General features: G+C 36.8%; 4 protein-coding genes across 4 annotated transcripts in view; 2 read left to right on the top strand and 2 right to left on the bottom strand.

The window, feature by feature from the left end:
* The first annotated feature begins 11,865 nt into the window (after positions 1-11,865).
* LOC126060914 (olfactory receptor 10S1-like) lies at positions 11,866-12,849 on the top strand. The gene has a single exon (XM_049857305.1). The coding sequence runs from the start codon at positions 11,881-11,883 to the stop codon at positions 12,847-12,849; it is 969 nt and encodes a 322-aa protein (XP_049713262.1). The 5' UTR covers positions 11,866-11,880.
* Positions 12,850-32,761: 19,912 nt separating this feature from the next.
* On the top strand, positions 32,762-33,712 carry LOC126060987 (olfactory receptor 6T1). Its single transcript, XM_049857387.1, has one exon. The coding sequence runs from the start codon at positions 32,762-32,764 to the stop codon at positions 33,710-33,712; it is 951 nt and encodes a 316-aa protein (XP_049713344.1).
* A 4,522-nt stretch (positions 33,713-38,234) lies between these two features.
* LOC126060968 (olfactory receptor 4D5) lies at positions 38,235-39,179 on the bottom strand. The gene has a single exon (XM_049857364.1). The coding sequence runs from the start codon at positions 39,177-39,179 to the stop codon at positions 38,235-38,237; it is 945 nt and encodes a 314-aa protein (XP_049713321.1).
* Positions 39,180-71,835: 32,656 nt separating this feature from the next.
* Positions 71,836-72,089, bottom strand: part of LOC126061202 (olfactory receptor 8D4-like) — a 936-nt gene continuing 682 nt past the window's right edge. The window contains exon 1 of the mRNA XM_049857591.1: positions 71,836-72,089. This exon is cut by the window's right edge and continues 682 nt beyond it. Within this exon, the coding sequence (XP_049713548.1) occupies positions 71,836-72,089 (254 nt within the window).

The following is a 72,089-nucleotide window of genomic DNA, read 5'->3' as shown; positions in this document are numbered from 1 at the left end:
ATATGGTAGCTTTAAGTCTCTAGGTGGTATAAATGGTTAGCACTCAAGAACCAACCTAAAGGTTGGTAGTTTGAGCCCAACAAGCAGTACCACAGTAGAAAGTTCTGATGATCGGCTTCTCTTAAGAAAACAGACAAAAAAAAAAAAAAAAAAAACCCTATGGAGTAGTTCTATTCTGTAACACTGTGAGTTGGAATCAACTCAACAGCAATGAGTTTTTTGTTTTTAACAATAGCTTTATGTTTTATTTTTGAAGAACTGCCAAACTGTGTTACAAACTTATTGAACCACTTTACATTACTACTAACAATGTCTCACTCATCTATGTCAAAAATTTGGAAGACAGCTACCTGGCCAACCCACTGGAAGAGATCCATACTTGTGCCCACTCCAAAGAAAGGTGATTCAACAATGCAGAAATTATCAAACAATATCATTAATATCACATACAAGTAAAATTTTGCTGAAGATCATTGAAAAGCGGTTGCGGCAGTACCTTGACAGGGAACTGCCAGGAATTCAAGCCAGATACAGAAAGGACAAGGAACAAGGGATATCATTGCTACTGTCAGACGGATCTTGGCTGAAAGCAGAGAATACTAGAAACATGTTTACATGTGTTTTATTGGCTATGCAAAGCATTTGACTGTGTGGACCATAACAAATTATGGATAACATTACAAGGAATGAGACTGCCAGAACACTTAATTGTACTCATAAGGAACCTGTACGCAGACCAAGAGGCAGTCACTTGAACAGAACAAGGGGATACTGCATGGTTTAAAATCAGGAGAGGTGTGCATCAGGTTTGTATCCTTTCACCATATTTATTCAATCTCTATGCTGAGCAAATAATCCAATAAACTGGACTATATGAAGAAGCACACAACATCAGGATTGGAGGAAAACTCATTAACAACTGGCTATATGCAGATAATATAACTTTGCTTGCAGAAAGTGGACTTTTTTATATATGCAGATAATATAACTTTGCTTGCAGAAAGTGGACTTTTTTATATATGCAGATAATATAACTTTGCTTGCAGAAAGTGGAGAGGACTTGAAGCACGTACTAATGAAGATCAAAGTCTACAGCATTCAATATGAATTACACCTCTGCATAAAACAAAAATCCTAGCAACTGAACCAATGTGCAGTATCATGATAAACGGAGAAAATGTTTAAGTTGTCAAGGATTTCATTTCATATGGATAAACAATCAAAGCCCATGGAAGTAACAGTTAAGAAATCAAAAGTCGTATTGCATTGAGCAAATCTGCTGTCAAAGACCTCTTTAAAGTGTTCAAAAGCAAAGATGTCGTTTTAAGGACTAAGGTGCGCCTGACTCAAGCCATGGTGTTTTCAATCACCTCATCTGCATATGAAAGCTGGACAGCGAATAAGGAAAACCAAAGAAAAATTGATGTCTTTGAATATACCATGGACTTCCAGAGGAATGAACAAATGCGTCTGGGAAGAAGTACAGACAGAATACTCCTTAGGAGCAAGGATGATGAGACTTCGTCTCACATATTTTAGACATGTTATCAGAAGGTACCACTCCCTTAAAAAGGACATCATGCTTAGTAAAGTAGACGGTAAATGAAAAAGAGGAAGACCCTCAACTAGATGGATTGACAGTGGTTGCAAAAATAGGCACAAGTATAACAATGATTGTGAAGATGGCTCAGGAATGGGCAGTGGTTTGTTCTGTTGTACATAGGGTCACTATGAGTTGGAACCGACACTATGGCACCTAACAAAAACAACTAGTAATGTATGAGGGTTCCAATTTCTCCACATTCTTGTCAACATTTAATATTTCCTGATTTTTTATTTTAAGCCATCCTAATGGTATGAAGGTCCCTCCTGCAACCAGCAGTGCCGCAGATGAAAGGCCTGGTGATCTGCTTACATAGATCACAGACAAGAAAGTCCTATAGAGCTCAGCTCTACTCTATAACACATGGGATCACAATGAGTCGGAATTGACTCAACAGCAATGGGTTTGGGTTTGTTTTTTTTTTTAGTTAATATGTGTAAAGTGATATCTCATTGTGGTTTTTATTTGCATTTCTTTCATGACTAAAGGTTGGCAGTTTGAATTCACCCAGTTGCACCACAGAAGAAAGGCCTGGTGATCTACCTGTGTAAGATTACAGCCATTTAAAACCCTAATGAGTACAGTGCTCCTCTGACAAACATGAGGTCACCATGAGTAGGAATCAATTCGTTGACAATGAGTTTGGTATTGGTTTAATGACTAATGATGCTGACAATGTTTTAATGTGCTTATATGCCATTCATGTATCTTATTTGGTGAAATGTCTATTCAAGTCTTTGTCATTTTTTAACTGGATTATTTGACTTCTTATTATTGTATTGTAAGATTTCTTTATAAATCCTGGATACAAGTACTTTACTGAATACATGATTTGAAAATGTTTTCTCCCAGACTGGTTTTTGTATTTTAAATGCAAAACTGTTTGGAATCAGCATTGCCACCTTTAGGATATAACCTTGTCTGAGTATTACACTCAACATCAGGTCAGTGATGCTTGACCTAAAAGAGAAATCTAGAAAATAAAAGAAAAATATAAAGTTAGAAGACACAGCAGTGTGATGAAACAGGAAAGACAGAACCAGAAGTTAGTACACCCTATCTCATTTATTTTCTGGTATTTCAAGATTATTACCATTTCTAAAGGCAGCACAACAGAATTGCTTTTTTCCTACAAAGGTAGGTTTTTAGAATAGGTAGAGCCTTAGTCATCTAGTGCTACTGTAACAGAAATACCACAAGTGAATGGCTTTAACAAACAGAGCTTTATTCTCTCACAATTTACGAGGCTAAAAGTCTGAATTCAGGGCACCAGCTCCCGGGGAATGGTTTCTTTCTATGTTGATTCTGGGGAAAAGTTCTTGTCATCAATCTTCCCCTGGTCTAGGAGCTTTTCAATGCAGGGACCCTGGGTCCAAAGGATGAACTCTGCTCCCTGCACTTCTTGCTTGGTGGTAATGAGGTCCCACTCCTCTCTGCTTGTGTCTCTCTTTTGTATCTCAAAAGAGATTTACTCGAGATAGAGCCTAATCCTGTAGATTGAGTCCTGCCTCATTAACCTCATAGAAGTTAGAATTTACAATACATAGGATAATCACATCAGATCACAAAATGGTGGACTATCACACAATACTAGGAATCATAGCCTAGCCAAGTTGACACATACTTTGGGGGGAACACAATTCAATCCATAACAGATAAAAAAAAAAAAAAAAAACTGGGTAAATGGTCGTGCAACAGAATGGAAGGCATAACTGAAAACTATATCTCACTACACGCCCCCAACCACTGTCTATATGCTTACGTTTCCTCAAATAACACACTATATTGATTGCTGTAGACTTATACTAAGTCTTGAAATCAGGAAGTATAATTTATCCAACTCTGCCCTTGTGATGGTTAATGTTATGCGTCAACTTGGGTAGGTCATGGTTCCCAGTATCGTGTAATTGTCCTCCATTTTGTGATCTGATGTAATTGTCCTCCATTTTGTGGTATTGTGTAATTATTCTCTATCTTGTGTGTTGTAAATCTTAAACCTCTATATATTTATGAGGCAGGATCAGGGTGGGGTGTATCTTGGGTCACACCATTACTAAAGGGAGTGACTCAAGTCACAACCTCACTCAAGGCAGACCATTACTCAAATCATGCCCTTACACAGGTCACTATCTTACTCAATTCACACCCTTACTCAAGTGTCTGATGTGAGGGGAGTTTCCTTGAGGGTATGACCTACCCCTGATATATATATAAAGATGCTCCAGCAAAGTTCACTGTTGCTCTGGATCCTGCATCTGACTCATGATTATTGGACCTCCAGTTTTTGGGACTTGAGCCAGTAGCCCATGGTCTGCCCTGACTATTCTGGGATTCGCCAGCTTCTGCAGTCCTGTGAGCCAACATCCTGCCATCTATCCCGCCAATCTGGGATTTACTAGCCTCCGTGGACTGTGGTCTGACTTGCCAATTTGAGATTTGTCAGCCCCTGCAGCCACATGAATCAGGAAAAGCCTCTAGTCCAATGTCTGACCCATGGATTTGGGACTTGCCAGCCTCCACAACCACGTGAGCCATTGCTTTGAGATAAATCATAATATGTATCGTTGGTTTTTATATATTTCACTGGTTTGGCTTCTCTACAGAACCCAGATATTTGGTACCATGAGTGGTTCCACATAAAATTGTAAAGGTGAGTTTTCTAAATTGGTTCTCAAATCTGGTTAGCCCTAAAAGCACAGATGACTCTACCTCCAGTGGTGAAGATGGCGCTGTTAATGGGAAAAATGTGTTCACGACTCCCATGATGTGTAACCTAACCATCTGGTACCATTCATCCAGGGAGTACTTTTACTCCTTCCTAGACAAATGGCTGGCCATTACTTTTCAAAGAATTCAAATTGAAGCTGACCTCATCTATAATCAACCATTAACCCTCTACCTTTCCTTTGTTCTCTATGTATACAGACCCCTCTCTGTGCTTGAACTGCAGAGTGCTTTGTGTTTTTACTTAGAACTACCCAGGCTGACCTGTATTATTCATCAGGAAAACTCTTTATCATTCACTCCTAACAGAGTGTGGGATTTTCTTTGACATTTCTGGTTTCAGAAGTGGGATTTTGAACGTGCATTATTTTTGACAATCCACAGGGCATCTGGACTTGAGCACAGTACCTGCTGAGCTGTTTGGCTGTCCATTTCTGAGATTTCTCAAAAATTGTTTTAGGTAAAAAAAAAAACTCAAATTCAATTTCTGCTCCTTTACATTGATAGCTATCTAAGTTTTATTGTGGATTTGTTTTTGTTCTTTCAAGTAAATTTTTTGTTGTTGTTGTTACTGTCATTATAAATGTAGAATGTCATGTCTAAAGGAGATTTGGAGGAACCTCCTGTGACTCTTGCTTGCCAGAAGAACAAGTATTACAGTCCCTTATCGTGCACATTCTTGTCTGTATACCACACTCAAGACAGTTTGGAAATCAGTGGCCACTTGGAGGTTCTTTCGATATCTTTAAGTTAACTTTTCTGCACAGTAAGATAGAGAACTGATGCTCCCAGATTAAACAGTCCCGGTGGGATGGCTATTTTGATAGATATATTAAGGAGGCCTCTAAGAAACATCAAGACAGCAAAACTGTTTCCCTACAGGAAACTGTCTCTAAGTTTACTAAGCAGAACACAGAATTGCAATGTCAAATTTCAGATAGTACTTCGGCTCCCCTGCTGGTTACTCCAACCTCTTCTGTTCCCCTCTTTGCCCTCCTACTCCTCTGATAACACTTTATCTGAACTCCCCCCCAAAAAATGCTTCATCGAATACATCCTTCAACTCAAATAAACCTTTGCCTGAAATGCTCTTTAAAATTCCAGCAGCGGTGCTGCGGATCTTTCTAATATCACTTTCACCCCGTGAACACGCTCAGAATTACATAGTATTGTGAAAGATTTTCCTGAACTCCATGAGTCCCCCTACAAATACACTGAAGAATTTAAAATCCTTGTTTAATCCTACTAGCCTGAACTCCCTGAACTATACAAGCTCATTTACATGATTACTGGCCCAGGGGAAGCCCAGTTATGACTAGAACAGGCAGAATGGAAAGACTTCAAGGACAGTTTAGACTTAAATACTGATAAAACGGCCACCAAGATGTTGGGAGACTCTCGGGCCATGAGAAAAAAAAAAATCCTAGAGGTTATCCCTAAGGCTTTTCCTTCACTGATTCACTGGACTAAAATTCACTCTTGTAATCAAAATAAAGATGAAAGTGTTGATATTACCACATTTGATTGGTCCAAAGGTTTCTGAGCACTGTGGCCTCACTTTAACTGTGCCTGGTGCCTCCAGAGCTTTCAATTACATCTTTGACTCCAGTCTTAGGCCTGAGATCTCAGCTTTAGCGACATTGATTAGACTGGTAGGCAGCTCCTATTTTCAAGCTAACCAACTTAGCTTACAAACTTTCCCAGATGCTTGAAGCCAAAAGTATTTCTAAAGCTTATAAGTAAATAACCCTTCTGTTGAAACAATTACAATCTCCAAGTCAAAAGAAAAATGTTGAACCTTCCAATGGCATAAAAGTGGGTATTTGTCACTAATGCAAAAAACTGTCCATTGGAAAAATGAATGCTGTAAGTTAAAAAATGAACAATTGACTGGAGTCACCCTGTCTGCTATTAATCTCACCTGTTTTCAACAACTGCTGCCCAGGAGTACTCAAACCTCAAAAGTAGCGGGGGGGTCACCAATCAGAAACAAATGTTGATTCATTCCCAATCTGTTCTGATATCTCTTGGTCCTATTGGGGATTTACACCCTTTTTTGTTTAGTTCTGTCACTCCTGTCAATTTCTTGGGAAGAGATCTTTTATCCAAATGTAATTGTCATTTACAATTTAATGAAAAGGATGAAATATTATTGAGTCTGCCTGCTATCCCTAAATCAACAGAGATAGGCTCTGAGTTAGAAAAGATGAAAGAAGAAAAAGCCATTTTCCATATGCAAGCACTTGTCATGCTTCTTCAGAATTCAACTCAGCCTAGTCCCCTTCCTTCTTACATCTTTTCCCTAGTTTCTAAAAACTTATGGGACACCACATCCACAGATGTAGGCCAAGTTTTGTCCACTGAGCTGATTTACACTCAAGTAGATTTATTTAAACCTCTGCTATGAATTTGCCAGTATCCACTCAAATGATGAGCAAAACAAGGACTAGCTCCCATTACACAAGATTTCCTTTCTAAAGGTTTAATTGTCCTTTATACCAGCCCTTGTAATATTCCTGTTCCTACAGTTAAAAAAAAAAAATAATAAGAGTATCTGGAGTTTTGTTCCAGATTTGTGTGCAATCAATCATATTGTTATTTCTAGGTTCCCAGTGGTCCCTAATCCTCACTTATTACTTTCCAATGTTCCTTCAGATGCAACTCGTTTTACAATTGTTGATCTTCATAGTGCTTTTTCAGTATTCCAGTGCATTCTGAATATCAATATCTGTTTGCTTTTACCTGGTAAAATCGACATTATACCTGGACTGTAATGTCCCAAGTATTTACTGAATCTTCCAAGTATTTTTCTCAGAAGCTGCATGCAGATTTGCAGCCTTTACGGTTTACAAACAAATCCACAGTTCTGCAATATGTTGATAATTTTCATGTTTGCTAAACCTCCCAGCAATTCGGCCTTGATGACAGTGCAGCTTCATTAAAACATCTGGCTGTTGGTGAACATAAAGTACCCAGAAAAAAAAAAAAATACAATTGGCTCAGCTTTCTGTTAAATATTTGGACCATCTAATTTCTTCAGAAGCCATCCCTATTGATCCTAAATGGGGAAAACTATTCTTGTCTTTCCTGAGACAAAGAAACAGCTGCACAGGTTTCTAGAACTCTGCAGCTGTTGTCGAAACTTGATTCCCAAGTTTTATTTGTTGGCTTTACCTTTATAAAAATATTTAAAAACCTCTGAGCTGGATTAATGCCAAATTCCACCAGAAGATCAAGAGGCTGTAGCTCAGTTAAAAGAGGCTTTAATGAACACACCTGCTCTAGGTTTTCCTGATTACAACATAGATTTTTCCTTATTTGTGTATGAAATACCTGGAAATGCTTTAGACATACTTACTCAAAAACATGAAGGACAACAGAGACCTGTAGGCTATTATAGCCTACAACTTGACACTTTAGCTTAGGGCTATGGTTGCTACTGACAAACTTGTTGAAATCACAGCAGATGTGGTGACGGGAAATTTTTAGATGTCTACGTGCTGCATGTTGTGTCTACTTTACTTAATTCTGCCTTTACACAACACCTTTCTGCCAGCAGTCTCATCTCCTATGAAGTTCTTTCCTGGATGCATTTAACAGACTACAATCCATGGCCTGTTCAAGTCCAGCTATTCTATCCCCGTAATTAATGAAAACAACTGTTCTACACACGATTTCCTAGACTTGACTGAGCAACTTTTAACACTTGAAAAAGACTTACAAGAGACCCTTTTAACTAATCTTCATTTAGCTTTGTTGTGGATAGTTCTTACGTAAAACTATCAACTGGATACACTGCTATCACTTCTAATGAAGTCTTTGAGAGTTAGGCTTTCCCTGAAGCCACTTCAGCTCAACAAGCTGAGTGAATTGCCCTCACTAGAGCTTGTAGAATTTCTTCAGGAAAATCTTTTAATATTTTTATGGATAGCAGGGATTGTTTGAGGACTGTATATCATTTTCGCATGTTTTAGAAACAAGCTGGATTTTTTTTACAACTTCTGGAAATTCCACTTAAAAAGAAGAAACTTTAGTAGTGGACCTTCTAGACACTCTGTTCCTCCCCTCTGAAACTACTGTGATAAAAATACAAGCTGAAGGTTGGAGACTAATGTACAAATGTTATGCACTCTGATAAAACAGAACCAATACAACTAGGAAATGGGAGGAGAAAGAAGAGGCAAAATAATAAAAGCTCATGTTGTATAGTCAATAGGTGGGCACTAAGATACTGAAAAGAGGGAGCCCTGGGAAATAACTAATAAAACAGAGTAAAAGAGTAAATTAAATAACAGGGGACCAAATTAGATTAAAAAAAGTCATAATATTGCAAACAGTTAAGGGCTTGGCTGCTAACTAAAAGATTGACAGTTTGAACCCACCTAGTGGCTCCCCATGACCAAGACCTGGCTATCTGCTTCCATAAAGATTATAGCCAAGAAATTCTTATGGTGCAGTTCTACTCTGTCACATGGGGTTGCTATGAGTTGAAATCAGTTGGATGTCACCTAGCAACAACAACAAACCAGGTGGAGTTGGCTCAAAGCAATATTAGGCATGACAATCAATGCAAAACTTCTAAAATATTGGCAAACAGAATTGACCATCACATTAAGAAAATAGTACACCATGATCAAGTGGGATACATATATACAGTGTCACTCAGCAGACTTTCCTTGTTTTGACTGATGTGTTCTTTTATTAGTTTATTGAGGTATAATTTGCATACCATGAAATTTATCTGTTTAAAATGCTCAAGTCAGTGATTTTTAGCAAATGTACAGACTTGTGCAATTATTACTACAATCCAGTTTTAGAGCATTTCCATCACTTCAGAAAGATCTATCATGACCATTTGCAGTCAGCCCCCTTGCAAACCCCCAGCCCTAGGCACCCACTAATCTACTTTCTGTTTTTACCTTTTTTTTTTTTCTGGACATTTCATAGAAATGGAATCATACAATAGGTTATCTTTGTGTCTGTCTTCTTTCACTTAGCATAATATTTTTTGAGTTTCATCCATTTTGTAGACTATCGGTATTTTATTCATTTTTAAAGCTGAATACTATTTTATTGTATGGATATTCTCATTTTGTTTATCCCTTCACCACTTAATGAACTTTTGGATTGTTTCCAGGGTTTGGCTAACATTTCTGATATAAACATTCACTTGAAAGCTTTTGAGTACATGTATATGTTTTCATTTCTCTTTGGTAGAGTCCTATGAATGGAGTTGCCAGGTAATATAGCAAAGGACTGTTGGTGCAGTGCTTATGTGCTCAACTGCTAAGCTAAATGTCAGCAGTTCAAACCCAGGAGCTGCTCCATGGGAGAAAGATGTGGCAGTTTGCTTCCGTAAAGATTACAACCTCGGAAGCCCTATGGGACAGTTCTACTCTGCCCTATAGGGTCACTATGAGTTGGAATCGACTCGATGACAGTGGATTTAATTTGTTGTTTGTTTTTTGGCTTATAACAAATTGATGTTTCAAATTTTGAGAAACTGGCAAACTGTTTCCCAAAGTGACTGCCCCATTTTACATCCCAACTAGCAATGTATGAGGGTTACAGTTTCTCCACACCCAGTAACACTTGCTATTGTGTGTATGTGTGTGTTTTTAATCAGAGCCATTCTAGTGACTGTGAAGATGACAATTCTAAAACTAATTGGTGGAAATATCAGATGTTTATAAATATCAGATACTGTAAAATATATATTGATCTATCCAACATTGGAACAGGCTTTCTTGTGAAATAGGGATTACTTCATTACAAAATTTACTCAGGCAGATGCTACACAAGTCTTTGTCAGGAGCGCCACAAGCAAGATCACAGCATTGAATAAAAACAGTTGAGTTGAAGATAATTAAGAGAATTAAGACCCTATGTAATTAAGATCCTAGGTCAAATAACAGTTAATTTAAATGGAGCACCAGTGATGACATACCCAATTTAAATTTGAGGAATGGAGGAACAGAGAATTTAAGCACCATGATTCATATCTTTCAGTTTATACGTAGTTGACTAGGAATTGACACATACATTTATAGGAGCCTAAATAAACTTGGCTCCTTGCTATTTCTTCTGCTCTATCCCAAAGTGTTCATGCGAAACTAGAGGAGATGTTTTTTCCTCTATGGCTCTTAGGAGACATGACATATACACATAGAACAATAAAGCAGACAAAGACAGTAAGTGCTTGGGCAGCTATTCATACATATCAAAATTACTATCAGGTTTCAGTAATAAATAAATCAATGTGAGATGAAATATTTATACAGGCACTTCTTTAAATTTCAAACATAACCATAGAGAATGGATTCAGGAGGTAGATTAAAGGTATTCAATTAAGGTTCAAAAGTAGAATGTCGTGGTGAGATCAGAGAGAGATTAGGGCAAAATGAGGAGAAGAAGAGACAAACTGCATCCCCAGGGAAGAGGACTTTCTTTAGAGTACTGCAGGAGTTAAGAGTTTTTCATTATAATTGAGACAGTTTACAGATAACTGTGAATAGCAGACTGAGATACACTTTACGCTTTAGGCAGTGGAGACTAATAAAGGGGAGAAATGAATCGCATATGTTGCCTAAAGACTGACAAAGCAGTTGAATGCAGAATCCTTTGTTAGATTAGAAGAGTGATTGACAGATGGGACATAAGGGACCACTGTGAAAATCTAGGTATAAAATAATCAAAGGTAGGGTTAGGAAACATCGTGGTGATTGAAAAGAAAACAGAAAAGGCAGTTCAAGAGCATTTGTACATACTTCAACATCTAATTAGATTTAGAAGGTAAGAGATGAAAAAAAATCAAAGAGAACTTTTTACTTTCAATTCTGGCCCAATGGAACGGCTCAACCAAAAGCATAAGTGGACAATTCCTAGAAGGTTAAGGTGATGAAGTTTTACAGGACAAGCATGGAATATACTGCACAATTTATCCTGATAATTATTCAGTCAACTCTCCAAGGCCTCATTGTCGTACACTGGAGGGCTGTTGGTGGTTGAAATTTCTAAGAACTCCCGATGGAGGAAGGAAGTGTGGGACTGCCCTGTTCCTGGCTGATGTAATAGGACTAAAAACTCTAGACAAGGTCCTCAGAAGATAAGAACCTACCCACATCTGCAGCATGGCAGAACCAATTAGGAGGACAGGGACATCACAATCCTGGAACATATGAAAAATATATAGATACTCAACGGGAGCGTGATTCGTAATGCAAGCTTATATTGCCATTTTTAAGAGGTGCATTTCTCCAAATAATCCTGACAGTCCTTTATGTACCTCACAAACATTGTAGATATCATACTGCAGAGATTCAGTAGGAAGGAATGAGTCTTTCAACATGAAATAGGTAGCAAGAAAGTACTAAAAGAGGACGAAACAGTGAAATAATACTGTGTATCTTTCTCCCACTGAGTGAGCAAGACCAAGATGGCTTGGCCCAATGATTAACACTATTTCAAGAGAGGTAAATGCCTATCTATTATTTATTATTATTGTTGTTAACAGTTTTGCTGCAAGGAGTTACCTAACCACTGTTTGTGAGTAAATGGCGGTGAAAACAGAATACCCCAACCAAACTATGGTGAACTACTTCTTCCTGGAGGGTCTGATGTACACGGCTGAACATCCTGCCCTCTTCTTCCTCCTCTTCCTCCTTATCTACAGCATCACTATGGCTGGGAATCTCCTCATTCTCATAACTGTGGGCTCTGACCCTCATCTCTGCTCCCCCATGTACCACTTCCTTGGGCACCTTTCCTTTCTGGATGCATGTTTGTCTACAGTGACAGTGCCCAAGGTAATGGCAGGTCTCCTGACTCTGGATGGAAAGGTGATCTCTTTTGAGGGTTGTGCTGTCCAACTTTACTGCTTCCACTTCCTGGCCAGCACTGAGTGCTTCCTGTACACTGTCATGGCATATGACCGTTACCTGGCTATCTGTCAACCCCTGCAATACCCAGTGACCATGAACAGGCAAATGTGTGCAGGGCTGGCTGGAATCACCTGGGCCATAGGTGCTGTTCACTCTGCAATCCATACCTCCCTCACCTTTCGCCTGCTCTACTGTGGACCTCACCACATTGCCTACTTCTTCTGTGATATCCCCCCTGTGCTGAAGCTAGCCTGTGCAGACACCACCATCAATGAGATTGTCATCTTTGCCAACATTGGCATTGTGGTCACAGGCTGTCTGATCCTCATCATCATATCCTATGTCTTCATTGTGGCTGCTGTGTTGCGGATCCGCACAGCTGAGGGCCGGCAGCGTGCCTTCTCCACGTGCACTGCACACCTCACAGTGGTGCTCTTGTACTACACGCCCCCTGTGTGTATCTACCTGCAGCCTGGCTCCAGTGGGGCAGGAGCTGGGGCCCCTGCTGTCTTCTGCACAATGGTCACTCCTATGCTCAACCCTTTCATTTACACTCTGCGGAACAAGGAGGTGAAGCGAGCTCTGAAAAGGCTTTTGTGCCAAGGCTCCCAGGAGTCTGCAGCCAGCATCCCAGCCCCCTAACCTCACTGTGACCATCTTATTTGCCTACTAAAAAAAAACTAGGAAAGTAAAATAAGGAGGGAATATCGATCAAGTGGAAACCAGAGTAATTAGGTTTCAGCTCAACCACTAACCTTTATATTTCTTTGGTAAAGTGATGTGCCCCAATGTCTCAATCACAAATTTTATAAAATAATAGAACTGGATTAGAGGATGTCTAGGGTATCTCCTAGATCTCAGGGGTATGGTTCAGAGGTATTTGAAATACTATTCATATTATCATTTATTTTGGTAATTTTTCCTTTTTTACTTTCATTAAGTAATTTTATTAAATATACAATACTGATAACATAAGTTTAAGGTACAAACAATAAAATAAACCTCTGTATAACCTTCATTCAGCTTAAAAAATGAAGCACTTTTTTCGGATCATAAAATACAACTTCACAGAAAAAAATCACTTCCTCAGGGTCATATAGAATGTGTCAGAGCTAAGCCTGTAACTCCTTAGCTTATAGGTTTAGCATTCTTTTCACTATCTTTACTCTCCCACTCAAGATAGGATATGACACAGGTCATACTAAGTGGTAGATATAACATGGATTTTGGAGTTGGTTAGACCTATCAATATCCTAATCCTGATTCCACCGGTCATTACATGTAAAATCTTCTGCAAATTTTATACTTCAGTTTCAGTCTCCTCTTTGAAAGTAAGATTAATAATAACTGCTGTGTATGAATGTATGAGAGCTAAACAAGATAATTAGGTAAAGCGCCTTGCACAAAATAAGTCTTTTGTTTCTTACCAACAGGCCAGAGAAGTCAAAGATCTTATTATATAAGCTAAGTTTGAGCAAACTTTCTCTGAAAGATTGGCAGGGTTTTAAGGCCTTCTTGAACAAATATTTATACAGCAACTACAAAAAACAAAAAGATATCTCTAGACTCTGAGGTGATAAAAGGTAACTCCAGGTTCTAGTGGAAGCAGCTTGCCATGTAAGCGGGAAGAATCGTGCTTCTTCAGAGAAGTGAGTGGATGAATCTAAGCCACTCTGTGTAGTGAAGATGGCCTTGAATGTGTGATTAAAGAGCTTAGGTCATGCAATAGGCATAGATAAGCATACTACCTACTTATTTCTCCTCTTAACTCTTCATTCATAGCCTCTAGAAGTCCGTAGAAATAGCCTCATCCTGGGAAATCACATTCATTAAATGGTGAACCATCACATTCATTAAATGGTGAACCATCAGATAAATGAGAAGAGAGAAAAAGGAAACAGGTTGTAGGATGACCAGTCCATAGACTATTACAACTTTCCAGATGTGAGTGAGAGTGCCCTTAACTTGGGCAATGATATTAGAGATGGAATGGCATAGGTTTAAATTAGAGACAATTTAAAGGAAAAAATAATTTTCTCCTTTTAGATATTGCTATTCTGGGGTTTGATTTGAGATTGAGGAGACTTGATGAATTTATACTATTACAGGTTTACATGCAAGTTAAAGGGAAAGGGACTAGAGAATTAATTAGAAGTAATTAAAATGAAAAATTAGTTGGCAAAAAGCTGAGAACTACATAAGACTATCATTTTTCCAGCCTCCTACAATGCGAACAATACACAAACTGTTTTTTTCTTGAATAAATATATCTCAAAAGGAAAGGAAAAAAAAAGTATTATCTGTTGTTGTTATTAGGTGCCATTCAGTCAGTTCTGACTCATAGCGACCCTATGTACAACAGAACGAAACACTGCCCAGTCCTGTGCCATCCTCACAATCGTTGTTAAGCTTGAACCCACCTTTGCAGCCACTGTGTCAATCCATCTCGTTGAGGGTCTTCCTCTTTTTCTCTGACCTACTACTTTACAAAGCATGATGTCCTTCTCCAGGGACTGATCCCCCCGATAACATGTGCAAATTATGTGAGCCATAGTTTCCCCATCCTTGCTTCTGAGGAGCATTCTGGTTGACTTCTTCTAAGACAGATTTGTTAGTTCTTTTGGCAGTCCATGGTATATTCAGTATTCTTTGTCAACATCAAAATTCAAACGCCTCAATTCTTCTTTGGTCTTCTTTATTCATTGTCTAGCTTTCACATGCGTATGAGGCGATTGAAAACAGCGTGGATTGGATCAGGCGCACCTTAGCTTTCAAGGTGACATCTTTGCTTTTCAACACTTTAAAGAGAGGTCCTTTGCAGAAGATTTGCATAATGCAATGTGTGTTTTGATTTCTTGACTGTTGCTTCCGATGGGCGTTGATTGTGGATCCAAGTAAAATGAAGTCCTTGACAAGTTCAATCCTTTCACTATTTAATGTGATATTGCTTATTGGTGCAGTTGTGAGGATTTTTGTTTTCTTTATGTTGAGATGTAATCCATACTGAAGGCTGTGGTCTTTGATTTTCATCAGTAAGTGCTTCAAGTCCTATCAGCCAGCAAGGTTGTGTCATCTGCATAATGCAGGTTATTAATGAGTCTTCCTTTAATCCCGATGCCCCGTTCTTCTTCATATAGTCCAGCTTCTCAGATTATTTGCTCAGCATACAGACTGAATAGGTATGGTGAAAGGATACAACCCTGAGGCAAAACTTTCCTAACTTTAAACCAATCAGTATTCCCTTGTTCTGTCCAAACAACTGCCTCTTGGTCTATGCATAGGTCTTCATGAGCACAATTAAGTGTTCTGGAATTGCTATTCTTCCCATATTATCCATAATTTGTTATTATCCACACAGCCGAATGCCTTTGCATAGTCAATAAAACATCTTACTGGTATTCTCTCCTTTTAACCAGGATGCATCTGACAATAATATCCCGTCCTGTAAACCATCACTACTGAGTTGCCATTTTGGTTTGCTGTATTCCACCACATAGAGTTCAGTCTATTCCAAGCTCAGGCTGTCTATTTTCTTTCAATACATCTCTCAATTTTACATTAATCAGAGTACAGGTGGTTACACTAAGACACAGCAAAGTTATATACATTTCAATGTAGAGGCCTTAAAAATACATTCTCAGACTGTACATTTTTCATAAATACTTCATATATTAATGCTATTGTAAATCATTTTTTATTTCAGTCTGTAATTATTTGTTACTAGTACTATATAGAAATAAATTTTTTATATACCTTTTTGTATATAGGATTTTCTATGTGGCTTATCTTGTTGTTCCACTGCTATTCATAAGGTTTTCACTGGCTAATTCTTTTCAGAAGTAGACTGGCAGGTCCTTCTTCCTAGTCCTAGTCTGGAAGCTCAGCTGAAACCTGTCCTCCATGAGTGACCCTGCTGGTATCTGAATACCTGTGGCATAGCTTCCTGCATCGCAGCAACACTCAAGCCCCCACATTATGACAAACTGACAAGAAAGGTGATCAAACTGAATGTGGACATTATAGAACAATATTGTTAATATCACATGCAAGTGAAATTTTGCTGAAGATCATTCAAAAGCATCTGCAGCAGTATATGGATAGGGAACTGCCAGAAACTCAGGCTGGATTCAGAAGAGGATGTAGGGCCAGGGATATCACTGCTGATGTCAGATGGATCCTGGCTGAAAGCAGAGATACCAGAAGGATGTTTACCTGTGTTTTATTGACTATGCAAAAGCATTCGACTCTGTGGATCATAACAAATTATGGATAACATTGCGAAGAATGGGAATTCTAGAACACTTAATTGTGCTCATGAGGAACCCGTACATAGATCAAAAGGCAGTTGTTTGAACACAACAAGGGGATACTGAGTGATTTAAAGTCAGGAAAAGTGTGCATCTGGGTTGTATGCTTTCAACATACCTATCCAATCAGTATGCTGAGCAAATAATCTGAGAAGCTGGACTATACGAAGAAGAATGGGGCCTCAGGATTGGAGGAAGAGTCATTAACAACGTGCGTTATGCAGATCACACAACCTTGTTTGCTAAAAGTGAAGAGGACTTGAAGCACTTACTAATGAAGATCAAAGACCACAGCCTTCAATATAAAGAAAACAAAAATCCTCATAACTGGACCAATAAGCAACATCACATTAAATGGAGAAAAGACTGAAGTTGTCATGGATTTCATTTTACCTGAATCCACAAACAACACCCATTGAAGCAGCAGTCAAGAAGTCAAAAGATGCATTGCATTCAGCAAATCCTCTGCGAAGGACCTCTTTATAGTTTTGAAAAGCAAAGATGTCACCTTGAAGACTAAGGTGCACCTGACCCAAGCCATGGTATTTTCAATGGCATCATATGCATGTGAAACCTGGACAATGAATAAGAAAGACCCAAGAAGAATTGATGCCTTCGAATTGTGATGTTAGCGAAGAATATTGAATATACCATGGTCCACCGAAAGAACGAACAAGTCTGTCTTGGAGGAAGTATAGTCAGAATGCTCCTTAGAAGAAAGGATGTTGGGACTGGCTCTTACATACTTTGGACACATTGTCAGGAGCGATCGGTCCCTGGAGAAGGGCATTATGCTTGGTAGGATACACGGTCAGTGGAAGAGAGGAAAACCCTCAATGAGGTGGATTCACACAGTGGCTGCAACAATAGGCTCAAGTATAGCAAGGATTGCAAAGATGGCGCAGGATTGGGTGGTGTTTCCTTCTGGTGTGCATAGGGTTGCTATGAGTCAGAAGCAACTGGACGGCAGCTAACAACACCACAACAACAATCTTGTTGTTTGCAAATAAAGGCAACTTTACTTTTTTCCTTTCTTACTCAGATTTTTTTTTTTTTTTTTTTTACTTCTGCTTGTCTACTGCACTGTCTAGAATCTCTAGTATGATATTGAATATAAGTAGGATGAATGGACATCTTTGTCTTGTTCTTGATATTAGGAGAAAGCATTCAGTCTTTCAGGATTAAGTATGATCTTAGCTGTACATTTTTCATAGATGTCCTTTATCAACTTGAAAAAATACCCTTCTATTCTTAATTTGCAGAGAGTTTTAATCAGGAGTAGATGTTGGATATTATCCAGTGATTTTTCTACATCTATTGAAATGATCATATGGTTTTTCTTTTTAAGTGTAGTAGTTGGCTGTGAAATACAATGTTTGAGTTTTGATGTTAAGCCAATCACCAGGTATTATCCTTTTATATACTATTGGATTTGATTTGCTAAGCATTTGTTAAGGATCTTTGTATGTTAGTTCTTGAGGGCTTTTGGTTCATCAATTTCACATATTTCAATGTTTTTTGTCAACTTCTGGTATCAGAGTAATACTGGCCTCATACAATGAGCTGGGGAATATTCTGATCTCTTAAATTTTCTCTAAGTCTGCATAAAATTGACATTATTTGTTGCCTTAGATGTTTGATGGGAATCCCCAGTCATATATTCTACTTCTACATATGCTATAAACTGCATAATCCATAATTGTTATTGTTTGCTCCATACAGTTCAACAATTTTAAAGATACTTAAATAATAAGAAAAACTGTTTTATATTTACTTTCTAGTTACCATTTCTGGTACTCATTATTCCTTTGTGTAGATCCAGGTTTCCATCTGCTATCATTTTCCATTGTCTTAAAAGACTTCCTGTAACATTCCTTGTAGTGAAAGTTTGCTGGTGATATAGTCTGTCATCTTTTTTGGGGGGGGGGAGTTTCACATGGAAATGTCTTCATTGCACATTTTTTTCATTGAACTTTTTTTTTTAGATAATTGTACTTTCACATATAGTTGTTAGAACTACAAATGAGAGATACTGTGCACTCTTTACCCCATTTCCCCAGTGGTAACATCTCCCAAAACTACATTACAAAACATATTGACATTGATACAGTCCTAAAATTCAGAACATTTCCATCGTCATAAGGAACCCTCATGTTGCCCTTTAATAGTCAAACTCATTTCCATCCTACTCCATTTCCTTTTAACCCCAGACATTTCTATTTTTCTCAGTGCTTTTCATTTTTATAATTATATTTCTAAGATGTTATGTAAATGGAACAATACAGCATGTAAACCATTTTTAGAATATTTATCCAAATTGTTGCATGCATCAATAGTTTGATACTTTTTATGGATGAGTAGTATTCTATAGTATGGATGTAGGACAATGTGTTTTATCCTTCACTCATTGAAGGATATCTGAGTTGTTCCAAGTTTGGGGCTGCTACAAATAAAGCTTTTATAAACTTTCATGTTCTAGTTTTTGTTTAAACACGAGTCTTCTCTTCTCTGAGACAGATGCCCAAGAATGTAATTGCTGGGTCATATGGTAACTGTACATTTAGTTTTTTTGAGAAACTGGCAAATCATTTTCCAGAGTAACTGTACCATTTTCCATTCGTATCAGCAATGTATGGACAATAAAGTTTCTCTGCACCTTTGTCAGCATTTGATGCTAATATTATTTGTTATGTTAGTCATTGTGATAGGTGTGTTGTGACAGCTCCTTGTGCCTTCAATTTATATTTCCCTGATGGTTAATGATATCAAACATCTCTTCTTGTGCTTATTTTCCCTTTCTATATCCTCTGCAATAAAATCTCTCTTCATGTGTTTTGCCCACTTTCTAATTGGTTTGTTTGCTTTTTTGCTATTGAGTTTTAAAGTACTTTATATATTCTAGATATTGGTCCTTTGTTGGATATGTGGTTTGCAGTATTTTCTCACACTCTATAGCTCTTCTTTTCATTATCTCAGTAGGATCCTTCAGAGCGTAAGCACTTTTCAGTTTGGATGAAGTCCAATTTATCAATTTTTAATTTTATGGGTGATGTTTCTGTTGCCAAGTGTAAGAACTCTTTGCCTAGCCTTAGATCCCAAAGATATTCTCCAAAATATATGTTTCTTCAAAGCTTATCTAAAAGATATTCTTCTCAAAGTTTTGTATTTTAACATTTTACAATTAAGTTTGTGATCCATTTTTTTTAATTTTATTGTTGTTCTTAAGCAAATCATACACCGATTCATCAGTTTCTAAGTGAACAACTCAGTGACACTGATAATATTTTTCAAGTAGTACAACCATTCTCATCATCGTTTTCTCAGCTGTTCCTTCACCATTAATATAAACTCACTGCCCCCTAATATTGCTATCTAATCTTTAGAGTTGTTGTCAATTTAACAGAGCATAATGTTCAAGGTGGACATTTTTCACTAGTTAAACTATTGTTTGGCTTTAAGAAGACTTCAGAGGATATTTTGGTTTAAGGTTTAAAGATTACCTCAGGACAATAGTTTCAAGGGTTCATCAGCCTTCATGGCTCCAGAAAGTCTGGAGTTCATGAGAATTTGAAATTCTTTTCTACACTTTCGCCCTTTTGATCAGGATTCTTCTATAGAATCCTTGATTAAAAGGTTCAGTAACAGTGGCCTGGCACCATCCATTTCTGGTCTCATGGCAAAGGTGACAGTTGTTCATGGAGGAAATTAGCCACACATTACATATAGTGTGACTTAAGTTGAGGTTTATTTTTTGTTTGTGGATATTCAGTTGCTCTGGCAACATCTGTGGTAAAGACTGTTTTTCCTGCGTTGATGTCTTCTGCACTTCTGTCAAAAATCAATTGGGCGTAATTGTGTGAGCCTATTTCTGGGTTTTTTATTCTGTTCCTTTCATTGGTCTATGTGTTCCCATTTCTTTCTTGATGTTGGTAATTCATGTCTTCTCTCTATTTTTCATTGTAAGTCTTTCTAGAGGTTTCCAAATTTTATTAATCTTTATTTCATTGATTTCTCTCTGTTGTTTTTCTGTTTTAACCTCTCACCTATATAATTTCCTTCCTTCTGCTTGCTTTGAGTTTGTTTTGCTCTTCTTTTTCTTCATTCTTAAGATGAGAGCTTAGATTATTGATTGAGACTTTTCCTCATTTATGATTTATGAATTTACTCTTATAAATTTCCCTCTCAGCACTGCTTTAGCTGTGACCATCAATTTTTTTTTTAATTTTTATTGTGCTTTAAGTGAAAGTTTACAAATCAAGTCAGTCTCTCACGTAAAAACTTATATACACTTTGCTACATACTCCCAATTGCTCTCCCCCTAACGTGACAGCCCGCTCCCTCCCTCCACTTGCTTTTCGTGTCCATTTCACCAGCTTCTAACACCCTCTACCCTGTCATCTCCCCTCCAGGGAGGAGATGCCAACACAGTCTCAAGTGTCCACCTGATCCAAGCAGCTCATTCCTCACCAGCATCCCTATCCAACCCATCATCCAGTCCAATCCATGTCTGAAGAGTTGGCTTGGGGAATGGTTTTTGTCTGGGTCCAACAGAAGGTCTGGGGACCATGACCACCAGGTTCCTTCTAGTCTCAGTCAGACCATTAAGTCTGGTCTTTTTACAAGAATTTGGAGTCTATTTCCCACCGCTCTCCTGCTCCCGCAGAGGTTCTCTGTTGTGTTCCCTGTCAGGGCAGTCATCGGTTGTCGCCGGGCACCATCTAGTCTTCTGGTCTCAGGCTGATGTAGTCTCTGGTTTATGTGGCCCTTCCTGTCTCTTGGGCTCGTAATTACCTTGTGTCCTTGGTGTTCGTCATTCTCCTTTGATCCAGGTAGGTTGAGACCATTTGATGCATCTTAGATGCCTACTTGCTAGAGTTTAAGACCCCAAACGTCTCTCTCCAAGGTGGGATGTAGAACGTTTTCTTAATAGATTTTATTATGCTAATTGACTTAGATACCCCCTGAAACCATGGTCCCCAAACCCCCGCCCCGGCTATGCTGCCCTTCAAAGCCTCCAGTTTTTTCTGGAAACTTTTTAGCTTTTGGTTTAGTCCAGTTGTGCTGACCTCGCCTGTATTGTGTGTTGTGCCCTCCCTCCCTGCCCCTCTTGTAACCATCAAAGAATATTTTCTTCTCTGTTTAAACTATTTCTTGAGTTCTTATAATCGTGGTCTTATACAATATTTGTCCTTTTGCCTCTGACTAATTTCACTCAGCGTGATGCCTTCCAGATTCCTCCATGTTATGAAATGTTTCACAGATTCATCACTGTTCTTTATCTATGCATAGTATTCCATTGTGTGACTATACCATAATTTATTATCCATTCATCCATTGACTGACCATCAAATTTTGATATGTTGTATTTTTATTTTCTTTCAGTTCAATTTATTTTTTGTTTCTTTTAAGATTTCTTATTTGATTCACGGATTATTTAAAAGTGTGTTGTTTAGTTTCCTAGAGTTTGGAGATGTTCTTACTATCTTTCTGCTATCAGGTTTTCATTCCTTTACAAATGGATCCCATTTTAATCAAAGAATGCACCCTGTATTGTAGCATTTTTTAAAAAATGATGCTTGTTTTATCTGAGATATATACATATATGTGTGTGTGTGTATATATATATATACTATTTCTTTGCTGAGGCTTTGTATTTCTTCTCTGAGACTTTCTGTTTTTTTCATTTGTTTCAAGTGTATTTATTGCAGTTTTTCATTGAAGCATTTTTATGCAAATAAATGCTTTAAAATCTTTTCCACATAATTCTAACATCGCTGTTATCTTGGTATTGGCATCTATTGATCGTTCTTTTTCATTCAGTTTGAGATCTTCCTAGTTCTTGGCATGATGATCCCAAGGAGTTTTCTAGGTCTTAGGTAGCCTTGGTGGTTGTATTTCTTATGTTAATAAAAAAGGAATAACTAAGTGACCCTTAATCATTGCTGAAAAGGGGCTTACCATAGTGATGTGTAGAAAACACTGAACTATAATTTAGAAAATAAATATAATCTTGGCTATGAATTACCTACATGGTGATGGATAAGTCACTGGTATATATGAAAGTCAATTTTTTATATGTAAAAATTTTTTTTTTTTTTAATGCCTGGTGGAGCACTGGTGGTGCAGTGGTTAAGTGTTTGGCTGCTAACCAAAGGGTCAGCAGTTTGAATCCACCAGAAGCTCCTTGGAAACCCTGTGGGACAGTTCTGCTCTGTCCTCTAGGTTTGATGTGAGTCAGAATCGACTGGATGTCAATGAGTTTGGGTTTTTTTTTGTTTGTGTGTTTGTTTTGTTTGATTAATGCCTGGCAGACTAAAACTTCCACCCTCACCCAATGCTCACTCAAACTTCCAACGCTGATTTCTGCCTGGCAAGCTCCTGCCTATCTTTCAAAGCACAGCAAAAACAAAAAAAACAATCACCTTTAGAAATACTTTACAAAACACCCCAGAAGAAATAATCTTTTCCCTGTGTCTTCTTAAAGTACTCTTTACTTATGTATCTTCTGTAACTTACCACAAAATACGTAATCATTTTGTTTTCCCAAATATCTCTCTTTTGAAATCATAATTTTTTTTTTTTTTTTAGATTTCTTTATTGTTTTAAAAATATAGATAATACAACATTTGCCAACTCAACATTTTTTACATGGACATTTCTGTGAAACCAATTATATCAGTCATAATGTGCAGCTGTCACCAATATCCATTGCCAAATGTTCCAACACGATAAACAGAAACTAAAAAAAGATCCATTTCACGACTGTGCCTGCTGGGTGCGTTTAAACAAGCACAAACCATTTGAACAACCATGAAACAAGCACAAACCATTTGAGCTACCCAGGGACCTGAAACAGAAATCATTACCTCCTAAACAATGGCTCCCCCTAAGCCCCTCTCTATTGTCTGTGATAACTATTCTAAGCTTTATACAATAGCCTATTCTAGGGACTTCACATTAGTGAGATCATGCAGTATTTGCCCTTTTGGAATTGATCATAAGCATTTTTTAGAAATCTCAGTCTTCTCTGCTAAGTTCTAATCCATGGAAAATAGGCACAGAGGTCCCTAGTCAAATAGGCAAATGTTCTAACTTTACTAATGCGCCAGGAGACTGCTCTTCGTAGGAAGCAGAGCGCTCTAATAAATATTGGATTGAAAAAACAAACCTTAGCCCGAAGGCCAAATGAAGCCTCCTACTTATTCCCTCCTGCCTGATGGAAAAGAAAATTGTTGATTTCCTCTTGGAGAGAAAAGTGGTTCCCTGCACCAATGTAACTAACTCATGGGAGTAAAGGTAGTGAGATAGTGTCAAATAGTATCATTTTTCTAATAAGAAGTGGAGTCAGACCTCCAAAAAGGGTGGTGCTACAGAAAGACTTCTTGCTTTTGAAGCACAGTAACTCCACCTACTGCTAAATGCTTAGCCCAAGGAACATTAGACTCTGACCCTTCAGATTCACTGTTCTCCACACTTGAAGATGAGCAAGTAAGAGGCAGAAAAAACCAAGACTCCCAGAATGTGCACAAAGAAAAAGAAAGCCCTTTCTTCTATGCAACTATGAGAGGAAAGCAAAAACATTTCTGAATTAACTAGGGTTTGTCTTCTCTTTGTTTGTAATCATAATACTTAGCTCAGGATCTGGCACAGAGTGGGTGCTCGTATATGTTTCAGTGAAAGATGCTGCAGCCAGGTTAACTTTTTTGTCCGATATTGGTGGAATTAATAAACACATGAAGGGGGCAGCTTAAGTACAGTGGTTAAAATCTTGGCCTCTGGAGTCAAATGACTATATTTAAGTCCTACCCCTGCCTCTTGCTGAAGCTGTAGTAGTACAGTGGTTAAGCATTCAGCCACTAACCAAAGGTTGGCAGTTCAAATCTACCAGCTACTCCTTGGAAACCCTGTGGGGTAGTTCTACTCTGTCCTATAGGGTCGCTATGGGTCAGAATTGACTTGAAGGCAATGGGTTCTTGGGTTTTATCTGCCTCTTGTTAGCTGCCTGACCTTAGGCAAGCGACTCACTCTAAAACTTGATTTCTTCATCTATAAACCAGGAACAAAGCAGTTCCTGCCTCATAGTGTTGTTGTGAGGATCATATAAGATCCTACCTGCAAAACACTTGATACACAAAGGACCAAAAACCAAACCAAACCTGTTGTCATTGAGTCAATTCCAACTCATAATGATCCTACAGGATAGAGTAGAACTGCCCCATAGAGTTTCCAAGGAGCACTTGATGGATTCTAACCACCGAGCTTTTGGTTAGCAGCCATAGCTCTTAACCACTACATCACCAGGGTTTCCGATACACAAGGAAAGTCTCCTCAAATGCTATTATTACCTAACACAGGTGATGTGAGATTTGAAGGTGTTAATGAATATAAATAATTTAGCGTATTTCCTAAAACTTAGTAAATATTCAATAAACATAAGCTTCTGTAATAATAATTACTATTATAATTGTTACTTTATATTACTATTATACGTATTACCTCCATGGATCTCAAAATTTAAAAACATAATTCCATAATTTATTTCCAAACGACATATTTCACTTAAATTCAAATCCAATCTCTACCAGTTTCTGATTGTCATCAAATTTAAGTCTCTGGGCTATTCTTGGAATTGGTTTCTCTGTTTGAATAAATTAAAAATATTCTTATTTTGTAACCCTCAAAGGACTGCTCTAAGTCATATAAAATAATTAATGAGGCAGTGTGTTATAAAATATTCCATAAATTTTAAGTTTTATTATAAAAAATAAAACTCAGAAATTTCAACACTTTCTCACCGTGGACAAAATCCCAGGGAATAAACCAACGTTGTAAAGTGCTTTCTGAGCTAACTCAATTGACCAACAGACATTTCAGTTCTCCCTAACCCATTCATTATTTTTCGTTTTTTGGAAAAGAGCACTGACATCAACCCCCCCTTAGACCGATACACTATCTTTGTCCAAAGATGGGAGGTTGTTACATTGGAGCATTCTTTCTCAGGATGAATACAAAAAAAAAAAAAAAAATCAAATGTGATATCGAACCATGATTTATCTGTGACTAGACCCTCATGCATTGGACTATCATCTGAATAAAGTGATTATTTAAGTTTGTCCCACCCTGACTGGGATTTGTATCAGCTAGGGTTTAGTGAAGGAAAGAGAAATTATTCTAGGGGTTTTAAACAAGAAGGATTACAGAGGATTAGCTATTTATACAATCTCCAGAAGTGCTTAGGAAATGGACTCTAGACTGGGTTCTGGATCAACTTCCAGCATCCCACAGATCTGACTCATGGGTAGAGGAGAGGTTGAAACAGCTCATCCACAGGACCCACTCCAGGATTTGACACGCTTGTGTCACACTTTCCCTAATTCCTGAAAATCACACTATGGCTGGCTCCTCCCTGACCTCCTACTCCCACATTCAAAGTGGAGAGCTTTAACTGGCTCCACCAGTCTATCTTACTTAAGGGGAAAAGATGAGCAATGTTCGAAAAATTTTCCTCCAGGCAGATAATTCTGACCAAAGCAAAATTATCTCATTTTTAGGTTTTCTAAACCATAATATCTTTATTATATGAACCCCTAAAAGTAACATGAAATGTCTTTCATTTTCAAGGACAGAAAAAAAAAAAAAAAACTGGCTAGCTTGTCATTTTCAAGGAGAGAGAAAAAAACTCCCAACCTGAGTTTTAATTTACTAAAAATGAAAATCCCAATACACAGGTTGACATGACTTTACTTTTCCTAATTCCAACTCAGGCTGGACAACCATTCATAGAACTTTTAAGTATGTTCTGTATATTTTATTCAAGCTCTGTTAGGCCAATACAATTTTCAATTAACATCAGCTTCAGAGCCTGCAAAGTCTGGTGGTAGCACTGCGCCTAGAAAGGGGGAGGCTGGTTACAGTTCAACATGTGTATTCTGGACTTCTAATATATATATATTTTTTCAAATAAAATCAGGCTTTAATGAGTTCCAAGTTCAACACTGGGTGGAGGAGTGGAAAGATAGTCTGCAAAATGGATAATTTCAATTTACAGAATTTATGTAAATAAGATGAGGGTTTTATTTGATATACATGATGATGAGCAAAATTCAAATCCATTTATTATCAGGGTGCAAACTACATATAATCCGTACTCTTGAAAGCCCTGTAAAACCCATTTTAACGATGAGAAAACTGAAGTTCTGATGGTTGAATTACGTTACCCAAGTTCATCCAACTAGTAGCGTATTTTTACTCAAATAAAGTGAGCCTCCTACATTTTTTGCCAACCACTCCCTCCCTTTACCCCTATGCCCAGGTATTTTCATAAGCATACTATACTAATTTTTTTACAGCAACATGTTAAAAAATTAGCATAGCACTTATGAAAATACCTCACAGGGGAAGGGTACAGTTGGCAAACAAAGTAGAAGGTGGAGGTGTGTAAAAATATCGTATATGCAGTAACTAGTATATTGCTTAATGTCCAGTGCTCAATGAAACTAGGGCCGGTTTTATTATTAGGGCTGATTATATATATGTATTTAATTATTGTAATTTTGTTATGCGATGAAGATACCTAAGGCCTCACTGAGTCACTAGCTTGATGCAGTAGCAAAGTTTGCTTTATGCCTGTACCCAAGAAATAACTCCACCCTTTGTATGAAGGAGAACATGTGCGACACTACGGCAAATCTCGAGCAACTCACTCCCTATAGCCTCAAAGGACTAATTACATTATTTCTAGTGAACATGGGTCAAAGTTGTTCCCTTTTGGGATTTTAGTTTAAAGTGTGTTAAAGTAAATTTTAATTGGGTGGGTGTGGAAGGAAAAAATCACACAAAGTTATAGGAGCTTCTCTGTCAACACTGGGAAGGAGTTTTGTTTGGTGTTACTTGAAGCAAAAAGAACTGTTGATGAAGGAAGCCTTCTGTGTGCTCCATTGACCCTAAACAGGAGACAGTAGGTCCTCTGAGTTCATATTCTTCAAAGTGGCCGAGGGAAGAAGCCTGAGAAATGCCCTATTGGAACAGGTACAGGCAACTTTGTATATTCAAAACTTGTTTTTACTCCTGAATTAGAACTTTACTCACTGAAATTAAGGAGTTTTTGTTTCCATGTATTTTAAGGAGAATATGGCATGTTTCCTTATGCATAGCATACAGGTTTTTGCTTACCAATAGAAAAGTTAGATGATAACCCTCCATTCCTATCACTGGCTGTTGAATATTACAGACATGGTACAGTACTCACCGAAGTTCCATGCAAAGATCAAGTTTTACATGTAGAGGAGTAACTAGTAACCTATGGTATTTGAGAGAGCAGATAAAGAACCTTACCCAAAATAGTATCACAATTTCAGGGAAGCTTTTTATTCCACAATTATTGTCTCAGTACGTTACACATAAAGGACTTTAAGACTTATTTCTATTAAAATTTAAACAGCTCAAAATATTTACAGCCCTTTTTAACACGTTAATAAGATTATTTCACAATTACTTAAAAGAAAAAATACCACATAATAGGTATATTATGGCATTACTAGCAGAGATGGAAAAAATCCAAAGATAAACTTTTAATTTCTTCTATCGCAAGGGCAAATTCACCTGTGTCCCTGTGAGCTCTTAATTCCATCAAGTTTAAATTATTCTTTCATTCAACAAATATAATGTACCAGTCTGGCTATCTTTAAAGCAGAATATATTTATAAAATAACTATGAGTATATATTAAACAGTAGTTTAATAATCAAGAAAGAAATAACTTTCATAAACTTATATTCCTATTAAAAAAAACTCGAAAGCTTTCCTAATTGGTTACTTTTCTAAACCTAAAAGACTTACATTCCTTCTTAATCTGAAAAAAACCCATCCTTAAATGCTCAGTTAAATGTTACTAAACTTATATTACTAAAAACTTGTTCCAAGCTGTCCCCAACAAAATGTATTCCTTCCATTTTTTGTCCCCACAAAATTTTGATTTTGCTTTTATTATAGCCTTTATAGGGGCATTTGCATATTTTTAATCCTTATTGGACTATCAGTTTGTTATGGGTTGAATGTATCCTCCCAAAATATGTGTTGGAATCCTAACCTCTATTCCTATGAATGTAATCCTGTTTGGAAACAGGTTTTCTTTGTTATGTTAATAAGGCCATGACAGCGTAGTTTGTTCCTAACCGTAATCATTTCTAAGTTATAAAAAGAGGAAATTAGACACACACATGGGCTATGCTGGGGAAGACAAATGTCATGTAAGGATCACCAAGAACCAAAGAACACCCAGGGCAACAACACGGAAGGAATCAACCTTGTAAAAGACTTTGATTTGGGCTTTTAGCCTCCAGAACTGTGAGAAAATAAATTTTTGTTCTTTAAAGCCACTCACTTGTGCTATTTCTGTTATGGCAGCACTAGATGACTAAGACAAGCCTTTGTATCTCCTGTACCTGGTAGAATACTAGGCACATAGCAAGTGTCCAAGATTATATCTAATCTCACCTTTATGGGGAAATTTAGCTAGCCCACACCTGAAAAGAATAGTCTCTGCATACCAGGGTGCATACTGGAGTATGAGATAGCCAACCCGAGCGTTGTGAGGATTAAGAAGTGGATTTATTGCAGCTCTGGGTCAGCTGTAAACTTAGCTCTACCACCATTTTAGAAAGTTGGTGGTGTTTCTATTTTAGAAACTAGGCCTCCCATTTCTGGGCTTCTGTATATCCTACTTCAGCCTCTGCCTCCCTTCTACCCCAGCTCATTTCCCTAATCACACTCAGATCTTCTCAACACTCTCCTTTCTTCAAATCCAGTACTTCTCAAACTTTAATGTAAATAAGGATAACTCACAAAAATTGTTAACAGTCTGTATTTCTGGACTCTGACTCTAGAGAATGATTGCAGTGTTACAGGGTCCCCAAAAAACCTCTTTGGCATTGAGACAATTCTGACTCATAGTGACCCTATCAGGCAGAGTAGAACTGCCACATTGAGTTTCCAAGGCCCAGCGAGTAGATTCAAACTGCTACCTTTTGGGTAGCAGCCAAACTCTCAACCATTGCTCTACCAGGGCTCCCTGTTACAAGGTAGAGCCTAGATATAAGTATTTTTAAGAAACAAAGCAGTTGATTCTGGCATAAATTTTCCATGGACCACATTTTGGGAAAAAAAACGTTCCAAATCTGCTATTTAGTAATAATTTAATAAACCACCATTAATCCTTAATTAATAAGATGTAAAATTTAATCAAATGTTGAGATGTCAGGAATACTTGCAAAGAGGGGAAAAGAGAAACAAAGCAAGGAGTGGTATTATAACGGGATGAGAAAGACTCTTCTGAGGGACGAGTGAGACGAGAGCTGATTGAGAGGTATAGATTGGAAGACTAACTATACACATTAACACACATTGTTCCCGTCAGCTCAGGAGAAATTTACAAGATTAAAATGACCCATGTTAGTGAAGGGATTGAGAAGGGGGTTGATGAGCACAGATTTATGATCAGCCCTGGCAAAAATGACTCATTTTCCAGAAGGGAGATAGAGGGTTTTGATGATTTCCATCTAGATTTAGGATAAAACACAGTCATGTAATGCTGTGAGGGAGTGTTTACTGGAGACTGATAAAATAAGTAGGGACTTGCATGTGATCATAGATCTCTACCCAGTCAGTAGTTAGAAATACAGCAGGCTTACTCTTTGATGCTTTATCCAAATAGAATCATTCAATTTCTATGTGCTGTAGACTCAGCATATCCTTGTGATAGAACTTGAACGTCAAGGGAAAACAAGCCTCTGTGGCCCATTCAGAAGGAGAAGCCTTTTTCTCAGAGTAGGGAGGGGTGATTGGGAGCCATAATGCCTATTTTCCATTGTTCTGGACCAGGAGAAGAGGTTGAAACCCCCTTGGACATGGCCCAGTCCAGTGCGCATCCATAGATAGTTACATTTTCTCTAGATCAAAGCTTACACTAGCTGTTAATATTGTGGGGTATTATTATATTGTGGCATTCCAAATTAATATCCTTTTTGAAAAAATGAGCAGATTCAAGTATCATAAACATATTTCCAAGTGTCATGGTTAGACAGCAGGGTCAGACAAACTTGAGTGTACATCTGGGCGTTGAGTTTTTTTCTTTTAAACCTGTTGTGTTCCAGTTTGCTTAATTATAAAGTGGAGATAAAAATGTCTACCTAATTGTGTAAAGAAAGTCATTGTGTAGATTTCATTAAAAATTAGTTTGTGTGTGTGTGTGTCCCTCATAGCTCTAATTCCCTTCACTGATTCTTATCTTGTCAAGTATTTTGTAGTATAAAGTACCTGGGGACAAGTAATCATTTCCAATGACAATGCTAACAATATCTAACTGTGTGATTTTAGGTATGTCTTCCTGGACATGAAGTAGACCAACCTATAAAGTTATTGCTAAGTTAAAAATGATAAAATATTAAACATGTATATACAAGGATGACATTGCTATTATCGGGAGTAATATGAGAGTCAGCCAGATGAAGTTACTCATGGAACTTATTGCAGATTTGTTTTGCATTTCCCTAATGATTAATGATCCTGATCATCTTTTCATGTGTTTATTGGCCATTTGTATATCTTCTCTATCTAAATGTCTATTCAAGTTCATTGGCCATTCTTAATTAGGTTATTTGCTTTTTGTTGTTGAGTTGTAGTTCTTTATATATTCTGGATAATAAACTCTTATCTGATATATGGTTGCCAAATATTTCCTCCCATCCTCTAGGTTGTCTCTTCACTTTCTTGAAAGTCTTTTGATGCACAGAAGTATTTCATTTTGATGAAATCCAATTTATCTATTTTTGTTTTGTTGCTATTTTATGGTATCATATGTAAGAAATTGTGGTCAAAAAAAAAAAAAAGGTCTTGAAGGTTTATTCCTATGCTTTTCTAAGAGTGTTATGGTTTTAGTTCGTATATTAGGTCACTGATCCATTTTGAGTTAAGTTCCATATATAGTGTGAGGTATGAGTCCAACTTCACTCATTTGCATACAGGAATTCAGTTGTCCTGGCGCCATTTTTTGATGAGGCTATTCTTTCCCCATTGAAGTGTCTTAGCATGCTTGTCAAAATCAAATTTCCATAGATGTATGGGTTTATTTCTGGATTGTCTTTTATATTCTATTGGTCTATACATCTATACTTTAAGCCAGCACCTCTCTCTTTTGATTACTGTAGCTAATTTGCATTCTCTTTGCCTTATTTTTTCCACCATTTACCCCAATTTATAGTCAGGATCTGTGCAATTCTGAGTATTTGGTGCTGAATATAAGAACTGGATCCTAGACCGAAGATGTCTAGTGAAACTCAATGCTTCAAAACTTATGAATGTATTTCTTACAATGATAAAAGCTCTAAAAGAAGATCTCCAAATTAATGGAAAAGTTGAAAAGGCAAGTTGTTACATCCTTTGATAATATTCCCTCTGCCTCGTCATCTTATGCCATTATAATGCAGAGAGAGTCAAGGATGAGAGAAGACAAATAAGTGATGCACTAGGCAGAGGGGTTTCTTGTAATCTATAGAAATCTCAGTTAAAAAAAAAAAATGCCAAGACTGGGGCTTTGCATAGTCCATTTCCCGTGTGGCTCTCTGGCTGATTAAAGAAAATAAAATTTCTGCAGACACCAGAAGCCCAGATTGTTTATTCTGTCATTTTATGTTAAGCCAGGACATTGAATGGCCCACAAATACTTGATAAGACTTTCTTCAAGGTGTATTTATTCTGTAAGATCTTCTCTTACCTTCTCATTCCTACAGATTCCTCTGAGCCTCACTACTCATGTGATACTCAGCTTGAGTGAAGCAGCAAAAGCAGTATGTGTTTTGGAGCCACAAAGGCTTGGTATTAAATCCTGCCTCTGCCACTTACCCCTTATTTGATCATAAGAAAGTTATTTAAATTTCCTCAGTCATTCTTTCCTTGTCTACAGATGAGAACAATAATATCTACCTTTAAGGGTGGCTGCAAGACGGAATATTGCATATAAATTCCCTAATACATGATTGGTGTTCTATATCATCCATGTTATTATTGCTTTTCTGTTTGCTAGCATAATTTGTTTATTTCATGGTAAGTTTTGAAGGCAGATACAGATCAACATATTCCAAGGATATAAGAAAGTGCTAAGTGCTCCATAATAGGTTTATTGGTTGATTAAATGATGATTGGCTATAGTTTGGCCACAAATTTCTGTTTCTTTTCCCCTGCAGGTGACTGGAGATGAACCCTGAAAATTGGACTCAGGTGACAGGGTTTGTCCTTCTGGGTTTCCCCAGCAGCTACATCCTACAGTTCCTGTTGTTCCTGGGGTTGACGGTGGCCTACGTTGTAACAGCCACAGGCAACCTGCTAATTATTGTACTCAGCTGGGTTGACCGACGCCTGCACACACAGATGTACTTCTTCCTGCAAAACCTGTCCTTCCTGGAACTGTTGCTCGTGTCTGTTGTGGTTCCCAAGATGCTTGTCGTCATCGTCACAGGTGATCACACCATTTCATTTGTGAGCTGCATCACACAGTCCTACCTCTACTTCCTCCTAGGCACCACTGACTTCTTCCTCTTAGCTGTCATGTCTCTGGATCGTTACCTGGCGATCTGCCGACCACTTCACTACCAGACCCTGATGAGTGGTCATGTCTGTTCCCGACTGGTGCTGGCCTCCTGGCTAGCTGGATTTCTCTGGGTCCTTTTCCCCACCATTCTCATGGCCAGCCTACCTTTCTGTGGCCCCAATTGCATTGACCACTTCTTTTGTGACAGTTGGCCCTTGCTGAGGCTCTCCTGTGGGGACACCCACCTGCTGGAGCTGGTGGCTTTTGTGCTCTCTACGTTGGTGTTACTGGGCTCTCTGGCAGTGACTTCAGTTTCCTATGTCTGCATTCTGGCCACTGTTCTCAGGGCCCCCACAGCTGCTGAACGGAGGAAAGCCTTCTCCACTTGCACCTCACATCTTACAGTGGTGATCATCGTCTATGGCAGCTCCATCTTCCTCTACGTCCGCATGTCAGAGGCCCAGTCCATGCTGCTCAACAAAGGGGTCTCTGTCCTGTGCTGCATCATCACCCCCCTCCTGAACCCATTTATCTTCACTCTCCGCAACAATAAGGTGAAGCAGGCCCTGATAGATGCCTTGTGGTGGCACCGGCCCACTGCTGGTAGGAGGCTATGAAGTCAACAAGGAAAAGAAAATGTTCCAATTAGGTTGGGAGATTAAAATTTGTTTGGCATTTAAAAATATATTTGAAGTTCATATCACTCAGACAATACCGTACATTTTCCTCAGATAATTAAAGATCAGTCTTCATGAATATAAAAGACAAAGTTAGCCTTTGTTTTCCTCCCTACAGTCTTCATTGTGCCTCCACCTTCCCACAGAGAAAGCTGATCCAGCTGATCAAATTACACAATCCTGGTTAGAACACATTTCCTTTGGACCAGGATCTCAGAATCTCTGAATCTCATGTGACCTCAATGCAGGGAAGCTGCTGCTCATCTTCCTCTTATGTGCTTTAAGCACACTTACTTGTTACTACTGCAGTCTCCTGTACCAGCCAGTCAGAGGGCACTAAGATAGGGAGATTAAGATTCAGAGCTTTGAAGGCCCTCGGAGGCTTTCCATTATTGAGTATTACAAACAAGATTAACCAGAACGTCTCTATTGCAAAATCAAATTCTGGCTACAGCAATAAATGTTTCTTCAATTCTGATTTTTTATTGTTCTTTATAGATAAGAATAGCAGCTCTCATAGGAATCTTATAGGGGAAGAATGATGAGACCAATAAAATATTTGGATATCTCTAATTTCCAAATCATTAAATTCTACCTCGACTCTAAATATAGGAACAATCATTTAACCATTACTTTAAAAAATATTATTAAATACCTAATATGTTTTAGGAAACCTTGGTGGCATAGTGATTAAGAGCTATGATTGCTAACTAAAAGGTCAGCAGTTTGAATCCACCAGGTACTCTTTGAAAACTCTATGAGCAGTTCTACTTTGTCCTATAGGGTCGCCATAAGTTGGAATTGGCTCAACAGCAATGGGTTTGGTTTGATTTTTTTAATATGTTTTAGACATTGTACTAGTCAGGACCGGGACTACAGTAAGTCAATGAGTGACTAGGATTCAAATTTTAAGGAAGCGCTCAATCTCAGGGTCATGCAAATGCAAGGCTGATTCTTGTACAAACATAAGAGTGAGTGTCTCCTTAAATGTTTCCCTGTAGGCACCTCTCTTATTTCAAAGCCCTGCCTATATGCTGGTGCTAGGCCTTAAGTATACAGTATTCAACAAGGTAGATATGATTCATATATTATAGAATTCATAGCATAGTAAATGCTCCTTAGAAGTGAAGATGGAGAGACTTCGTCTCACACACTTCAGACGTGTTATGAGGAGGGACCAGTCCCTTGAGAAGGACATCATGCTTGGTAAAGTAGAGTGTCATTGTAAAAGAGGAAGGCCCTCAGTGGGACGGATTAACACAATGTCTGCAACAGTGGGCTCAAGCATAAAAATGATCATGAGAATTACACAGGACCAGGCAGTGTTTCGTTCTTTTGTGTATAGGGTAGCTATGAGTCAGAATTGACTCAACAGCACCTAACAACAACAACATAGTATAGTAGGGGTAGCAGACAAAAATCAACTACATACACAAATAGGTATGTAGCTGTAATTTGTAATCAACATTTTAAAGGAAAGAGTTGAATTTTGTGATAAAGACAGGAGGAACTACTTTAGATTAGAGATTAGGAAGCACACCTCTGAAGAAGGAACCTTTAAACTGAGCCTTGAGATTAAGCAAGAGTTAACCAGGCAAAGTATAGAAAAGAAGGGAAGAATGGGGTTAGAGACGGTGGACATAGGCCAGACCAGACAGGACCACATCTATAATGTTTATATGGACCTTTTGTTCTTTTTAAAAGGCAATGAAAAACATTTTAAAGGTTTTAAGCAAAGAGTGGCACTGTAGGGACAACTGACTGGAGGAAGGAAAGTATGGATTTTAGATCAATTACGAACCTGTTGCATAGCCTAGGTGAGAGTAGGTTGTGAGGAAGATCATTTCAGTTATTGAAAACTAAAGAATCGACATTTTATATGCACATATGACTGTATAAGCAAGTATGTTACCCTGCTACAAGTTCATATTGTTGTTTTTTAGGTGCCAATAAGTTGGTTCTGACTCATAGCGACCCTATGCATAACAGAATGAAACACTGCCAATTTCATGGTATACTGGGAAAAGAACTACACTTTTACTGTTACGCTAAATTGCACGAAAAGAAAACTCTGATTTGGGTCTTCTGATTCCAAAATTCTCTTTCCCGTAAAGTAAAATCTCTTCTTAAATAGCTCAAGGGTTTGCTCTATATTCTCCTCTTTCCTCCTTCAGTATCCCAATTCCACTCTCCCGAACTCAGTGCCCATCGTCTTTGGAGTCTGATCCATGTTCTAGTCCCTGTATTTGAAACACTTCCTCTCAGGTGGTTATTATAGTAGGAAGGAACTTCTCTTACGGTAATTTATTTACTAAAATATAAACGATGATAGTGGTTTAATACTTAGATGGCAGATACGTTTTCTTGAATGTCATGTTTTCCCATTCCATATCTATGAAGCATATCATTAATTAATTATAGCAATCAAGTTAAATAAACTAAACCTTCTTATTTTAAAATTGATTCTTAGGTATTGAGGTGAGGATAAATATGTACAGATGTGTCAAAGGTGAGAAACCAGCTGATTAACTTGGTAATAGGAGATGAAGGAATCTGAATCAAGAAGGATTAAAATAGTGGAGAGGAGCAGAGTGATAATAGATAAGAGGGCCATGACCAGTTCTTCACTGCCTCTTAATCTGCACCAGAGCTCTTGGGGATACTTATGTATTATCTGTTATCACATCCTACTAAGGGAGTAGAAGATGAGGGACCATCAAAGCAGGCAACTGTGACTTTGCATAGTCATGAAGATAGCCGAAGATAGACAAATTTAAAGGCTAAATTTCTGAGCAAGGGGACAGAAAAATATCTCAACGACAAGTCTGGTGGGCTTCAGACCCCTCAATACAATTCCCTTTCGATTCTCTAACCCCATTCCCAAACTATAAACCAATTTCACGTACTCCAGAATACAGACTGCCTGCCTCTTCCAACCACACATGGCCCAGACTAATTTAAAATAATTCAAAATGCATTCACTATGTCAGCTTAGCTAGCATAGACTCTAAAGAGTTAAGGAGCCCTGGTTGCACATTGGTTAAGAGCTTGATTGCTACCCAACAGTTGGCAATTTGAACCCACCAACGGATCCATGGGAGAAAAGACCTGGGGATCCGCTCCCATAAAGATTACCAAAACCAAACGCCCATTGCCTTTGAGTCAATTCCGACTCGTAGTGACCCCGTAGCACGAAGTAGAACTGTCCCATAGGGTTTCCAAGGTTGTAAGTCATTACAGAAGCATTCTGCCACTTCCTTCCCTGCAGAGCTAGTGGTGGGTTCAAACTGTCAACCTTTCAGTTAGTAGCCAAGCTTTTTAACCACTGTGACACCAGGGCTCCTATCCCATAAAGATTCCAACCTAGGAAACCCAACAGGGCAATTCTACTCTGTCATATAGGGTCTTTTCAAGTCCAAATCAACTCAATAGCACGCAGCAACAACAACAAGATTACATGGAGTTTTAGATACTGTCTACAAAGTTATAGAGACCTGTGCTGGATTACAGAACTTTGAGTAAGTCATTCAATACCTCTAATCCACAGTTGGATTCCCTGGGTGGCATAAACAACAAAGAGCTAGACTACTACCCAAAATTTGGCAGTTTGAATCCACGCAGAGGTGCCTCAGGAGAAAAACCTGGCAATCTGCTTCTGAAAGATCACAGACTTGAAAACCCTATGGAGCAGTTCTATTCTGCACACATGGGGTCGCCATGAGTTGGAGTCAACGCGACAGCAACTGGCAACCCATAACTGACTCACCTTAAAAATGGGGGTGATACTTACCTCATAAGAACGTTGGTAGAGTTCAAATGCAGTATAAATGTAAATACTTGGCATTATGCCTGTCATTAAGTAAGTTCTTAACAAATGTTAATTTCCTGATGACAGTGATGGTAGTGGTGATGATGATAATATTATGAAATCATGGCAAAGAAAGTAACTTTTCCGAGGTAGTTGCCATCTTCTTCATTGACTGCGAATTCACTCTGCCTCTTCAAATCAGGACTCGGGGTCCTATACCTATTTAACGTCAGGGTCTCTCCTATATCCAAAAAGTTTACAAATGTTTTGACTTCCTCAAATGTATTTTGTATCTAAGAACTGGTATGAGGAAAGAAACAACAAATTCAACATCTTCATGCATACTGCAACTGGAGCTTGCTTGGCAGGGCCAATGTTGTACTTATCTGTGAACGTGCCCCTGAACCAATCTTCACTTACACACAGCACTTGAGGATTTTTCTCTAGAAGGAACTTGAGAGCAGTTCTAGGGTATTCATCCTAGGCTCTAACTTGGCTAAGAGTTCAGATCGCCAAGACAAGGTAAAGAACAATCAAGGTAAAGAACAATCAAGAAGCAGTGGGTGAATAGTTTTAGCTACCACATGGGCTCACCTAAGCAGGTTATTACCCTGACACATCTTTCAGGGTTCCTGTCTTTGCCAATTTACAGGGTCAATGCTCTGGGGAACCAAGGCAGAACTTTTGGCTCCTCCACAGCTTCTTCATGGCTATGATCACTTCCTTGTTTCTCAGGGTATAAATGGCAGGATTCAGCATGGGGGTGACCATTGTGTACAGCACAGAGACTGCCTTATCCGTTGGCAAGGCCCGAAATGGCCTTGCATAGATATAGATGCAAGGCACAAAGATTAAGATCACCACAGAAATGTGGGAGGCACAAGTGGACAGGGCCTTGCTGCGGCCTTCCCGTGAGTGGTTTCGGAGCATGACTAGCAGTCCTGTGTAAGATCCCAGCAGCACCAGAAAGCACAACAAAGTCACCAGGCCATTGTTAGACACCATCAGAAGCTCTAAGACAAAGGTATCTGTGCAGGCCAATTTGATCAGCTGGGGCACATCACAATAAAAGTTGTCCAGTTTGTCAGGCCCACAGAATGGCAGTTGGGTAGTCAGTGCAACCTGTACAGCGGAATGGATGAAACCCCCTACCCAGGAGGCTGCCATGAGGACCCCACAGACAGTTTTATTCATAATAAGCGTGTAGCGCAGGGGCTGAGAAATGGCGACATAGCGGTCATATGCCATGACAGTTAGCAGGAAGATCTTGATGCCACCAATGAAATGGAAAAAGAAGAGCTGGGTCAGACAGCCACCAAAGGAAATTGTGGGATTGCCCGAGAGCAGGTCAGCCAACATCCTAGGTGCTGTGATAGAAGAATAGCAGGCATCCAGGAAAGAAAGATTGCCTAAAAGAAAGTACATGGTTGTGTGCAGGCGTGAGTTAGAGGTTACTGTAGCCACAACAAGGAGATTTCCAGTTACCGTCATAAGGTACACAGCAGAGAAGACAATGAAGAAGAGAAACCGGAACTCCCATATCTGAGAGAGCCCCAGAAGTACAAAACCTGTCACTTGGGAATGGTTGGCTGGGTTCATCTGCTTGGTATGACCTGGGAAATGATCCTGCTGAAGAAAATGAACATGTTTATCACGGGATCCACAAGCTTCTCTGAAATAATTTCCTCTGCCCCCTCCAGGAATCTTCCACTATCGCATTTTTAATTACAAGAATTTAATACACACTTCAATAAATAGGATGACAAGCATTTGAACATCATATCAAATATCAACAGCATAAAACCCAGGGCAAATTGATACAATTCATATTCTATGAGAATTAATGATAATAAGCCCTCAAGAATTGAGAAAGGTAGAAGAAACGTTACTAGACAGAGAATGAATTTCAATTCCACCAGGAATTAGTTGTGCAAATATGAGCATTTCTTTCTAGTTCCCTGAGCCTCATTTCCCCCATCTATGATATAATTTAAACAAAATGATCTCAAAGTATCTTTTAATTTACTATTTTATAAGTATAAGTTGCCTTCGTTTAGAAGGTCTGATAAATCCCTATATGCTAATTATTATTTCATGAAAATTAACTTAAAATGAATCACAGACCTAAATGTAAATTACATAAAATTTCTAAGAGAAAATGCACATGAACTTGGGTTTGGTGATGAGTTTTTGACAAATCACCAAAAGCACAATCCAGAAAGAAAAAATTGAAATTGGACTTTGTCGAAACTAAAAATTTCTGTTCCATGAAAGACACTGTTCAGAGAATCAAAAGACAAGCCGTAACTGGAAGAGAATACTTGCAAAACACATATCTGATAAAAGATTCACATACAAAATATACAAAGAACTCCTAAAAGTCAACAAGTAGAAGACAAACAATCCCATCACAAAATGGGGGAAAGATCTGAGCAGATCCCACACAAAAAAAGGTACAAAGTTGGCAAATAAGCATATGAAAATTTACCAGTCGTCATTTGTCATTAGGGAATTGCAAATTAAAAAAAAAAAACAATGAATTACTACACAACTCTTAGAATTGCTGAAAAAAGAAAAAAAAACTGACAAAAGGAGTTGTTGGCTAGGATATAGAGGAACAGAAACTCTCAATCATTGGCTGTGGAAATGAAAATGGTACAGCCACTTTGGAAGACAGATTGAGAATTTCTGCCAAAGTAAATATTGTCTTAGCATACAACCTGGCAGACATGCTCCTAGGTATTTACTCAGCTGATCTGAAAGCATATCCACCCCAAAACCTCCATGTGAATATTTATACCAGCTTTATTCATGATTGCCAGAAATTGGAAGCAACCAAAATGTCCTTCAATAGGTAACTGGATAAACAAATTGTGGTATATTCAGTGATTTAAAAAAAAAAAAAATTAGCTATCACACCACAAAAGGAAATGGACACAGGTAAGTCTTAAATACATGTTGCTAAATGAAAGAAGTCAGTCTGAAAAGGCTACATACTGTCTAATCCAGATAATATGACATTCTGGAAAAGGAAAAACTACAAAGATGATAAAAAGATCATGGTTGTGAGTGGTCTGGAGGTAGGAAGTTTGAACAGGTGAAGCACGGGATTTTTAGGCCATTCTCTATAACACTGTAATGGTGGACTTATGATACTATGCATTTGTCATAAACCATAGACCTCTACAACACAAAGAATTAACCCTGATGTATCCAAATACTAAAAATCATTTTGGAAGTCAGAGGATCCCAGGATGGAATGCCAAATGTGACGGAACAATCTAACTGCATTACAAATGCATGAAACAACATCACTATAGGTGGTGGGAGAAAAGTTGCTGACCTAAGTAACCAGGAAATGAGTGCAGTCTGTAAGATTAAAGGCAAAAGAAATTATATATGTATTAAGAATATAAGTATATAAGATTGACCATAGCAAACTTGAAAAAGAAGAACAAAACTGGATTGATTACAAAACCTGATTTCAAAATTTACTATAAAGCTACATAATAAAGATAGTATAGTTTCTGCCTAAGGATAGACAAATAGAACAATTTGCCATAATAAAGCACAGAAATAGGCTCATACTGTCATGGATTGAATTATGTCCTCCCAGATATGTGTGTATTAAATTGGTTAGGCCAAGATTCCCAGTTCTGTGTGGTTGTCGTCTATCTTGTGATCATAATTTTATGTTGAGAGGATTAGGGTGGGATTGTAACAGTACCCTTACTCAGGTCACCTCCCTGATCCAATGTAAAGGGAATTTCCCTAGGGTATGGTCTGCACCACCTTTAATCTCTCAAGAGAGAAAAGAAAAAGAAGCAAGCAGAGAGTTGGGGACCTCACACCACCAAGAAAGCAGCACCAAGAGCAGAGCACAGCCTTTGGACATGGGGACCTTGCACCTGAGTAGATCATTGACCAGGGAAAGATTGAGGACAAGGACCTTCCTCCCGAGCCCATGGAGAGAGAAAGCCTTCCTCTGGAGCCGATGCCCTGAACTTGGACTTGTAACCTACTAGACTGTGAGACTGTGAGAAAATAAATTGCTCTTTGTTAAAGCCATCCACTTGTGGTATTTCTGTTATGGCAGCACTAGATGACTAAAAAACTCTGACTAGGACATGTATTTATATAATCAGCTGAATATCAACTAAGGTGGCAAAGTAATTCAATGGAGGAAAAAAATTCTTTCAACAAGTGGTGCTGGGATAATGGGGTGTCAATATGGCAAGAAGAAAAACCATCATCTCTACCTGACTTCGTACATAATGATTAAATTTGAGCTTCTAGAGAATACCTTCATGATTTGGCGTAGATAAAGATATATTAAAAAGACACATAAAACAGTAACCATAAAAGAAAAATATTGATAGATTAGACTCCATCAATGCGAAGAACTTCCACACGTCAAAAGACAATTTGAAGAAAACAAAGAGGCAAACTACAGACAAGGAGGAAATAGTCACACATGTATCTGACAAAAGACTTGAAGTAGATACTTCAAGACAGGAGATACATGAATAGCCAATAAGCACATACAAAGTATTCAATGTCATTAGTAATCAGGGAAAGACAAATTAAAACCTTAATGATATAACACTCTTCACCCACTGGAATGGCTACCATTTAAGAGACTGACAACACAAAACATCAGCTAGGGCATGAAGCAACTGAATCTCATATGTTATTGTAAAATGTGAAATTGTGCAACCACTTTGGAAAATTGTTTGACAATTTCTATAAACATACACCTCCCATTTGACTAGCAGTTCCTCTTCTAGGTATTTATCCAAGAGAAATTACAACATATTTAAACACTAAAAAACTCGTACAAGAATGTTCTTAACAGCTTTATTCAAAATAGCCAGGGGAATACATTTTAGCAATTAAATACAAACTACTGATACCTAACAACGTAGAATTTCACTCATACTATTCTGAGGAAAATATGCCAGGCTCAAAGAAAACGTACTGTATGATTCCATTTAGTTAAATTCTAGAGCATGCAAAATTAATCTATGGTTAAAAAAATTAATGGAAAGGAAATCGGTAGCCTCTGAAAGCAGTGGGTTGGGGGGCAGTGGGCGATTTGGCAGGGAAGGAGTACGAGGGAACTTTCTGGGGTGGAGGAAATATAGAGTTGTGCGTACCTTGGGTGTGTGTATTTGAAAAAAAAAAACCTCATTAAATGGTACAATTAAGATTTGTGCATTCTACTGTATATGAACTTTACCTCAAAAATAACTAAAAATAAACATTTCACTCTTGTGATTTGGGTTAGAAATTCTAAAACAATATTTTATGTTTTCTAGACTTTAACAAATTAGTGTATGCTTGAGTGCATCATCTGAAATTTGCCAATGTCATTTATATTGCCAAATTTATTGGCATAAAATTTTCATAATACACTTAAACTCTTTTTTTAATGTTTGTGAGATTCTGTTAATTGGGCCAGAAATGCTAAGGAAAAATGAGTCAGTCTATCTGTTGGAATATTTCTCTTGTCTAATAAAGAGAATGAGCTAACTTGAAGTGAGAAGTTTCACGTAACTTGAATATTTATCCATTTAAATAAAAATGGTGAACCAGGTTGAAATACAAATTAAATAAATAAATAAAATGATAGGAAAATTTAAACTAGGCAAATGCTCAGAGAAGAAGCACTTGTGATAACGTTAATAACAGATCAAATAGCATCAACGGCATCTCTTTTATCAGGAGCTATTTTTTTTTATTGGTAAAAGGTACCATCTGACCAGAAGATGTAACAACCACGGAGACTTATGTAGCTAACAATATAGCTTCAAAACATCTAAAGTAAGACACATTAGAATTACAAGAAAAAATAAATGACAAATTCAGGTGTCAGAAACAAGCAAATCTTATAAACAAAATATAAGCAAAGGTATAGAGAATCTGAATAACACAGTAAATCAGCTTGAACTAATGCACATACAAAACAGCAGACCTGTGAAAAAAGAAAGTGATATTCTTTTCAAATACCTGTGCATGTTTCACAAAAATTACACATTTTTTAGGTCACAGAGAAAATTGTAATAAATTCCAAAGCACAGAATTTATGCTATGTCATCAGAAGTTGTTAGGTGTTGTTGAGTCAGTTCCGACTCATACTGACCCTGCGTACAATAGAACCAACCACTGCCTGGTCCTGTGCCATCCTCACAGTCATTGTTCTGCTTGAGCACATTGTTGCAGCCACGGTGTCAATTAGTAGTGAAAAGTAGCCAAAGCAAACCATCCATTAAGAAATTTCAAAATATCTTTTAAATAACTCTTGGTTTTAAGAAGTCCTTAAATCCAAGCTTAAAATATTTTTATAAAATCGCAGCGAAAGTAGTATATATCAAAATTCATGGACAGTAAGCAAAGTAGTAAGAACAAAATTATAACTATAATTTCATATATTTGCAAACAGAAAGAAGATAAATATATGAATTAACAATCCAACCAAAAAACACTATAAAAAAAGGAAAATATATAGAGTCAAAAAACTAGAATACCTCTTCCCACCCTCCATCATTTCAAAAGAATACTATGGAAATAATCAATAAAACAAAAAGCTCTTTTTAAAAAATAAAACAATGGCCTAGAGACAAATACATGAAAAGTTTGAACAAGACAAAAAAGAAAACACATAGACGCATACACATTAGTTATTGTTGTTGTGCCGTTGAGTCGATTCCAACTCGTAGTGACCTTATAGGACAGAGTAGAATTGCCCCATAGGGTTTCCAAGGAGCAGCTGGTGGCTTCAAACTCTCCCTGAGCTCTTAACCACTAAAAAAAAAAAAAAAAAACACTACACCATACCAAAAGAGAAAGCTATACAGATTAACATTTTTTTAATTGCACAAAATTTACATAAATGAATTTTAAAACCTAGTGGAATGAGTAATGTTCTAGGACAATATAAAAAAACTAACAAATTTTTAAATGTGGAAAACATGGTTTTGCCAACAATAATAAAAGATACTGAAGTCAGTTAACGATTCATCCCTTAAAAAGCAACAGTTGCAATGTGTTTTGTGAGAAAGAGATACCCCACTAATAAGATGCAAATTATTCCTATACCTCTGTATCGTCAGAATCTAAATCAATGTCTGGCCCATGGGAGGCCAGGAACTCAATAAATATTTGATGAATGAATAAAAATTATAGAGACTATTGATTAGCAGAGATAAACATGGCAACTATCTATTGTATAAACATGGTGACCACCAAAATTACCACATACCCAATTATGTGAAAACATATCTTAACATGAAGATAGATGTAAAATACTAAATAACAAATTGGAAAATCAATCAGCAGAGTATTATAAATAAGTACACATTATGACCAAATGACTTTCCTGTCTTCCAGAAAAAGCTTTAGAAAAAAAATAAGAAAAATTGATTATATTTACTTTCTCAGTAGCATCAAATACTATTAAAATACCCTGAAATAAACCTTAGATGTGCCTTAGACCTAGGTCAGAAAAATCTAAAACTTTACTGACTTATTTATTTACATACACTAAAAAAATGCCATGTTAAAGAATAGGAAGCCTCAGTATGTTAAAAATTTTCAATTCTCCCCAAGAAATGTATAATTTCAAAGTAATGATAGCCAAAATGCCAATAGTAATGTCTAAGGAACCTAACATGATATTTCTAGATTCAACTAAAACAAAGAATATGCCAAAACTCAAGAATATTTTTTAAAAAAATAAGGGGGACATTGTGTTATCAGATATGTAAAAGCCCAATGTATCTGAAGCAATTAAAGTGACACAGTGTTACTGTAAAATAAGACATAAGTGTAAATTTTACAGAATAGAGTTCAAAAACATACACACTCACGTATATTTAGGAATTTAACATATTGAGAAGGTAGTGCATCAAATTAGTGAGCAGAGTATAGACTACTGAGAAAAGAACTTCTGCTAAACCTGTTTTTAGGAATAAAACAATGTTTGATTTCTACCCCCTGTACAAAAAAACTAACTTCTACATTTAAACTTAAATAATGTATAAGACATAAATGTTCTAGAAGAAAATACAGGAGATTTTTTTGATAATCTTGGAGTGGAAAGCCCTTTCTAAACAAGACACGAAAGGCAGAAGTCATAAAGGAAATACAAACAGAAGTAGCTTTGTCCAGTCTAAACTTGGGCATGTAATATACACTGTGAACAAAGTAGAAAAGGAAGCTACAAACTTGAGAGAAAATATGATATACACGGCGTATCAAACCATGTGATAAACAAGAATTAAGCATTAATATCTATAAAATGTAAAGATCACTACAGATCAATAAAGACAGAAAACCCAATGGAAATATCCACAATGTACAGGTGAAGACAATCCACAGAAGAAGAAATTAGTACAAATACTTAATAAGCATATGAAAAGATGCTTAACTGTAAAAGTAAACTAAAATATATGGCTTAACTAAAATAATAATAAGTTTTAGCTATCATTGAGTCATAACGTATAAAAGGCTGATAATAACCATTGTTGAAAAATATGTGCAGAAATGAACACTCTCAAATATCATTTAACTATAAACTGTACTGCCTTTTGGAAAGTAATTTGGCAGAGCCCTGGGGTGCAGTGGTTACACATTTCACTGCTAACCAAAGGTTGGCAGTTTGAACTCATTAGCTGCTCCTCGAACTCTGTGGGGCACTTCTACTCTGTCCTGTAAGGTTCCTGTGAGTCAGAATTGACTTAATGGCAATGGGTTTGGTTGTTTTAGTTTCTATCCAAAATTTAAATAAGCATACCCTTCTAGCTATCCATCATAAAGATAAACACTAAAAAATATGAACAAAGGTGAATATGCTAGGCTATTAAATGTAGCTTCGTATACACACCATATAAATGGATAGAAATTTTCTGAAGAACACAAAATGGTTTAGAAGTGGTTAGTTCCAGCGAGGTAAGTGACACTACAATTAGGATGAGCTGGGGAATTTCCACTTTTCACTCTATGTGCTTTCATGATGTTCAGTTGTTTTGTTTTTTATAAAATAGTTCATTTATTACTCACACAATTAAAAAAAATTAAAATTAACAAAATGGACCCCTCATTCTCTCTTCACAGCAACCCTATGCAATATGAGACACAGCTCTGATTGTATTTTACAGCTGAGCTAGCTGAGGCATAGGATGATTAGGGGACTGGCTTTCTCACAGATGGCTGATCAGTAGTGATCTAAGGCTAGAGTCCAGGTCTTTCGATTCCTAGCCTTAACTTTTTTTTTTCCAAAAGAAATTTAGCATGTTCCCCCATGAGACTGTTTTAACAACATAGGAATTTCTGAAACTACAATTTTTGATAACAGTTAAGAATCACTTTTTACCCTACCCGTTGCCGTTGAGTCAATTCTGACTTTTTACCTTAATATATCCTAAAACGGTTTTCTTCCAATAAAATACTCTCAACTTCTTGCGTGGGTGAGACTGCCTAGTATTAGGAAATTATCAATTTTGGGGATCACCCGCTTTGTTTCCTGCCTGTCTCTCTACCTGCCCAGGTGAAATTCTGCTGCCAATGTCCCCAGCTGGCTGTTTCAGCTCAGACTCCTCTGGGCTCAGACTTTACTTCTGATCACTTCTGACTTACTCTCTTTTTTGCTTATATCAGGTACCCATTCTGTTCCTTCCTTCTAAAGAGAACATGTCTTGCACAACTTATCTGTCTAGTAAATTCCAGTTTCTTCATGCACAGATTACTGACTCCAATTTCTTGGCTAAATATGCAACCTTACAAACTTCTCAGTTAAGAAAGTCAGCTCAGAGTAAATTATTAAGTAGTGTATTTTATATCCTCTAACCCCTCTGCCAGTTGCTCATTCAACTTATAAGTATCATGGCTACTATTTCAAACTGATTTATGAGCAATAAATAGCAGCTTAATATAAGCTCTATGTGTAGCTTCACTCTTCATCAAAATCACTAAGCATTTGCCTCTCCCACTAGCCTATAAGATCTTAAAAGCAGAGACTGTTGATGTTTCTAACCCAGAACCTTAAAGGTGCTTGACTCATAATTGGAAATCAATAAATATTTGTTGAATGAATGAATGATAGAATTTCTGGCATTGGTGACTGGCCGCAAGGATAGTATTCGGGGTGTGCTCCCTTCCTGCAACCCCTCACATCACATCACTCATTTAGACAGTAGGTCTTGTCTTCCCACTTCTGAACTAAGTCCTGAAAATTAATTTATGGTTATTAAATCACCCAAAGGATGTTTAATCTATCCATTCATTCACTTAGTCATCCAACCAGTTCTGTCCCTAATGTTTGCAGGGCCCATGGTCAGATACAAAGGGAAGCCAACACAAATGTCTAAATATTTCAGTTATAGCTCAAGCAAATCAACTGTCAAATAAAATATATTCTCGCTAACTTAATTAATACTTTCATAATGACCTGGGAGGCCAGGTGGGATTTTGGAATTCTTGGTCCCCTAGTTGTGCCTTGGAATGTAGCAGAGTAGGAAGGGGCAGGCCCATCCTCTTCACCTCTGGCTCCATGCTGCACATGAGGGGCCCCCAATGTACCTACATGTGCACCCCAGCTTACACATTCAAGCTTTGTCCTCTGACCCATTCCCAGAAAAACAGTAGTCACCACTCTGCTATTCCTCAAGTATAGTGACAGGTACTTAATTCATCACCCACCCTTGGTATACAAACCTGTGGAAGACACTAGAAATGGGATCAGAACTATTTGGGCAGGGGATCATGGGGTCCCAAGCACCTGAAGTGTCGTTTTTAAGGGGAGGAAGAACTAGGCTCCAATGGACACTTCACCTTGGCTCCTCTGACGTCTTACCCCATGTGAACGGGTTTGATTAGAGGAGGATCCTGGGCAAGGGTCCTCCTGGCCTGGGTCCAAAGGAGACACTACATCCAACAAACTAAATTGCTTTTTTATGCAAAGCTGTGCTCTCTATTACATTTTTGACAGCAAATATATACTATTGACACCTGAGGAAAAATGTAAATAAATATTAAAAGAAAAAGAAAATATCAGAAAGATGCAGGAGATAGGAAAACTTGGGAAGCATGAGCTGGGAAGCATTTACTGTTTGCTCAATTCTCCATTTCCCCAAAACACTTCAGTTCCAATGAAAATGATCTAAATCTGTGCTATGCAATGTGATAGTCACTAACCACATGTGACTATTTAAAGTTAAATTAATTAAAACTAAATTAAAGGTCAGTTTGCAGTTGCACTAGTCACATTCCCAGAGCTCTCAGTAGCCACTGGTGGCTAGCAGCCACTGTGTTGGACATGGCAGATACAGAATGTTCCCATCATCATAGAAATTTCTAGTGAAGAGCAGTAAAATAAATCAAGCCCCATTTCAATGACAATATAGGTTATTCGTGTTACAGTAATTTGGTGTCACTTTTGCAGTCTTTATCAATGTCTCCTTTACACTAAATATTTTTTTGGAAAATCATAATGTAGGCAAAGTCTTCAAATAATCGGGAGCCTGACTTGAAACATTTTGTAAGATCAGCTACAAAATCCTCCAGTATCAGACAAGCTGCCCTTCTGAGGCTACCAGAATATGCACTAGTTTAGATTCAAGATCCTATAAACAGCTGGACAAAAGCCTATTCTTATAGAAACTACACCAGGAAACCTGGATTCCAGTTCTAGTTTGCCACTAATATATACGCACGTTTAAGAAAGTTCCTTAACATCCATGTCTCAGCTTTAGTTTCCTTGTCTGTAAAACGAAACTAACAACCTGCCCAATTTGCCTCCCCTAGATGTCTTCAGTACAAAATACACAAAATATGTAATATATATATATATATTCTCCTACCTCTATCTGGTTTTAAGTAGATTCACCGTTGCACATGAAACTAAACTAGGCCAGAGGGAGTCTATTCTTTTTCCTCCTGCCTGAAACCTTTCTGCAGATTCCATAGGGCTTTGACATTAATATGTAAATGTAGATTTAAGATATTCTCTGGCATTCTCGATATTTCTTCAAAATTCATGTTCAGATATAATCCTGTACAGACATTCCCATGTGAATTTTCTATTCAGCCTGATTCAGTGATCATTTAATCACAGAACAGTCTGTGTAAAGCAGAGTGCACTAACAACTGTAAGAATAATGGATAAGTTATTTAAAATCTAAACTTTCTTGGTGCTTATTTTAGACGGAAAACCAAAACCAAAGCAAACCCATGGCAGTCGAGTTGATTCCGACTCATAGCAACCCTATAGGACAGACTAGAACTGCCCCATAAAAAAAAAAAGGTTTTCCAATTCCGGAAATCTTTATGGAAGCAGACTACCACCTCTTTCTCCCACAGAGCGGTTCATGAGTTTGAGCCACTGAACTTTTTAGTTAGCAGCTGAGAATTTCAACCACTGCACAGCCAGAGAAAGATAAGAAAACAATCAAATTGATGTTAAGAAGATGACAAAGTTCTCTTTAAAAATTCTAAGTCTAGTGTTTTATTGGGAGGGAGAAATTCCTTTCCGTGGAGGGCTAAGGAACACTGAGACATCAGGGAAGAAGCATGTTTCATTCACTTTGGGATCTCCACTGCCAGGCACCTGGGAGGTGCTCACTAAACGTACTGTGTGCTAACACTGTGGAAGCAAGCTTGGATAGGGAGAGGTCATATGCTTTGGAGCCCCCATCATGTGTACAATTCTTGGTCTTTGGGACCCATTAACTAGGAGTACCTGGGCAAAGTCTCTAACTGTTATCTGGAATGTGTATCATGTGGGTAACAATACCTACCTTGCAGTTCCCTAGATTGTAAAATGAGGATAATGATACTTAGTTTATAGGGTTATTTAAGCATTAAATTAGATAGTATACAAAATCATCTAGCCTAGTGCCTGGCCAAAGCTAGGTAGCAATATCTTGACTATAAATAAACAGTAGCTATATCTCGAAATTTGGTAAGGACTTTAATTTTTTTTGTTTAACTGTTAAAAATAGGGTGGGACAGAGATGATGCATTTCAGAGGGAAGGGACAATTGTGGAGATGAGGCAGTGGAGGGGATGTCTGGGTAAAGTCAAGTTGCCCACTTTGAGACAGAACGAGTGGTGGGAGATAATACTGGAAAAGTAGGTAGAGGGCAGACTGTGGTCTCAACTTCAAATGTCAGGCTAAAAAAAAATATATATATATATATAAGCAAGGGAGTGAGGGAATCAAACCTAGACTGTAGTACTGGCCAGCTGTGGCATTTGAACACTCACGTTAAGTAGTAATTTCAAATTTGGGAATTCTCCCTCGCCTAGTAGAATCATAAAGATCTTTTGTTTAATTACTGCATTTAATTTAAGTTAATATGTATTTGTATTTAAACAGATGTCTAATTTTAAATCTTATTGCTCTACCCAAAAGTGGAGAGACGAGCAGGAAAAATAGCCTCAGGTTTCTTATAATGCTTGGATACTCAGAGTTGAGGCCCAGAGAAGTAAAATGACACACTATATTCTCAAACTTATTAGCACAGCCAGGGCTAAACTCCACACCATGCTTTTCCAGTGGAGAATTTCAGGGTTCAACACCTCCAAACGAAAGAGAAAAAAGCTTAAGAAATACAAGAAATACCAGCGATTCGCTTACCTGGAGCTTCCCATTCAGGATATCCCTGTAGCAATCATAGACATATAAATTCGGGTCAAAATATTTATAACTGCAAAGATTCCACCAAGCCCTGAGAGGGCTTTGGGAAGTGGAGGTTATGAGCTCTAACGCAGAGGGATTATTGACAGAGCAGGAGGTGAGTGCCAGGCAGGGGGTGAAAGGAGTGTGCAAAGCCAAGCATCACTGGGGACCACACCCAGGGCAAGGATGTGAAGGCACTGACCCAAGTAAGCTCTCCCTGTAGGATAATAAATTAATCTCTTTCCTATTAGCTTGGAGGTTTTTCTGCATCACTGCACCACAGCTCCATAATCCAAACATTATATTTTATAATTGTCTCCAAATACCTTTCTTCCTATCTCGAATCTGACTTTACAGCCATAACAGATTATGCATTAAAGACTTAAATGTAAAAATTAAATAAATCAAACAGTTCTCAGAGCAGGTAAATGAGTCCAGCCACCCACATCAAACCTGCACGTCAATCTGACTTTGTTGTTCTCTACCAATTGCTTTTTGTACAATTGTTCTTGGTCATTTAGACATTTGTTTACCTTTTATGCATGTTAATGAGGTAACTTGGGTGCTGGGTAAAAATTTGTTTTTCCTCAAATTTTTTAATATCTTAGTATATCTAGCCCTCTGAGATCTATAAATTCTACTGAATACTCGTGCTGCTTTTCGGAAAATTTTTACCAATTTATACTCAAAACTGAGGTATATGAGATATCCAATCTCACCACACTCTTGCCACAAATAAATATTACCAGTTTTTTACATCATTCTCAACTGAATTTTTAAATGCTCAAATTTTAATATACATTTCTATTATGATGACATTAAACACTCTTTTGTCTTTTAAAAATTTGGCCATGACTTTCATGTTGGTATTGGAGTTCTCTTGATTTCATTCCTCTTCTTTGCCCAGATTTTTCATGTAGCTTTTTTATTGTTGTTATTTTTTGATAGTGTTCATTTTTCTTATTTATGAGTTATTTATTAATAGTAGCTGTATTTAAACATAAATATAGGTATATGTGCGTTAAAATATGTATGTGCTGATATTGTATCCAAACCAAACCCATTGCCATCAAGTCAATTCCAACTCATGACACCATATAGGACAGAGTAGCACTGCCCCATAAGGTTTCCAAGGAGGGGCTGGGGGATTCAAACTGCCAACCTATTGGTAAGCAGCTGAGCTCTTAACCACTTTGCCACCAGGGCTTGGATATATGTATATTTACACTTCATATTTGTCAACATGAATGTTATCTATATATCTATATATGTTCGTCGATATACAAATGCTTTTACATTTCATATCTTACAATCCACAGATCTTATCTATAAATATTACTCCTTAGTTTTTTGTTTTGTTTTATGTTTTGAAAGGCATCACTCCTTTCAATACTTACCTGATAGTCATGTGGATTTTATTCTTTTTGTTGTTGTTGTTTTTGTTTGTTTTCCATTTAAATCTATAATGAGCCTGGAGTTTTCTTAAGTGAAGACCTAGGCTTTTTCCTAAGAACCTTAATTTTCAAGCTATATTCAGTATATAATTTAGCCCTCTGCCATTGGTTTGTGATACTTCCTTTATCACATGCTAAGTTTTTCTATATATGTGAAGATTTGTATCAAGAACATTGATTTGATTCTATTGAAAATCCTGTCAGCTTTCATGCCAGTATACCCTAGCTCTGCTTGTATTTAAAATTATGCATTCAAGCAAATTTCACCAATTTGAATTAGCCACAAATCCAAAAAAATACTAAAAAATAATGGTGATAAACATCTTTGTCTTGTTTCTCTAATTTTCATATGAAATTTGCCTTTTTTTTCCTTTGTTAGGGAAGATCTTCTTACTAGATTATTAAGCATTTTGAAGATTTCTTTCGTTGTTACTTTATTTTAAATCAGAAATTCAAAATTTTAAGTCATCTACTTAGATTATCAGTATTTTCTAATTGGATAAATTTGGTAACCTTGGTGGTGCAATGGCTAAGAGTTCAGGCCGCTGACGAAAAGGTTGGCAGTTCAAATCCACCAGCTGCTCCTTGGAAACCCTATGGGGCAGTTTTACTCTGTCCTGTAGGGTCACTATGAGTTCGAATCGACGGCAATGGGTTTTAGTTTTGGATAAATTTATGTAAGATAAATTTTAATACCTATCCCCTAACCCATTACTGTTGAGTCAATTCTGACTCACAGCGGCCCTATAAGCCTTGGAAATCCTATGGGACAACATAGTTGAACTGCCCCATAGGATTCCCAAGGCTGTAAATTTTTACAGAAGCAGACTGCCACATCTTTCTGCACAGAGCCAGCTAGTGGGTACAACCACTGACCTTTGGATTGGTGGGTGAGCACTTTAACCACTGTGCCGCCAGGGAGCCTTTCATTTTAATACATTCCTTAATGAAAAAAGATTCTAAAATATCTGGATGAAATTTTGATCTGCTGCTTTTTTTGGTTTGTTTGTATTAGGCTAAGGATGTTCACATCTGTATTTGTCAGTGAAATTAATCTTTGAGTTTTGCTGTTCATGCTGCCTTGGTAGGTTTTGATACCAGGATTACAGGTAGTCCCTGATATACAACAGGGTCCCATTCTGACGTCTCTGTGTAATTTGGTTCTGATCTAAGTCTTATACCTCATTTTTTTTTTTTTAGGTTTCATTTTTATTTTTTTTATTGCCTTTTATTATCAGTATATTCATAAATCGGATCTTTACTTTTCTATGGGGATGGAAAATATTATGCATAGACTTACAGATATATTTTAATACTTACATACCTACAGAAAAATATACACAAATCATAAAAATTTATTCTGACAATTAAGAAGAGTCGGACAGCTTTGGCATTTAGTCAATTACGGTAATAACTCCACCTGTGGAAGGTTCTGGATCATCTGGATTATCCCCGGGATTGGATGATGGTTTTAGTCAGAAAATTGGTGAGAGTTGTCTGTATGGTCCTTCGCTCTTTTCTTCATATATTTCATGGTAACATCTCACTGATTCCTGAACCTGCCTATTGACTTTAGAGAAGCTATCAGCATTTGGGTCCATGTTTTCAAGCAACTGAAGCCCTTGGCTTGGTTTAGAAAACTAAATCTATATGAGAGTATTTTGAACAGTAAATCATAAAATTGACCATCTGCAAGTGAACATCTGAGAATGATCAAACCAAAAAAACCAAACCCATTTCTGTCGAGTCAATTCTGACTCATAGTGACCTTATAGGACAGAGTAGAATTGCCTCATGGGGTTTCCAACGAGGGGCTGGTGGATTCAAGTTGCCAACCTTTTGGTTAGTACCCGAGCTCTTAACCACTGAGCTACCAGGGCTCCCCTGAGAGTGATAACATCAGCAAATTACTGATAATAAGATGAACAAAATAAAAAAATAAAATAACAGATGACTTTAAGTTCATCATAATTTGAAAATCTTGAAGACTACTTAATGAATTGGATCATCTCGAATTTCTCCGTATTCTGAAAAGTTTGGCTTTGATGCTTTTTGTTTGTTTTATGCAGTCATTATTCATTTATGTTTAGTGTCCACTGTCTTCATTCCTCCCACATTTGCATGCTCTTTATTAGGAGAATTCCTTTTAGACTTATTTTTTTTTATGCACAGGTCTGCTGGCAACAAATTCTCTCACATTTTGATTATCTGAAAATGTCGTTATTTCATCTTAGTTTTTGAAATACATTTTTGCTTGGCAGTCATTTTCTGTCAGAACTTTACAATATCTTCTGGGTTCCATTGTGTCTGTTGAGAAGTCAGCCCTCAGTCTTAGAAGGTAATTTGTTTGGGAGGATACTTTGCCTGTATTTAGAGTTTCTTTTATCTTTTTTATTTTCGTTTTTTTTTTTTTCCTGCTTGAAGTTTTCAGGTATCTGTAGTTGTATATAACTATAGACATCTGTAGACAATTTTGGAAAATTCTCAACCATTAGTTTTTCAAATACTGCCAACTCAATCTCACTCTCCTAACCTGCAAGGACTCTCATTACTCATATGTTAGGTTTTTTCACCGGGTCCTACATGTATTTTATGCTCTTTTCTATATTTTTTCATCTTCTTTTTGGTCTGGGTGCTTCTACATGGATATTTCCTATCAAGCAATCTCCCAGATCACTAATGCCTTTTAACCTGTGTCTAAATTGATATTTAATTCATCCAATAAATATTTAATTTTAGTTATTACATTTTTCTATTTCGGAACTTCCACTTGACTTTTTTTTTTTTTAAAGCAGGTTAGATTGTTTATTTAATTGTATCTTACAAGAAAGTTTACAGAACTAGCTTCTTATTAAAAAGTATACATATTTCTTATGACATTGGTTAATAACCCAGTGACATTTTTTTTTTTTTCTATGTCAACAGTCTCCCTTCTTGACCTTGGGTTCCCTATTACCAGCTTTCCTGTCCCCTCCTGCCTTCTAGTCCTTGCCCCTGGGCTGGTGTTGCCCTTTAGTCTTGTTTTGTTTTATGGGCCTTTCCAATCTTTGGATGAAGGGTGAACCTCAGGAGTGACTTCACTACTGAGCTAAAATGGTGTCCAGGGGCCATACTCTCAGGGTTGCTTCTTGACGCTTTTTATAGAAAATCACTAGTAATGTTGTCTAGTCTTGGAGTCTGTCTGGAGAAAATTCTATTTTTTTTTTTTAATTTATACTTTAAATTCATCTTTAAGTTAATATAAACTTTCCCTTTAAAAAAGGTTCATTTCATTAAGATTTCCGAATTATCATAGTACATACATGGTACATTTTAAATAATATTATGTCTATCTTTTATTATGTTTCTTGTCTTACTTCCACTTTTGTTTGTTGTTTCCTTTTGTTTTTATTTATTTATCAAAACTTTTTGCTGTTACATTTCTTTAAAAATTTAGCTCCTTGATATATTTATCAATTCTTTGGTTTTGTTTTTTTATTTAATTATTTTCAGCCTTTGTATTTATTACTCTCTTCCTGCTTTGCTTGGTGTGTTACTTGCCTAGGGCTGCTATAACAAAGTGCCACAAAATGGGTAGCTTAAAAGAACTGAAGAAGCGTAATGTCTCACAGTTTTGGAAACTGGGAGTTGAAGATCAGAGTGTTGGCCATGTTGATCCTTTCTGAGGCTTTGAGGTTGAACCTGTTCCATGCTCTCCTAGCTTCTGGTAATCTCAGGCATTCCTTAGCTTGCAGCTGCAGTGTCACATGAAGTCCTTCCTACGTCTCTTCTCTTTTATAAGGATGCCATTCAATGGAGTTAGGACCCACCCTACTCTGGTATGACCTCTTCTTAACTGATACTAGCATCTTCAAAGACTGTCTTTCCAAATTAGGTCATGTTCACAGGTACAGAGGTTAAAACTTCAATTCATCTTTTTGGGAGGTACAGTTCAATCCATAACACTTGGGACAGTTTTCTTTTACTTCCGTAGCATATTATAGCTTAGTTCATTTATTTGTATTCTTTATTTGAAAAAATTACCCTATAAATTTGCTTCTGAGTAAATAAATACTTAGATACAACTCATAAGTTTCATATAAAATGTTATCATTGTTGTTGCTAAATAAGTAAAAATCTATTATAGAGTTTCATTATTTTTAATTAAGCGCCCTAAGATCGCTATGAGTCGAAACTGGCTCAACTTCACCTAACAACAACAACGTCTTTATTAATATAAGTTTTACAGTTTGTCTTTTTTTGCCCCTAGTTGTTGCAGCTGAAATATTGGCTTGCTACAATCTTCCATAATCTAACTTGGATCAGAAACTTCATGTGCTTTATTTTTCCAGTCATTATTTAGGTAAATTCATCTACCAAAAAAGTACATCAATTTGAAGTGTATCATTTGATGAATTGGTTTGGTTGTTTAAAAATATATACACCCATGTAACCATCACCACGATCAAGATATTGGGTATTTCCAACATCCCAAAAGGTCCTTTTGTGCCTCTTCCCAGTCAATTACTTCCACTCATGGCCCAATGCAATAGCAAAGCTGTGTTCTGTCACTATAGGTCAGATTTGCCTTTTCTTGAAATTCATATAAATTGAATCATACAGTAAATACTGTATGTGTCTAACTTTTTAGTTCATCATGATACTTTTTGAGATTTGTTTCTTCGTTTTGTGTATCAGTGAATTAATTTTTTCCTTTTTGTTTCTGAGTGATATTCTATTAGGAGTCCCTGGATGGTGCATCAGTTAAGCACTCAACTACTAATCAAAAGTTTGGCTATTCAAACCAACCCAGGGGCACCTCAGAAGAAAGGCCTGGCAATCTACTTCAGAAAGGTCAGAGTCTTGAAAACCCTATGGAGTATAATTCTACTCTGCACACATGGAGCCACATGAGTCAGCACCAACTCAAAGGCAATTGATTTGATTTTTTGTTTGTTTTAGTATTCCATTATGTTGATATATCCCAATTTATTTGTCTTTGTCCTATTGAAGCACATTTTGTTGTTTCCAGTTTTTGGTTACTATGAAGAAAATTTCTATGGCTGTGTAAAAGTCATGCAGACATGTTTTTATTCTTCTTGCATGAATTCCTAGATATGTAATTGCAAGATCAAATGGTGTGTAACATTAACTATTGCTAAACTATTCTCCAAAATGGCTGTACAATTATACACTCCACGAGCAATGCATAGGACTTGCTCCACATTTTCACTAACACATGTTATTGTCAGTCTTTCCAGTGGGTGTGTAGTGGTATCTCATTGTGGTTTAAATGTTCATTTCTCTGATAACTAATGGCATCACGCAACGTCTCACTTGCTTATTGGGCATTCCTATGTCGTTTTTGTGACTATCTGTGCAAATCCTTTGTACATCTTTAATTGGATTGTTTGTCTAATTAGTATTGTAGGATTTCATTATATATTCTAAATAGCAGTTTTTTTTTTGTCAGATGTTTGTATTGTGTGTATCTCTTCCATGCTCGTGGCTTGCCTTTTCATTTTCTTAACAATATCCTCAAAAAAAAACAAAAGCTTTAAATTTGGGTGAAGCCCAATTTATCAATTTTTAAAATTTCATTGTTGAAGCTTTGTAACCTACCTAAGAATTTTTTACTGCCCTAAGTTTGTGAAGGAAACCCTGGGTGGCGTAGTGGTTAAGTGCTATGGCTGCTAACCAAAGGTTCAGCAGTTTGAATCCGCCAGGCACTCCTTGGAAACTGTGGAGCTGTTCTACTCTGCCCTATAGGGTCGCTATGAGTCAGAATCGACTTGATGGCACTGGGTTTGGTTTTTGGCTTTAAGTTTGTGAAGATTTTTTTCAATGTTTAGTTCTACAGGTTTTATTGTTTTAATTTTTATGTTTAGATCTATGATTCACTTCAAATTGATTCTTATGTAACATGTGAGATAAGGGCCAGTGTTCCTTTTTATTCCATATGGATATTCAGATTATTCAGGACAGCTGTGGAAAGACTATACTTTTCCATTAAACAACCTTAATATCTTTGTTAAAAATCAATGGGTATAAACGTATAGATCTATTTATGAACTTGCTAATCTGTTCCACTGAAATATATCTCGATCTTTATGCCAATATTATGTCCTTAGATTTATGTAACTTTATAGTCAATCATGACTTTAGGTAGTAAAATTTCTGCAACTTTATTTCTCTTTTTCATATTGCCTTAGCAATTCAAGATCCTATACAGTGCTTTATAAGTTTTAGTATCACCTTAATAATTTCTACAAAATAAAACCACAAGCCCACTGGGGGTTTTATAGGAATTAAATTGAATTGCATCTATTGATAAATTTGAGAAGAATTTACATCTTAATATTGAGTCTTCCAACAGAGGAATAAGATATATTTCTCCAAGTATTCATTCTTTAATTTCTCTAAGCTTTTTTTTTTTTTTAGTTTCCAGGTTCCATTTTATTAGGTATACTCTTATGTACTCATGGTTTTGCTGCTATTGTTATTGTTGTTGTTGTTAGGTGCCATTGAGTCAGTTCCAACTCATAGCGACCCTGTGGACAACAGAACAAAGCACTGCCTGGTCCTGCGCCATTCTCACATTGTTTTGTTTGAACCCATTGTTGTAGCCGCTGTGTCAATCCATCTCATCAAGGGTCTTCCCCTTCGTTGCCTCCTGATAACATGTCCAAATTACATGAATCAGTGTCTCGCCATTCTTTTTCTAAGGAACTCTCTGGCCGTATTCCTTCCAAGACAAATTTGTTTGTTCTTCTGGCAGTTCATGGTATATTCAGTATTCTTGGCCAACACCATAATTCAAAGACATCAATTCTTTTCATATATTTATGTATTTTCCTTGTTTTATTGCAATACCTGGGAAGTCCAATACAGTGTTAAATACAGGTGAGAATGAACGGTTTTGCCTTGCTCCCAATCTTAGGAGAAAAAAAGCACTAGGTCTTTCATTGTTAAGTATGATCTGAGACGTACGTGTTTAGTATACACCTTTTATCAGGTTAAGATTTTGCCGAGAGCTTTTTTTCATGTGTGGGGTAATCATATTTGTCAAGTTAGATCATCATATAATTTTCCTTCCTTTTTCTGTTAGACTGCTTATTACATTCACTGATATTTGAATGTTAAAACAACCCTGAATTCATAGATAAATCCCATTTGATGCTGATGTATTCTTTTTTTTCATATACTACTGTATTAAATTTGCTAATGTTTTGCTAAGGAAGGATTTTTGCACAAAGTTTCATTAGGGATATTGGTCCATAATTTTCCTTTTTATGAACTATTTGCCTGCTTTTAGTATCAGGGTAAATTGAGTTGTGATGTGTTCAGCCTCCTGCCTTTTCAGAAATGGTTATGCAAATCTGGTATCATTTCTTTCTTGAACGATGAATAGAATGTACAAGTGAAGCCAACTGAGTTTTGCATTTACTTTGTGAAAAATTTTTAATTACAAGATCATTTTTTAAATTGATATCGGTAACTTTTCTCTTTCAGGGAATCAATCCATGTCATCTAAATTGTAGCATTTATTGACATAAAATTGTACTGAATACTCCCTTTTGCTCATTTAACATTTGTAGAGTCTTCATTGATGTGTTCTTTCATTCTCAATATTTAAATATTGTCTTCTATTTCTTTAGATCAGTCTACCTAGAGATTTGTCAATTTTCTTGATTTAACAAACCAACATTTGGTTAATTTGGTTAGTTTAAATTTAACCTAGTTTAAATCTAACTTCTAAAGTAGGATACTATTGATTTTTTCTATTCTTTATACATGTTATAGTTCAAGTGATTTCTATTCATATCGTTATTATTTCCTTCCTCGTAATTCTTCTACAAGAACCCCGGTGGCGCAATGGTCAGCACTCAGCTGCCAACCAAAAGATCACTGGTTTGAACCCACCAGTTGCTCCGTAGGAGAAAAGACCTGGTAATCCCATCCTGTAAAGACTACAGCCTAGGAAACCCTATGGGGAGTAGGATCACTATGAGTTGGAATCAACTGGATGGCATACTGTGTCTAATTTGCTTTTCTTTTTCAAATTCATTAAGGTGTAAATACAGATTATAGATTTTATACACTTTTTTCTAATATAAGCATTTGAAACTATAAATTTTTCTCTAAGCATTGTTTAGCTGCATTCAACACATCTCTTGTAACTTCTTTCTGCGTCTTCTTTGAGACAATGGTTATTTAAAACTGTATGGCTTCATTGCCAAATATTTATGGATTTTCCAGATATCCTCTTATCATCTATTTCTATTTTAACTGTTATGATCAAAGGACAAAGTATAATTTCAGTTCTTAGAGATTTATTGGGATTTGTCTTATGACACAGAGGGAGCCCTGATGGCGCAGTGACTAAACACTGGGCTGCTAACTGAGAGTCACTATGAATCAGAATAGACATGATTGTAATGAGTTTTTGTCTTATGAAACAATATGTTGTCAATCTTGATGAATATTTCACATGCATTTAAAATGAATTGATATTCTGCTGTTGTTGCGTGAAGAATGCTATAAACGTTAAGTCAGACTGAATGATAGTGTTGTCAAGTCTTCCATAGCCTTACTGTTCTATCAATTCCTATGAAAAGAGTGTTGAAATCTTCAGTTAAAGCTCTGGATTTGCCTATTTCCCCTTTGAGTTTTGCCAGTAAGTAGTCATACTGGTAATATTTGTTATTTTATACATATACACTTAAAATTTTTAAGTCTTCTTATAAATTGATGTCTTGATTTTTTTTTAATGTTTTATTCTGTTTTAGGTGAAAGTTTACATGGCAAGTTGGTTCCCATTTAACAATTTTTATACAAATTTTTCTGTGACATTGGTTATAATGTTCACAAAGTGTCAGCATTCTCATTATTTCCATTCTGTTGCTCTGATTCCATTGATCCAGCTTCCCTTCCCTTCCTTGCCTTCTCATCTTTGCTTTCGGGTAAATGTTAACCATTTGGTCTCATACAGTGATTGTTTAAGAGACACATTACTCACTGGTGACATATTTATTTTATAAGTCAATCTATTGGTTGGCTGAGAAGAGACTTCCAGGAGTGGCTTCAGTGCCAAATTCAAAGAGTATCTTAGGGTGATAGTCTTAGCCGTTCCTCCAGTCTTTATCAGTTCAGTAGATCTGGTCTTTTTTAGGAATTTTAGTTTCATTCTACATTTTTCTCCCACTTTATCCAGGACATTTTATTGTGTCCCTGGTCAGAAAAGTGGGTAATAGGTATATATGGATATATATGCAGCTCTCACAAACATATATTTACATATGCCTACAGATAAAACTATACACACGTGTGTGCACTCACCTATGCCCTTCTATACAGTTATATGCATACAATTCTGCCTATTTAAACACACACATATTTTATGGTTGTCATTACTGTTGTTGAAAATTGTGTATGTTATAGCATTTATCAAAGTTGTCACAGCGTATTTCTTAGTGTCTTCATTTACCTTGGTCAAGTTATGCAGATTTCACCGATGTTTCATATTGCCTTTTCCATCACTAAAAATAGCAAGTGTCTACTATCTAGAAAGTGATCCCCTCTCCCTCCTTCCTACACTGGTAACCATCAAAGGTTTCTTTCAGTGTGTATATCTATTCCTGACTTTTTATAATGGTGGGAACATACAATATTTGTCCTTTTGTTATTGACTTACTTCACTCAATATAATATTGTTCAGATTCATCCATGTTATAAGACGTTTTGCAGACTCTCCATTACTCTTTATAGTTGTGTAGTATTCCATTGTATGTATGTACCAGAGTTTTTTTTAATTCATTCTTCCATTCATAAGCACTTAGGTTGTTTCCATATTTTTGCTATTGTGAATAATACCGCAATGAACATAGGTGTGTATATGTCTATTCATATCACCACTCCTGTATCCATTGAATATATATCAAGAAGATATTCCTATTTCTAGCTTTTTGAGGAAGTGTCATACCATTTTCTATAGCGGTTGTACCATTGTACAATCAAACCAGCAATGTATAAGAGTTCCAATGCTCCCACAACATTGCCACCACTTGTTGTTTTCTGTTTTTTTGAACAGTGCTTTTTTGAAGGGATGAGATGGTATCTCATTGTAGTTTTGATTTACATCTCTGATGATTAATGATTGAAAGTATCTCTTCATGTTTTTTAGCCACCTGATTGTATTCTTTGGGGATGTGTCAGTTCATATCTTTGCCCATTTTTTGATTGCCTTGTTTTCCATTTTGCTGTTGAGGTGTTGAAGTTTTCTATATATTCTAGACATTAGATACTTTGTCAGATATGTCATTGCCAAATTTTTTTTCCCAGTTTGTACATTCCCTTTTTACTCTTTTGGTAAAGTCTTTTCAGGTGCATAATTATTTAGTTTTTAGGCGGTCCCAGTAATCTAGTTTACCTTTTGTTGTTTGTGCATTTTTAGCTATGTTTTATAGTGTATCTCTGCCATAGATTAGGACTCCTAGCTTTGTCCTGATGTTATTTTCCAGGAACTTTATAGTTTTAGGTTTAACATTTAGGTCTTTGATCCATTTTGAGTTAGTTTTTGTGTATGGTGTATGGGTCCTGTTTCATTTTTCTGCAAATCAATATCCAGTTTTTCCAGCACCATTTGTTAAAGAGACTATCTCTTCCACACTGAATTGACTTCAACGCTTTGACAAAAAGCAGCTGTCTATAGCTGGATTGATTTACTTCTTGGTTCTCCATTCTGTTCCATTGGTCTGTGTGTCTCTTGTTGTACCACTACCAGTCTGTTTGGACTACCATGACTGTACAGTAAGTTTTGAGATTGGAAAGTATGTGGCCTCCCACTTTGTTCTCCTTCTTCAACAAAGTTTTATCTATTCCAAGACTCTTTCCATATAAAGGTGGAGTTTAGTTTTTCCAATTCAATGAATGCTGTTGAAATTTGGATCAGGATTGCATTATATCTACAGACTGCTATGGGTAGCATTGACATTTTCACAATTTAAGTCTTCCAATCCACCAGCCTGGGGTATATTTGTGTTTATGTAGATCTCTTTTGTTTTCTTGTAGCGGTGTTTTGTAGTTTTCCTTGTATAAGTCTTTTAGCTCTCTGGTTAGATGTATTCCTAAGTACTTTATTATTTTGGCAGCTATCGTAGGTGGTTTTGTTTTCTTGATTTCTTTTTGGAGTTCTTCTTGTTAGTGTGAACGAATCCTACTGATTATTGCATGTTGATCTTGTACCCTGCCATTTTGCTGAACACTTCTGTTAGTTTCAGTAACTTCCGTGTGGAATATCTGTAATTATCTGTCTTTAGGATCATGTTATCTGAGAACAGTGATAGTGTTACCTCTTCCTTACCAATTTGGGTGGTCTTTATTTCCCTTTCTTGCCTTATTGTCCTAGCTAGGACGTCCAGTACAATATTGAATAAGAGTGGTGATAATGGGCACCCTTGTCCTGTTCTCATTCTCAAGGGGATTTCTTTCTCTCTCCATTGAGAATAATGTTAGCTGTTGGTTTTGTATATATGCCCTTAATTATGTTGAGGAATTTCCCATCTATTCATATTTTACTGAGAGTTTTTATCAGGAAGATTTTATCAAATGCCTTTTTGCATCAATTCAGATGATCATGTGGTTCTTTTCCTTTTTTTTTTTTTTATTTGTTTGGTGAATTATGTTGATAGATTTTCTAACGTTTAACCACCCTTGCATCCTTGGCTTGATTCCCACCTGATCATGATCTATTATTTTTTTGATATGCTATTGAATTCTGTTGACTAGAATTTTGCTGAGAATTTTCATATCTGTATTCATGAGGGATATTGGTCTGTAATTTTCTTTTTTTGTTTTTCTTTTTTGTGGTGTGTTTGCCTGGTTTTGTTATCAGTGCTATGCTGGTCTCATAGAATGAATTAGGGAGTATTCCTGCCTGTTTTTATGTTCTAGAATAATTTGAGTAGAATTGGTATCAACTCCTCCCTGAATTTTTGTTTGGTAGAACTCTCCAATGAAGTCAAGTAGGCTGGGGCTTTTTTGTTGTTGTTGAGAGTTATTTTTAATGTCATCTTCAATTTCTTTTTTATTATGAGTTTATTTAGGTTTTCTGCCTCTGTGTTTAGGTAGGTTGTATGCTTCTAGAAATTGTCCGTTTCTTCTAGGTTTTCAGATTTGTTAGAGTGTACAGTTTTTTTTATAATATACTGTTATGCTTCTTCTTATCTCATCTGGTCCTGTTGTAATGTCACTTATCTCATTTATTTTTTTTTAATTTGTATCTTCTCATTTTTTTTTTCCTATGTCAGTTTGGCCAGTGCTTTGACAATTATATTTATCCCCTCAAAGGACCAACTTATAGTCTTGTTGATTCTTTCTATTGTACTTTTTTTCATTTATTTCTGCTCTGATCTTTATTATTTCCTTTCCTCTGGTGACTGCAGACTACTTTTGCAGCTCCTTTTCTGTTTGTTTGAATTGTAGGGTTAAGCTCTTGATTTTGGCCCTTTTTTCTTTTTTGATGTATGGATTTATTGCTATAAATACTCCTCAGGGCACTGCTTTGCTGCGACCCTGAGTTTTGGTATGTTTGATTCATTTGGTTCTACGAATCTTTTAATCTCATTCTTAATTTCTTTTATTATTTAGTAGTTTTTAAGTAAGGTGTTATTCAGCTTCCGCTTATTTATTTTTTCCCTTGTTCTTTCTGTTTTTGATTTCTAATTTTATATCATTAAGATTAGAGAAGGTACTTTGTATTATTTTGTTGTTTTTGAATATATCAAGGCTTGCTTTGTGGCCTAAAATATGGTCTATTCTGAAGAATGATCCATGTGGGTTGGAGAATAATGTGTACTGTGCATCTGTTGGGTGGTTTTTTCTGTATATGTTTATGAGGTCAAGTTGGTTGATTGCATTATTTAGATCTGTATTTTTGCTGAGCTTCTTTGTAGTTTTTCTGTCCATATCAAAACTACTGTGGTAAAGACTCCTGCTATTATTATAGAACTCTCTATTCTCTTTTCAGTTCTGTATAGATTGTTTTATGTATTTTGGAGCTCTGTTATTGGGCAGGTAAATATTTATCATGCTTATGTTCTCTTGGTTCATTAACCCTTTAATCATTATGTAATGCCCTTCTTTACTCTCTCATAATGTATTTTGACTTAAATTCTATTTTGTCGGAGAACATTATTGCCACTCCTGCTCTCTTTTGGTTACTGTTTGCTTGATATATATACTTTTTCAATCCTTTGATTTTTAATCTTTGTGTCTGAGATGTGTCTCTTGTAGCCAATATATTTATGGGTCATGTTCTGTCATCCACTCTGCCACTCTGTCTCTTGAATGGTGCATTTAATCCATTTACATTCAGTATGCTTACTGATAAGTATGAATTTACTGCTACCATTATGCTATGCTTTGTCTGTGTGTGTTAACGGTTTCTTTGTTCTGGTTAATTTTCTGTGTTGAGTGCTTTTTTTTTTTTTCATCTCCTTCATTGTTGTTAATTTTGTTTTTCCTGGGTCTTTTAATTTTCTTCTTCTTTATTTTGGTGAGTAGATTTATTAATTTTCTTTGTGATTACTCTGAAATTTACCTTTATCTTCCTAAGTTTAAGACAGTCTGTTATATCTTGATGTCATCTTTACTTCCTGTATGTATGGAAGTTCTATAATTACATATTTATGGCCTTTTTTGTTTTGAAGTTGTCATCATTTTCAGATTGACATCTCTGGTTCCCTGTTTTCGGTTTTGCAGCTTTATTTTACTTCTGAAAATTCTTTTTCTGGGTTGGCATCTGACTAATGCTGTCATGTGGTTTGATCTCAGGTTGTTGCTTAATGTTGTTGGTTTTCTGTCTGAAGGACTGCCTTCAATATTTCTTGTACAGTTGGTCTAGTTTTTAATAATTCCTTTAATTTCTGTTTATCTAAGAATGTCCTGATTTTGCCATCGTATGTGAAAGATTATTTTGCCAGATATATGATTCTGGGTTGGCAATTCTTTTCTTTCAGGATTTTATGTATATCATCCCATCATTGTCTTGCCTGCATGGTTTCTGCCAAGAAATCAGCACTTTGTCTTATTGATGTAACTTTATATGTGATATTTTGCTTTTCACAAGCTTCTCTCAAAATTCTGTCTTTGGTATTACAAAGTTTGATTATGTGCCTTGGTGATTTTCTTTTGGTGTCTATCCTATATAGGGTTCATTGAGATTCTTAGATGTAAGCCTTCTAGTCTTTCATGATATTAGGTAAGATTTTTGTCAATAATTCTTTACAAATTCTCTCTGCATTTTTTCTTCTCTTCTGTAAATCCAGTTACATGTAAATTCTTTCTCTTGGTAGTGTCTCACATGATTCTAAGGCTTTCTTCGTTTGTCTTCATTCTTTTTTCTGATTGTTCCACCAACAGATTAGCACCAAGGGATTTGTCTTCTATTTCACTAATTCTTTCTTCCATTAAATTGTACTCCCATGTGCATCTATTGAGTTACCTATTTCTGCTATTTTATTATCTCCTGGATTTCTAGTTGTTGTTTTTGTATGGTTTGTAATTGTCTGTTTATTTTATCATTTTGTTTTCTGAATTCTTCTAGCATTTTGTCTCTGTTTTCCTTGATCTCTTTGATGATCTTACATATAAATCTTTTGAATTTCTTATCAGGTATTTCTATTACCATTTCTCCCTCAGAAAAGTTTTCTGTCCATTTATTTTACTCACTTGTTTGAACTATATTATTCTGTTTTTTTCATATGATTTGTTATTGTTTGCTGCCTCTGAGACATTAAGATGTTATTTTATTTATTTATGTGCTTATTTATTGATTATATGTTTGTTTTGTCCTGATTTTTTTGTTGTTCTTTTTTGTTTTCTAATTTTTTCATATATCAGGTCAAGCAGGGATCTGCTGATGGCTTATCTAACATTACCTATCTTGGATGGGCAGGGCAGTAGCAGGTGGGACAATAATGTATTTCTGTTTATCGGGCCTACTATGCGGATGAGGGCACATTGGGTGGGTGCATCCCACTGCCTGTCATGGATTCACAGGACAGTGTCTGTTTCCTACTGGGAGGGTGGAGCAGTGCTTGGAGGCTACTGGAGGCATGGAGTGCTCATTAGCACTCACAAGGTGGGTGTAGAGATGTGCAGGGAGTATTACAGCCTATCAGTGCCATGAGAGCCTTTACCAAGCTGTCAGGGGGGTTTGGCACATGGGGTAGGGTGAGGGTCTCATACCATTATCCCTGGAGGGCTAAAGTGGCAGGGGTGGGGGAAATTTGTGACACTAATCACCAGGAGGGCATGAGGACATGGAATATGCTGCTCTGGTGACCAGGTCCAAAGGATGCACTGAGTTCCTGACACTGCTTTCTTGGTGGTATGAGATCCCCACACCTATCTGCTCACTTCTCTCTTTTATATCTTAAGACACAATCCAATCTTGTAGATCGAGTCCTGCCTCACTAACACAACTGCTCCCCATCCTCTCTCATTAACAAAAGCAGGATTTACAACATATGAGAAAATCACACAATACTTGGAATCATGGCCCAACCAAATCAATACACACATTTTTGGGGGCACATAATTCAATCCATGACACTGACTGAGCTGCCATCTTGGGCCAATCTCTACTACGAAGTCTTTACACCACTAGTTGTTTATTAAGATTTTTCTTCTCTGACTGGATTGATTTGGAACATCTTTCATATGTTAGTGAGCCCTATAAATTATTCATCTTTTATCTCCCTTGAAATTATTATTTGTCTGGCCTTGTGGAGTTTCACCCTATACATACACAGACTGGTTTTCAGTGAAACAAACAAAGTAACTCCCTATGGAAATCTGGAGGTTTTTCTCCATAATTCCTTCCTCTCTAGTTCTGTGCCCTCTAATATCCTAACTGCCTTCACATATCCAGACTCAGATAGCTATCTCTTCAACACAGTGAGATTATTGTGCTACACTTAGAATCCCTTCTCTGAGTTGTGGTCTGGAGAATGCCTACAATTAGGAAGTCAAAATAATGGTAAGACTTGCTTCATATTTTCTCTTCTCTCAGAGATCACACTCCTGGGATGCCCTATTGTTTGAAGTCCAAAATATTATTTTAATATCTTTTTTGGTTTTCTAGTTGTTTACAGAAAGAGATTAAGTCTGATCTTAGTTATTTCATTGTGGCTAATGTGGAAGTCACTTATTTATTTGAGCTCTGATGTCCTTTCTGACTCAGATGTTACTAAAGGCAGGAAAGAAGAATCTTTTTAATGTGTCTCTAAAATACAAGATTGTTTATGCCTAAATTGTGCATACTACCTCATAAATCACATGAGACCATGTTCCATGAGGGAGATACAACCCAAAGGAGAGTAATATTTTCTGAAAAAGTAATAATAATAATAACACCTTTTCTCCTTCTTTGCTTTTCTCTTTCTTTGAGGGTGAGCTGGGGAGGAAATTAGAGGTGTTTCTTTTAAAATTTGGTAAGAAAAATTTTGCTTACTGAGTAATTGGCATGCTTCCTTCTTTCTAATAAACAAATTCATATAATTTACTATCATATTTTCGTTTTGGCTACTTGGAAATTCAGACAAATATTAAGACCATGCATTGAAACTATTTAAACTTCTATGGCCTATTTATTTGTTTTTCTTTTAACTGTTTTTCAGTCACTTTTATTATTTATAGTTTCCTTATTTTGAATCTTTATTTTTATTTTAATTTATCAAAATATATAAATGCTAGGCATCATACATTCAGTTCAACAACAAAACCTGTTGATTCAAACCCCACAATGTATCTTGAATCCATCAATTTTTCCCACATCTACTGCCAGTATTGTAGGTGAAATCATCATCAGTTCTTACCAAGATAATTTCAGTAACCTCACAGTTGTTTTCCTTGTTTCTAACCTGGCCAAGAGTTATTTCTTCCCAAACCCAAATAATCCCAATACACACACACACACACACACAGACATCTAATTTTTAATCAATAAAAAGAGAATTTTTAAAAACATAAAGCAAAATACATCAGTCTGCTGTTTTAAACGTAGCAGTAGCTTCTTTTTGTACTTAACGTAAAATTCACCTCCTTACATGATCTGGCATTTGCCTTTCTATCCAACCTCCTTAGTTACCGTTTCGTCCTCTTTCACTTTGCTTCAGCCTTGTTGCACTCTGTTTTTTGAATATAGTAAAGTTGGTTCCAGCCCTGGTACCTGTATACTTACACTTCATTCAGGTTTCATCTCAAACGTTGCTGCTTCAAAGAAATCTATTGAAAGTAGTCCTCAGCCCATGGACAATTACTTATCTCATTCTTATTTCTTCAAATCACTTATCTCTATCTTTAGTTATCATGTTCTGTATTACTTGCTACACCTCCCCCAAAAGTAAGCAGAAGTCTTGTCTATCTTATTAATAACATTTCAGCACCTAGAAGAGTGCCTGGGACATAGGGCGCATGATAAGCATATGCTGAACAAGTGAATTAACACACTGCATTCCCCATACAGTGCATTATCTTGGATGATTGTACAAGAGTTCATTCTTCAAAAACATAATTTTTTTATTCCATTTAATGTAAAACATATTGTTTGAAGAAATATACGAACATCTAATTTGCAGCTTTTAAAGAAAACCTCAACTCTAAAGAAACAGAAAGTTGTAAAATATTGCATGTATGCTGATTGTCTTAGATATTTTGTGCCGCTATAACAGATTATTGTAAGTGCATGCCTTTAACAAACAGAAATTTATTTTCTCACAATTTAGGAACCTAGTACTCCAACTTTATTGCACTGGCTCTAAGGGAAAGCTTTCTCTCTCTGTCAGTTCTGGGGGAAGGTCCTTGTTTCTTCAGCTTCTGTTTCCTGGTTCCTTGGAGATTTCCCATGTGGCTTCAGATCAACCTTCTCCCATGTCTACTTCTAGTTTACTTGTTTAATCTCTTTTATATCTCAAAAGAGACTAGCTCAAGATACACCCTACACTAATCCTGTCTCATTAACATAAGACAACCCATTCCTAAATACGATTATAACCACAGCCATAGAGGCTAGGATTTACAACACGTATTTTTAGTTGACACAGTTCAATCCATAACACTGGTCCACCTGAAAAAAAAAATTATATTTAGATAAGCTTGTCTAAATATCAACTCTTCATCTAGATGTTCAAAGTCTTATCCTTTGATTACCAGATACCAAATACTGGGACCATATTTGCTTATTGCCTTGCTCAATCTTCTTCACTGAATTCTATTTCAATATAACCTTGGCATTTAATGGCCCTTTACAAGAAACAATAAGAAAAATTCTTCCACATTTATTGTAAAATTATTGTGACGATTACCATCATACTGCTCAATATTACTTATACAAATTCGCATAAGAGATATGTGTTTTTAACTGAGATCAATAAGAGTAAATATTTGTTTCACCAAAAGCATTTGGTGTTATTTATTTTCTAATATTACTATGATACATTATGATTATGTTTTTCTTTTTGACCTGGAGTCATGAGAGTAGTGGTAAAATTTGATATTCAATCCCACCAATGATATTAAACTTTAAATTTGAGATATTGGTCACTTCTCACTGTCATGGAAACCCTGGTGGCTTGTGATTAAGTGCTTTGGCTGCTAACCAAGGGGTCAACAATTCGAATCTGCCAGGCACTCCTTGAAAACTCTATGGGGCAGTTCTAATCTCTCCTGTACGGTCGCGATGAGTCAGAGTCCACTCGATGGCAGAGGGTTTGGTTTTGGTTTCACTGTCATAACATGTGGTACAAACAGTTTGTGCTCAACTATTAACCAAAAGGTTGGTAGTTCAAATCTACTTGGCCTCGCCACCAAAGAAAGACCTAGAGATCTAATTCTGTAAGATTACAGCCATTGAAAACCCCATGAAGCACAGTTTTACTCTGAGGCACACAGGGTCACAATGAGTTACAATCGACACAACAGCAAAGGGTTATATATACACACATACATATACACACACACAATTCACTTTAAATTACTTTTAAAGAGGCAAGGTCTAAACAAGTCCATATAAACATATGATTATGAATATGAAAATAACTATTATAAATACATAAACAAATCTTAATAAGGATCATGTTCATTATGAAGGTATTGTTCTTCTTAAGAGTTTTACTAGTATATTTTTCACTTCCTTGTTCCTCAGACTATATATCAGGGGGTTCAACACGGGAATCATGGTGGTGTAAAACACCGAGGACACTTTCTCTTGGGTAAGTGAATTGTTGGAAGCAGGTTTGAGATACATGGAAATGAGAGACCCAAAAAATATAAGAACAGCTGTGAGGTGGGAACTGCAGGTGCTAAAGGCTTTGGACCTGCCCTCTTTAGAGTGGA

Source organism: Elephas maximus, chromosome 17, assembly GCF_024166365.1.
Source record: "Elephas maximus indicus isolate mEleMax1 chromosome 17, mEleMax1 primary haplotype, whole genome shotgun sequence".
NCBI classification, from domain to species: domain Eukaryota; kingdom Metazoa; phylum Chordata; class Mammalia; order Proboscidea; family Elephantidae; genus Elephas; species Elephas maximus.
Note: the sequence above shows the minus strand (reverse complement) of the source record. Positions and strands in the feature narration are given on the sequence as shown.

Coding starts and splice junctions, on each gene's coding strand:
- LOC126060914 (XM_049857305.1), top strand. CDS start 11,881: ATGGCGGTGAAAACAGAATACCCCAACCAAACTATGGTGAACTACTTC.
- LOC126060987 (XM_049857387.1), top strand. CDS start 32,762: ATGAACCCTGAAAATTGGACTCAGGTGACAGGGTTTGTCCTTCTGGGT.
- LOC126060968 (XM_049857364.1), bottom strand. CDS start 39,179: ATGAACCCAGCCAACCATTCCCAAGTGACAGGTTTTGTACTTCTGGGG.